The sequence below is a fragment of the Eschrichtius robustus genome, chromosome 2 (assembly GCF_028021215.1).
Source record: "Eschrichtius robustus isolate mEscRob2 chromosome 2, mEscRob2.pri, whole genome shotgun sequence".
Classification (NCBI taxonomy): domain Eukaryota; kingdom Metazoa; phylum Chordata; class Mammalia; order Artiodactyla; family Eschrichtiidae; genus Eschrichtius; species Eschrichtius robustus.
This window is the reverse complement of record NC_090825.1, coordinates 796,631-857,500: the sequence shown is the minus strand read 5'-3', so window position 1 is coordinate 857,500 and position 60,870 is coordinate 796,631. Positions and strand designations below refer to the sequence as shown.

The following is a 60,870-nucleotide window of genomic DNA, read 5'->3' as shown; positions in this document are numbered from 1 at the left end:
CTTGCTCCGGTGATGCCGCGCGCGCCCAGGTGCCGGGCGGTGCGCGCCCTGCTGCGGGACCGCTACCGGCAGGTGCTGCCGCTGGCCACCTTCGTGCGGCGCCTGGGGCCCGAGGACCGGCGGCTCGTGCGGCGCGGGGACCCGGTGGCCTTCCGCGCGCTCGTGGCCCAGTGCCTGGTGTGCGTGCCCTGGGATGCGCAGCCGCCCCCTGCCGCCCCGTCCTTCCGCCAGGTGGGCTGCCTCCGGGGACTCCGGTCGGGCCCGCCGCGGTGGTGGTGGAGGGGGTGGGGAAGGACGTACCTGCGTCCCCAGCGACTCAGGAGCCCTCCCCCGCAGGTGTCCTGCCTGAAGGAGCTGGTGGCCAGGGTCGTGCAGAGGCTCTGTGAGCGCGGCGCGAGGAACGTGCTGGCCTTCGGCTTCGCGCTGCTGGACGGGGCCCGCGGCGGGCCGCCCGTGGCCTTCACGACCAGCGTGCGCAGCTACCTGCCCAACACGGTGACGGACACGCTGCGCGGCAGCGGCGCGTGGGGGCTGCTGCTGCGCCGCGTGGGTGATGACGTGCTCACCCACCTGCTGGCGCGCTGCGCACTCTACCTGCTGGTGCCCCCCAGCTGCGCCTACCAGGTGTGCGGGCCGCCGCTCTATGACCTCTGCACCGCCGCCGCGGCGCGGCCCACGCGGCGCGCGGGCGGAACCCGGACTGGCCTCGGACTCACGCGCCAGGCCGGGAATGGCGGCGACGGGGAGGCCGGGGGATCCCGGGAGCTGCCGGCCAAGGGCGCGAGGCGGCGTCGGGGCGGCGCGGGGGGCCGTCCGCCTCCAGCCAAGAAGCCCAGGCATGGCCTGGAGCCCGAGCGGGGTACCGAAGGGCAGGCGCCCGGGGCCCACCTGGGCAGGGCGCCTGGGCGGAGCGACAGCGACCCCCGCGTGATGACACCTACCAGAGCCGCTGCCGAAGCCAAGTCTCGGGAGGGCAACGTGCCCAGGACCCGTCGCCCCTTCCCGCTGGTGGGCGGCGAGAGGGGTGTTCGCTCCCCATCCTGGCGGCCGTCACATCGCCAGGGCGAGCCGGGTCCCCGAGCGTGGGCTGAGACCAAGCAGTTCCTCTACTGCTCGGGGAGCAAAGAACGGCTGCGCCGCTCCTTCCTGCTCTGTTCCCTGCCTCCCAGCCTGGGGGGGGCCCAGAGGCTCGTGGAGAGCATCTTTCTGGGCTCTGAGCCCCGGCCCCCAGGGGCTCCCCGCAGGATGCGCCGCCTGCCCGCGCGCTACTGGCGGATGAGGCCGCTGTTTCGGGAGCTGCTTAAGAACCACGTGCGGTGCCCCTACGGCGCGCTCCTCAGGGCGCACTGCCCACTGCCGGCCTCCACCAGCCCGGCGGGGCCAGACGATCAGAAGAGCCCCGGAGTGGGCGCCGGCTCCGGGGAGAGCCCAGCCGCTGCCCCCGAGGGGGACGCGGGCTCGCGACGCCTGGTGCAGCTGCTTCGCCAGCACAGCAGCCCCTGGCAGGTGTACGGCCTCCTGCGGGCCTGCCTTCGCCGGCTGGTGCCCGCCGGCCTCTGGGGCTCCCGACACAACGAGCGCCGCTTCTTGAGGAACGTGAAGAAGCTCGTCTCCCTGGGGAAGCACGGCAAGCTCTCACCGCAGGAGCTGACCTGGAAGATGAAGGTGCAGGACTGCGCCTGGCTGCGTGGGAGCCCAGGTGAGGACCCCGACCTCAGGACCTCGAGCGCGGCAGGGCCTTCTCCGTACCTCGCTCGGGGGGCAGGGGGCTTCTTGGTGGCTGTCGGGTGGCTCCATCTGAGTTCTCTGCTTCTGTCCCCCTCTCCCATCCAGTTTGCATAAATCTCCCGACGTTCATGGGCTCAGGCAGGTTCTGGGCGCTGGGGAGGGGCGGTGAGCGGGCCGGACACGTGGTCTAGGGCTGCACCAACAGACAGAGGTCAACAGGAGGTCCTGTGAGCGTGTCGGCGGGTCATTCATAACCCTTTTTGACGTCAAGGTTTATCGCCTTGGCATGGTGCCCCGCTGATAGAAACGGGGGCTGGGCCCAGAACCCCGTTTATGGGGTCGGGAGGTGAGGCTCCTGGGTCCCCCGCTGGATCTGGGCAGCCCATACGCGGATCCGGATGTGAGTTCTAATTGTGCCTCTGCTAGGCCGGGGCCAGGCGGGCGGGAGGAGTGAAAAGACCGTGTCCTTGAGCAGGGCCCCGGCGTCGCCAGGGGTCGAAGGGGAGCATCCGGACGCCGCCGTCCGCTGTCCCAGGGCAGTGGGCAGCCGCTGTGGGTGCTGGCAGGACTTTTTCTGTGAAGCTGAGCCTGCGGTGTCCCTCCCACTGTGGTGTTCTGGGTTTGATGTTGGGCTTCCTCCGGCCCAGCCGCTGTCAGCCCCCGCCTCGCTCAGCACCCTCCTTGTCAGGGCGGAGCCAGGAGCGAAAGGCCCAGCACCCTCCCTGCTCCCCCTGTGTTTGACCAGCCCACGCTCCTAAGATGATCACGACTTCTAGAAAGAAGTCGTCTGTGAGAGCCAGGTTTGCCCCCCCGCCTCCCCCGTGCGTGTGATAGTCCCCGGGGTGGGGGCCCCAAAAATCGCGACTGTGGTGGCCTCGGGTGCGGCCGGGGCACGCCCTTTCTGGCTTCCCAAGAGACCCCAGGGGCAGGTGACGCGGACAGTCAGGGTGACCTTCAGCAACTTGGTTTAAAAAAATGTTTTAATTGTGGGAACGTAACACGAGACCTACCCTCTTAAACAACGCTGAAGCGGACAGCACGGTGTTGCCCAGTGTACGCTCCGTGTCCTACAGCAGATCTCCAGAAACTTTGCATCTTGCGTGACTTTTACACCCCCTGGGCGGCAGCTCCCTGCACGTGGGACGCCGTGGATGAGTCTCCAGGAGGCGGGCTCAGGAGACCAGGCCCTCACCTGACGCCTTTGTGCTCGTGGGGCCCCAGCCCGCTTTGTGGAAGGAGGCTCTGAGTTCTGTGCTCTGGCCCCGATTTCAGACGGGGTCCCCGTGCCCCTCGAGCTGCAGGCACTGAGGAGGCGGTGTTTTCCCAGGCGACTGGGCCCCGGCCCCTGGACCTCCCGGGACCTGCTCACCTGAGCTGCGCCGCGCCCCTGGCCATTTGCTCCTTTCCCTGGCCTCGGCCACGCCTTCTGCCCGCTGGCTGAATAAATGCTGCTCTGAGCCTCGGCTCTCCGAGGTCACCCCTTCCACCCCCTCCTGCCGGAACGCTGCCCCCTCCTCTGCGCCGGCCAGGCACTCCGTCCACAGCGCCAGCCTCCTCTGCCTCTGCTGAGGCCATTGCCCTGCCCGCCATACTGCCCACTGATACCTGTCAGCTCCCTGATGCCCAGCCCCGGAGGCCAGACAGCTGGGCTGTCCACATCTGGGGCCACGTGTCACTAGAGACGCCACCAGAAGGACTCCTGCTCGCTGCCTTAGCCTCTGGTTGGCCCGTCCTGTCCGCCTACATCCGACCACGGTTGCTTTTCCTGAGCTGTGGGGGGGGGAGCGTCCCCCCCTCCCGCCCCTGAGCCCCATGGACCTGAGGAGTGGCTGTGATGTCTCAGCGGGGTGGTGTCGGCCTCTCAATGTCCCCACCTCTCTCCTCCTCGGTCACCTGCTGCCCCTCCGACTCCCGGGCTGTGCGTTTCCCCAGCCCCGCGATAGCTGCCCCGTGTTTATGTCAGCCGCTTTTCGGTGTTTTCTGTTTCTACTGTGATTTCTCCTTTGATCTTGGAGTTATTTGGACGATTATTTTTTATTTTCCGAATGTGTGGCAGTTTTAAATTGCCTTTTACTGTTGATTTCTGACTCAGCCATGTGCAGGTCCGTAGGACCACGGTGGCCTGGAGCCCGTGGAGACTGGCTTGGTCTCGTGTGCGGCGTTTGCACTGATGGTTCCCGGGCGTTCGCAGGCCGGGGTGGGTGCTGTGGTCACCACATCAGGTGCCGCGCAAAACGTGTGTCCTTCCAGATGCCGCGACGCTGAGGGTACACGGCCCCCTGGGGTGGGTGTGTCCTTTCCTTCTTGTCCCGCTGGTCTGCACGATGGGTTGTGTTAGCTGCAGGCACGTTTTAGACTTACTCTTCCTCATGAATGTCTAGTGGCTCTTCTTACCGTAAAGTGTGTTTACCTGCCTGCCCGTTGGTTAGTATTTCCCGCTTGTGTCGTTTTTCGTTACTTAGTTTTTATCTTCAACCTGTTCGTAACCTATGAGGATACGTGGTTTAGGTGTCTTTTCAACAGCACTGAGCTGACGTTTTACGCTTATTTTCAGTCCATTCTGACAGTCTTTACCACTTACCTGGAGTCGTTTTTTTTCATGTTCTGTGATGGTAGGCGAGTGTGGATGCATTTTCTCACCTTGCAGTTTGTCCCCCTCTTCCGTGTTGTTATTCCTCGTTTCCTGACGTGCATTTTCTCACGTGTGTGTGCGTGCGTTGGTTTTGCTTCCAGGGTTAGCTTTGTATTCTCCACTTACCCGCTCTGGGTGGTTGGTTACCTTGGGAACCGTGTAAGGGCTTTGCGTGTTGGGACCAGATCACTCTTGAGCTGTTCCCTCCACTAGCCCAGTTGTGTCCCAAGTTAGATGCTGCTGGTACTGTTTCTACAGTCGATGTTTACGTAGCTTCATTCCCCCTTCTCTTCTCCTTGCTCACCGTTCGTTCTCCTGCCCCAGACCTGCCTCTGGGGCCCCTTTCTTCTCCTCTGTGTTTCTTTCATGCCGGTTACGGGTGGTAAAGCCCCGGCTCTGTCTGCACTCAGGCCGCCCTGGCAGCCTGGTGACAGCTCTCGAGATGCACCTCTGCTGGAGATGTTATCGAGTGCACAGAATAAAATGCAGAGGACCGCAGGGGAGAGCGCTCACCTTGGCCCGAGGCTGGGTCCGGAGCCCCGCGGCGTCGGGCGTCCCTCGGCGTGTGGCCGCGTCTGCTCGCCCGCGGTGTTCCGCCTGGAAAACCCCAGGCGTTTCTGGCTCTTGCCACCCGGGGGCGATGCCTAAGCTGCACGCCAGCCCCCACCACACGTCCCCCGTGTGGAGCGCGGCGTCTGCTTCCTCCAGCCTGTGCGTAAAGGGGACAGAGGATGAGGTGCCACATCATCGCTGCCCAGTGGAAACAGAACGTGAGCTACATACATTTCAGATTTTCCGTAGCCCCAGTCAGAAGGTAAAAAAGGAAAGGTGAAACTAACTTAAAGACATTTTTTATCAAAGCCCAGCGATCCAACATCATCACTTTAACATGCAACGGGGGAAGCGTCGTTGCTGAGGTACCCGCGTTCTCCTCTGCCCGAGGCGCCGAGTCGCGGCACGTGGGCCGCACGTGCGGCCGTCCAGGCCCGAGGGGCCACTCAGGCAGCACGTGGGGCGAGCGCCGGCCTCTCTCCTCCCAGGGGCTCGCTGCATCCCGGCCGCCGAGCACCGTCTGCGCGAGGCCGTCCTGGCCAGGTTCCTGTGCTGGCTGATGGGCGCGTACGTGGTCGAGCTGCTCAGGGCATTCTTCTATGTCACGGAGACCACGTTCCAGAAGAACCGGCTCTTCTTCTTCCGGAAGCGCGTCTGGAGCCAGCTGCAGAGCATTGGCATCAGGTACGGCCATCGGGAACCACGGCCTCTCCCTGCCCAGGGCTCCTCACCCAGCTCCTCCAGGGACCCCGCCCTCGGCACGGACTCCTGAAACCCCCTTCTTACCTGAAAGCCAGGGGCTTGGGCTGGATGGTCTGTGGGGTCTAGGAGTCTGTCTGGACTGAGACAGTACGGGCGGGCCGCTTACTTCCCCCTGGCACGTGGGCCCGGTACTGTTTAATCTGCACAGAACAGATAGGATGACGCGAGATGACAAACCCGCCTATTTGACGCCGTGCAGTGGGGCACGTCTGGGGCAGAGGCGTTGCCATGAAGCAGGCCTCCCAGGGGATGAATGGCCGTGGGGTGGCCGTGAGATTTGTCTCAGTTGCTCACTGACTGTCTTATGTCCATTTTGAAAGACTGGGCAGGTGTCAGCTGGATTGGGATCCAGCCAGGATTGATGGGGTGACAGCCCGAAAGCCACGGGCCGGGCCTGGCCGAGGCACCCGGTGTCCGAGGGCTCAGCTGTGCATCTGCGCCAGAGCCGTGCCCTGCGCCCTGCGTTAGGACGTCTGTGGAGGGAGCTGGGCCGGGGTCCCTGAGTGCACGTGCTGCGGCCCGTGTCCTCCTGTGTCTGGTGGGGGGAGGCTCTGCTCTGGAGGCCTTCATCGTGGTCTTGAGTGAAGGCGCCCCGTTTAAGTATTTCACGCCATGTGATCCAAAGCGGCCGTTTAGGCTCTCCTTGTGGGCCCCTGGGGCCCGACCCCTGCCTGGTGGGGGTTTGAATCCCACGATGGGCTGTGCTTGGACCCACGCTTCACCCCTGGGGCCACCGGCCCAGCCAGCATCCTCACCCCAGAGGCCAGGAGGCGGGGGCCACCCAGGCCCTCCCTGTGGGTGGTTTTGGGCTAAAGGCTGAAGGTCACAGGTAACAAGGAGCTGGCAGGCCCATGGGGGACAGTTCTGTTCCTCGGGGGGATACGCTGAGCACTCCCTGCCCATTCTGTGTGGAGGAGGGCGGGGTCTCTGGCCCACGGGTCCCGGCCTGCACCAGCCAGGGCTCTGTCCGCCGGGAACCGGGTGTCCTGGCCCTGCCGAGGAGGGGCCTCCAGCAGACCCCCGGCCACCCCGCAAGTCTGGGGTGCTGGGCATGGGTTCAGCCGACTTCTTGGGCACTGGTGGCTGCCATGCTTGCCCGCCCCGGCTTCCCACGGGCACCTCTGTTTCAGACAACACTTAGAGCGCGTGCAGCTCCGAGAACTATCCGAGGCAGATGTCAGGCGACACCAGGAGGCCAGGCCGGCTCTGCCGACGTCCAAGCTCCGCTTCGTCCCCAAGCCCAGCGGGCTGCGGCCCATCGTGAACATGGGCGACGTCGTGGGAGCCGGGAAGTCGCACAGAGACAGGAAGGTCACCGCTTGTGCCGCTTTTAGGCAAAGTGCATTTGAACCCCAGGCCTGGTGGGTGTAGTCAAGAGTCTCGGGGGCCAGCAGCCCCGGTGAGGCCATGGAATGGTGGGGTGCCGTGGATGGGGGTTCCCGGGCCCAGAGAAGGAGCTCCCGGGAAGGCCAGTCCTGTGAGGTGCTGGATGGGCTGCGGGAACCCTCTGTGGCCCTGGCGCCTGGAATCCTCCGGGGGTGGGGTCGGTGTGCTCTCCGGGGCAGAGGGACCACACGATAGCTGTCACCAGCCTGCCAGGGTCCCGAGGACCCCCGTAGGACCTCACCCCCATGGTTAGCCCCCATGACTGCTCTCCCTGCCACGGCACCTCTGCCTCACCAGCAGCTCTGACCCCTTCCATGCGCCTCCCTGTAGGATTTGGGGGTGATTTGGGGGTGATTCCACCGTTAGTGAGAAAGAGAAGCTGTCGCTGCTGATGGGGGTTTGGTCCATGAGCGAAGACAAAGTGCTCACCCAGTGGGGCTGGGGTCCCCCAGGAGGTGGTGCCCCCCTCTCTGCTGGGGCTGGGGTCCCCCAGGAGGCAGCACCCCTCTTCGCTGGGTGGGGGGACCAGGTAAGTAGAAGGGACCAAGGGAGTAGCTAGTTGCGTTTTTCCACACGTGGTGTCCGTGACCCCAGGACGGGTCCCTGGGGAGACCCTGGGGTCTGGGGTGGGCGTGGGTGGGGCAGCCATCTGGCCCTTCGGCGGTCCGGGGTAGGCGGGGGTGGCAGCGGGGGCGGCACAGAGCGGGGGCCGGCCTCTCGTCCCAGGGGGCTGTCTGACCCCACATCCCCTTTGTCTGGGGCCCCTCTGGTGACACCGCCCGTCCTGGGCTGGGCCTGTAGGTCCAGCATCTCACCTCCCAGGTCAAGACCCTGTTCGCTGTGCTGAACTACGAGCGGCTGAGGCGCCCCGGCCTTCTAGGGGCCTCCGTGCTGGGCATGGACGACATTTACAGGGCCTGGCAGGCCTTCGTGCTGCCCCTGCGGGCCCAGGGCCCGGTGCCCCCGCTCTACTTCGTCAAGGTGGGCACCCGATTCCCACCCCCCACCAAGGGAACCGGCCCTGCAGGTGACCCCTCGCGTGAGGCCCCCGCCGGTGTGGGGAGTGGCCAGCCTTTTGCAGTCCCGTGTTTGCCAGAACGAGTCACCCCTTGGTGGAGCTGCGTCCGTGTCCCACAGATTATCCTGTGAACGGGAGGGCAGGGGACCCCATCTCCATTTGAGGGTGTCTGGCTCCCAGGGGCAGAGGCTTTGTGCCTTCCCCTCTGGAGTGGACTCCGTGACTGCACCCCAACTCCATGGGAGCTCCTGCCCTCGGGGTCCCCTTCAGGGAGGGAAACACCTGCTCAGGCCCCAGCACCGGGTGCCCTGGTACCCTGGTCATCCGCCAGGGGCCTCCTGGTCCCCAGCCTGCAGCTCAGAGAGAGGGGCGAAGACCCGCCCTGAGGGTGCTTAGAGTCCGGGGGAAGTGGGTATCTCAGCGAGAGCCCCTTGGGGACGGGGACGGGACAGTGTGAGGGGAGGTCCAGGGTCTCCCCAGTCCCCTGGTGTACGATTCACCCCAGGGTTTGCTGACCGCAGGTCAGAACCAGAAGGACCCGGGAACTCGGGGCCCAGGTGAGCGCGTCCTCAGGCACTTCGGTTCCCACGTAGGTGGACGTGGCGGGGGCGTACGACGCCCTCCCCCAGGACAGGCTGGCGGAGGTGATAGCCAACGTGATCCGGCCCCACGAGAACTCGTACTGCGTGCGCCAGTACGCCGTGGTCCAGAGGACTGCCCGCGGACACGTGCGGAAGTCCTTCAAGAGACACGTAAGCCCCACGGGGGGGCGTGTTCGGTGCTGCGGAGCGCGCTCTGCGGGAGGCGTGCGCTGGGTGGTGGGGGGCGTGGTCTGCGGGAGGCGCATGCGCCATGGCGGTGGCGGTGGGCGTGCTTGGCGAGCCCCGTCACCCCGCGCGCGGTCGTTATCTTCACTCTTGGTGTTCCCGTCGGGTCCTGTCCTCCCGCTGCCCCTTCACAGCCCCGGGGCCCCGACTGCACACCGGGCTGAGCAGAGAGGAGGGACCCTGGTGGCAGCAGAGCCACGCGTGTTTCCGTGGTGTCCCAGCGGCCACGCAGCAGGGCCGCGTGCGCGCCATGGGAGGGGAGGTGCCACAGGGCGCCTCGCCCGGGACTCCTGGGCCGCGCTGCCGTCCGTGTATGCGCAGTGGGGGGAGGGTGGAAGGGCAGCCCCTCGCCGCAGCCGCCTGGGGCCTCCGGCCCAGGCAGGGCTGGGAGGGGACAAGGGCATTCGGTTGACTCCGAGGCCATCAGGGTGGGGGGTTTCCTAGCGCTTGTCGGGAAGGCTTTTGGACCACCTCCCCACCCCACCCCGGCCGAAACAGCGTGTGTACCGAGGTGGGGGGGGTGTGGGAGTTCCCCCAGAACTTCTTGGAAGAGGCGCGTGTGAAGACCCCAGGACAAGGCGCTGGTGAGCGTGGTTTGCGAGTCCTGAGTGTGCGACGCAGGGATCTTGGGTTTGTGGACCGGGATGAAGCCTCCTCCGCTTCACGGTGCAGAACAGCAGCGCCCGCGGGACTGCCTCCCGCCCCCGGGGGCCACCTCTCCTACCCCGAGCACAGCGACACGCTCGCCTGTCTCTAACTCTGTAATGTGAAATCAGGGAAACCCTGCCCTCCTGTCCGGTTTCCGCCGGGTCTGGGCTCCAGCCGCCCAGAGCAGCCTCTCCCTGTTCCGTCCGCGGACGCCGTGCGCGTTGAGGTCTCACCTTCCGCTGGGTGGGCGTTTGCCGGTTCCTCTTTGGACATGAATGAGGCCGCTGTCTCATCTCCATGATGTGCCGTTTGGGAAACAAAGCCCTCGTTGCCGTGAGCGGATTCCAGGCTTGTGTAGTTTTAGGAGATGTTGCCCAAGAGGTTCCAGCGCGGCTGCAGGCGCTGCAGGGGGGCCCTGGCGGCGGTATTGGCGGTACCGAAGGACCAGGGCTGCAGCTTGCAGCCCGGCTGCCCGGTGGGTCAGCGCAGTCCTGTCTGTGGAACTCGGTCTGGGGAGATCCGGTTCTGGGCACCATGTGTACCGGCCACGTGGCTGTCCTCTCATGGGGCGCTGCTGCCAGGCTGTCTCCTTGGTCGTCCATCTTAGGGGATCTTCCCACGTTCTGGGGACAAGTCCTTGGGCAGCTGTGGGCTCCCAGGCGCCTTCTCGGCCTGTCTCGCCTTTTCTTTTGCAAGTGGAGTCTCCACAAACAGATGCTTTTGTCTTGATGGATCCAGTTTATCCGCAGCTTGGGGCTGAAGCCGTGTTGTGCTTGAGCGGCCCACGTGCCGGGCTACCTGACCTTGATGCTCCTTCAGAATGTTTCTCGTTAGAGCTGCGGCATTCAGCCCAGGGTCCGTTTTGAGTTAACTTTGGCGCTGCTGCTTTAATGTGTTCTGTCTCTGCCGGAATTGGGGCGTTTACAGACCTGTCTTCTGGTTCACTCGCCTCCTCTTTTCTGTCTCTGATTTTAAACCCATTTAGGAAATTCTTCATTTTAGCCAGCCTATTTTTCAGTTTTAGAAATCCATGTGAATTTTCTCACAGATTCCAGGGCTCTGGTTACGTCCTCCATCTTTTTCTTTGTTTTGTTAGCAGTGTTATCTTGAGTGATTTTAAAATTCCAGAAACTCCATACTAGCTCGCCTGCAGGCAGGTTTCTGTCGTGTCTGTTTCTGCTGTTTTGTGGGTGGTTTTGGCCACACAGGCCTATTCTATAGCTTTTGGAATTTTATCACGGTGTGCCAGACTTTGTAAATAGGGATTTTAACGTAAGGGGTTTGTGAGCTTTCCTCCAGAGTGGATGGTATTTTCCTGGCAGTGGTGGAGCCGTGACCTTAGTCCTGCGGGGCTCATTCTAGGCAGTGTGGTGCCTGGTCTCCCTCACTTGGCCCTTCCCCAGTGGGGTCCCCTCGGGGCTGGGCGTGGCTCCGGGGGCGTGTGCTGAGGGTGCTTTCTCTGCAGCCCCTCCCCCGGGAACTGCCCCTCAGTCCCAGCTGCTTCGTGGCTCTGAACCCCAACATCTTCAGCCTCAGAGCCCCCACTTTCTGCTCGGGCTTCACCTCCCGCGGTGGATACAGGCCTTGGGGAGAAGTCGGGGTGAAGGTGGGATGCACCCCGAGGGCTGAGACCCCAGCCCGCCTGCGTCCCGCCTCCCCAGCGTCCCCAGGCGGCCCTTCTCTGCATCTCATCCCTGGTCGTAGCGGCCAGGGCGGGGCCTCCCAGGCTCTGTTCCCCGTTCTGAGGGTGCCCTTGCTATCGGGGCTTGGGGAGGGGGGCTGCACCCGCCTCACCCCGTCTTCCCGGCCAGCAGGTGTCCACCTTCACGGACCTCCAGCCTTACATGAGACAGTTCGTGGAGCACCTGCAGGCGACCGGCTTGCTGAGGGACGCCGTGGTCATCGAGCAGGTCAGTGTGGGCGCTTGCTCACTGCTGGGTCCGGGGCAGCTGTGGGCACCCTCCGTGGCTGGCAGAGACTTGCACCCGCTTTTGGCCACGTTTTCCCTCTTTCTGGGCCTCACGCACCCTCTGCTGCCTGCCCACAGCTCCTGTGAGATTTGCTGTACATCTTCGCTCTCAGTTTTGGTCTCGAGGTCACACGAAGGCGAGTCCCCTTCCTCTAGGAGGACAGAGAGGGTGTGCCCCGTAGACCCGCCTCGAGCTAGCCCATCGAGTGACCCGTTTCCTTGTGTGAGCAGGGTGTCCCCAAGCCATCGTTGCCAGCAGTGGGTCGGCCCTCGCGGTCCCCGTGCTTTGTGCACAGTAGTCTCGGAGCGACCCTGCCACCACGTGAGGCTCCCAGACACCAGGCGCCTTCCTTTGGGTCCGGGGCCCCCACCACGCGCCGGCCGGCTGGCCCAGGGCGGCGTCCACGCTGGTGAACGCCCGCCTGCCTTCGCAGAGCTGCTCCCTGAACGAGGCCGGCGGCAGCCTCTTCAAGCTCTTCCTGCGCCTGGTCCACAACCACGTGGTCAGGATCGGGGGCAGGTGAGTCCGGACCCCCCAGCTCCCCCTCATCAGCCCCCGGACAGGCACTGCAGCCGTGCAGCCGGGTGACAGAGCAAGGCTCCCACGGTTGTGGGAGGTCCTCGCATTCAGAAGCCGGCAGATAATTGTTTTAACATGTTTGGAACCAAACCGGCCTGGGCGAGTGCCTGTGTGAGACCCTGTGTGCGCCCGAGGAGAGCAGTGGCCCTGGGGGCTTCGGGCTCACGGCCACGGTCGCTAGAGGTCAGCCTGGACTGTGGGGCCTTCTCGGAGGTCGTTAACCGTGGGCCAAGCTCAGGAAACTTTCTAGTTAAAGGGTGTATTTTCATTATCGTTATATTCTCAGTAACTACAGCACTTACTGAAAGATAATTACGTTAAAATATCAAAAAACATGTACACCCTTGGGAACACACGTGCCAACTGCACAACAGGGCGAATTTTGACAAAGGGGACACGTCTGCACGTGCGTGTAAACGGCACCAGGTGGGAAGAGAACTTTCTCCACGGGAAAGGCCACGCCTGTGGCCCCTGGCTCCTCCCCAGGGGCACCACCACCCGCTGTGACCTTCGTGGAGAGGGGTTGCGCCACGTGTGACCGAGGCATGGCAGGGCCTCGTGGGGGAGCGTGATAAATCTTGATTCACGTTCCCCCAGGCGGGTGTGGCGTGGGCACGCGTGTGCATGTGTGTCTGTGCTCCACGTCTGTGCATGTGTTCACGATATGAGCATCAGGCCCCCCATGGCTGGCCCACCTTCTAACCACGTCCTGCCCCCCAGGTCCTACGTCCAGTGTCAGGGGGTCCCCCAGGGCTCCATTCTGTCCACCCTGCTCTGCAGCTTCTGCTACGGAGACATGGAGAACGAGCTCTTCCCCGGAATCCAGCGGGATGGGTATGGACCCCTCTGTGTTGGCGGATGTTGCCTTGCTTGGGGCCTGTTTGTATTTTTGGTTCTGGATGTAGACGGGGCCTCACCCTTTCTTCTCGTAACGGCGCACAGGAGGTGGTCAGCAGGCCTCAAGCGGGGAGTAAACGTGGCTTTCTGCGTGGCCGGGGCTTCAGACCAGCGCCAAGCTCATGTGCTTCCGGCCCGATTGCAGGGCCCCTGCTCGGCATCCCCAGCTGGAGCCGAATCCCACAGAAACCAAAGTCTTTGGTTAGATTCTTTGGAGAAGGTCGCTTTATCCGTGTCCATGTGAATTCAGACATTAAATTTTTCAACGTTTGCCCCCGTGGGAGGACGTTGCTTGTGGGCGTAAAGCAGTGCGTTCAGGGTCTCCCCTCATCTCGGGGTCAATCCGTGTCCAGGGTGCTCCTGCGCTTGGTCGACGACTTCCTGCTGGTCACCCCTCACCTGACACGAGCCAGAGCCTTTCTCAGGTAAGGTCCCGCACGCGTGTGTCTCTGCAGGCGCTTTTTGGCCCACGTACGACGGATGGGACCTGTGTGCGAACACCCGTGCTCCCCACGCATCTGCGCATCTCTGGGGAGTGTCACGCGGTGCGGCCCCGCGGCTCTGAGAGCCCAGAGTGCCGTTGCTTCCTCCTGTCGCTGGCGTGGCCGTCAGGACGCAGGTGCCACCCGCAGGAGCACAGCTCAGGCAGCGGGGCCGAGTCCGCAGAGGCTCCTTGGAGGTTCCGCGCCCGTGATGCGCTGGTGGTGGACAGAGCAGAGGCTGTGCGCTGCGTACCACGGGGGACGGAAGAGAAAAGGCCTGCACGGCTCACCTGCGGCTTCCCCGCGGAGAACATTTGAGAGAGTGGGGAATTCAGACGTGTCAAGAAGGAGGGGTTACCAGGCATGGGGATCGTGCTGAAAGTAAACCCGGCACCTGGGACCCTTTGGGCTGCGGCCGCAGTGCCCCATCCGTCCTGGGAGTCTGGGGGCTTCTTTCAAAGCGTGGTTTTCCAAGGGAGAAGAAAGTTCAAAACTGAGCCCTCAAGGCGTCCCCGCCTGACACTTTGGTCACTTTGGTCGCTGGGCTGCCTTTGGAGAAACCCACCTGGACAGCACCCGCGTATCCCATGTCTGCCTGCGGGGTACCCCAGGCTTGAAGCCTGTAGAGTCTGCCCGCTGTGGTGCTCTGGGGCTCCCTATGGCAGCCCCAGCACAGGACACTGCAAACGTAAACTCGTCAGTTAAATCCAGTGTTGCATCCGGGTCCGCACGGGAACCGGCCACAGTTGGAGGGCTCAGTGGCCACACGTGTCCAGTGGCCACCGGAGGGGACAGCGCAGAGGTCGTCGCCTCCGTCATGGGAAGTTCTGGGGGCGGCGCTGCTCTGTGGTCATGGGGCAGGGAGGTAGCTCTGAGCGTGCCCGTCGGGTCCCACCAGGGGGCGCAGCAGACAGGCACGCGTCCAGGAGACGTCCTGCAAGGAGTTGGCTCGCGTGATGGTGGGGCTGGCTGGGCAGGTTTGAAACCCGGGGGCGGGCGGCAGGAAGGGCAGGTGCTGGGGCTGCAGTCTGTGGGCGACCCCCGCCGTCAGGACACCCCCGTTTGGCTCTCAGGGCCCTTCCCCGATGGGTGAGCCCGCCCCACTCTGGGAAGTGGCCTCCTGTAAAGCCGGCTGGTTGCAGGTGTCAGCCCCACCTACAGACCCCCCTGGTCTTACCCAGACTCGAGTTTGCACACCTGGGGACCGCAGCCTCGCCAGGTGGACACATCAGCTGGCCGTCACAGAGAGGACCCATCGGACTCTGCCTGCCCTCCGAGCCCCGTGTCCCCCGGGTCCCAGCTGGCTCCCCAGCTCAGTCGCTCACCTGTCTTACCTGGAGGGTCAGCCCGGCATCCCCTCGTCCTTCAGGACTGGCCCTTGGGGCTTCCGTGCTCCCCTCCCCTGCTGCCTGCCTCTGCCCTTGCTGGCCTGGCCACCCTGGCCTCTAATCGTTGGCACTTGTTTGCCCAGAAGCCTGGAGGCCAGAGCAGGGCTGTGTCTGGCCTTCCTCGCGTGCCCGTGGTCCCAGCCCTCCATTCCCCGCCTGCCTCGCTGGGCTGTTAGGTGACGTTGACCCGTGCCTCCGAGACCCGCGGGTGGCGTCCCCTCCGCCCGGTGGCTGACGTGGCCCCCCTGCTGCAGGACCCTGGTCCGCGGTGTGCCCGAGTATGGCTGCCTGGCAAACCTGCAGAAGACGGTGGTGAACTTCCCCGTGGAGGACGGTGGCCTGGGCGGTGCGGCCCCCCTGCAGCTGCCGGCGCACTGCCTGTTCCCCTGGTGCGGCTTGCTGCTGGACACCCGCACCCTGGAGGTGCGCTGCGACCACTCCAGGTGAGCGCCACCGCCACGCAGCTCCATGCATCCTACTCCCGCACGGCAGGGCCCGAAGCCCCAGGGGGTCAGAGGCCAGCGGTGGGCACTAGGGGATGGGCTCTTTGGGGGAGCAGTTTTCTGGGCGCTTTTTGGGTTTTTGTTTTTTTTGGCTGCGTCGGGTCTTGGTTGCGGCACGCGGGATCTTTCGTTGCAGCATGCACGCTTCTCTAGTTGTGGCCTGCGAGTTTCTCTCTCTCTAGTTGTGGCGCGTGGGCTCCGTAGTTTGCGGCATGCGGGCTCTCTCGTCGAAGTGCGCGAGCTCAGCAGTTGTGGCGCACGGACTTAGTTGCCCCGCAGCATGTGGGATCTTAGTTCCCCAACCAGGGATCGAACCCGCGTCCCCTGCATTGGAAGGCAGATTCTTTACCACTGGACCACCAGGGAAGTACCTTCTGGGCATTTTTGATAAAAGGAAATCGCGTGGCAGACTCGGGGGCACGGCATGTTCCACCGGGAAGTGTGTGGATCTGAACCAGAGCTTCCAGGACCTGCCAGACAGGGGTCCCCGTGGTCTCACTGGGCACCAGGATTCGTGGTCACCTCTGGCCCGTCGGGGAGCCGGGCTGTCGTGCGTGTGGCCTGCTCTGTTCACAGTGTTTTGGGTCCCTGCCTCGGTTGGCTCAGGCTGCTGTAAAAAACACCACGGACATTTCCGTTCTCTCGGTCCTGGAGGCTGGAAGCTGAGGTCCAGGTGTCGCAGGCTGGTTTCTCCTGGGGCCTCTCCTGTGTGTGCGTGTGGACGCATCTGCTCCCCAAGGCCTCACACGGTCACCCTCTGTGTTCAACGCCTCAGTGTCTCGGGACACCAGTCCCATTGGATTAGGGCCCCACCTTTATGATTCCATTTTGCCTTAATCACCGTCTTAAAGGCCTTATCCCCAGACAGTCTCGGGGGCCAGGGCTTCAACCTGTGAGTTTGGGGGATGCAGTTCGGCCCCTGACAGCCCGTGCCCCCACCTCCCCCACACTGAGCCTGAGAGCACGCAGCCCAGCCTCAGGCTTTGCGCAGACGGAGGGACTCACGATGCACGTGGACGCAGGAACCTGGGCTCTTTCGTGAATAAAAAGCGCAGGTGTCAAGACGGTGGTGGATGGGTGTGCCCGTCCTGCGCTGGTAACCCGCTTCTGCTGGAGCCCTCGGGGCTGCAGCTGGTCCTCCTCCTGGGGTGCTCCCGGGAAGACGCAGGTGCAGACGCGTTCCATGCGCGGTTCACGCGTCCGTCTGCTGCTCCCGCCGCCCCCTCATGTCCGGGCACCGACCACGCTGGTCAGTCGTGAACTGTCCACCAGGTTGTCTGGCTCCCCATGAAGCCGTGACTGTTTGGGGGACGGGTGCCCGTTCCGGCCCAGCGCAGCTGATGGGCTGGACGTGTGTGGCGGTCAGAGTGTGAAGTGGACACACGTGTTTCCTGGAACCCCACGCTGTCTCACAGTTACGCCGGGACCTCAATCCGAGCGAGTCTCACCTTCAACCAGGGCTTCAAGGCTGGGAGGAACATGCGTCGCAAGCTCTTGGCGGTCTTGCGGCTGAAGTGCCATGGGCTCTTCCTGGACCTGCAGGTGTGCGGGCTGCCCGTGGGCGGCTGGGGCTGCAGAGCGCAGAGGGCAGCTGACATCACCTGGGGGTCTGCGCGCTTCATAGATCCTGGGGGGTCGTGTGTGTCTGCTCTTGTGTGCAGGCGCGTGCATGTGTGTGGAAGCACATCAGGCGTCACGTGTGCGCTCACGTGTACGTGTGTGGGAACGAGTGTGCCTGTGCGCGCTTCGTAGATCCTGGGTGTTGTGTGTGTGTCTGTACCTGTGTGCAGGCGCGTGCATGTGTGTGGAAGCACATCAGGCGTCACATACGTGTGCGCTCACGTGTACGTGTGTGAACGAGCGTGTGCCTGCGAGTATGCGCAGGTGTGTAGTGTGTGTGGGTATGCGTGCATGTGCCTGTGTGTGCAGGTGCGCACTGTGTGGGTGAGTGTGCGTGTGTGTGTCCCGGGCCCCCGGCCCTCCCCCTGCCGCGTGGCTGTCCCGCCATCTTCGCCCGGGCCCCTCCTCACAGGCTGTGGGGCCCAGGACCGCTGTGGCCTCAGCGCTGGAGCCGCGGGGCCCAGGCCGTCGTCCAGCCGGGCTGGGCTCTCCCCCCTTGTCCTTCCCGCAGGCCTGACTCCACCGCAGCCGCTGAGGGGCCCCAGTGAGGACCTGGCGGGTTTCACGGGAGAGGCTGATGGATTCTTACCGAGATGGTCCTTTTTCTTGTTCTGTTTGATGGGGCAATAAAGCAAAAGACAGAAACTCAAACGCCAGAGGTATCGCCAACATTTCTTTTTCCTTATGACTCCAGGTGAACAGTCTTGAGACAGTTTTCACAAATGTTTACAAGACATTCCTGCTGCAGGCCTACAGGTGGGTGCACGGGGCGGCTGCCCTACGAGGGAGGTGGTGGCCTCGCCCTGGGGGGCACGCTGCCCCCGGGCCCGCAAGGAAGCAGCGTCTGTGTCTCAGCGGCAGACACCGCCTCTCCGCAGAGTCCTCGTCAGCTCTGGAGGCACTGCTCCGGGCACCAGACGGTGCTGGGAGGCCAGAGCGGCCCGGGGTGGCCCGAGTGCCTGTGCCGGCCCTTCCTGCAGCGGGAGGAGGGCTGCGGGGCGGGAGGAGGGCGGCCGCGGGCGGGAGGAGGGCGGCCGCGGGGCGGGAGGAGGGCGGCCACGGGCGGGGGCGGGTAGGAGAGCAGAGGGCCAGTCGGTGCGCAGGAGCGTGTGTGGTCCCGAACCCTCAGGTGCCCCCAGGAGGGACGGCGGGATGCAGCTCCCGGTCAGTCCAGCGACTCTTCCGGAATGTTCCCTGCCCTTGGGTGGCTCTGCGGCCCCCCTCCGAGAACCAGGGCCGGGCAGGTGACCGTGGATGCCGGTGCTTGTCCATCTTGGGGAGGTGGACCCCGTCCTTCATTAACCGTGCTGGCTGGCCTCGGGGACCCAGAGGCAGGCTTGCCGCCCGTGGTCTCCAGGGAGCCCTGCCCCGGGCAGCCTGGGGAGGCTGGGCCCCTGACAGAGCTGACACCCCCAGGTTCCACGCGTGCGTGCTGCAGCTCCCGTTTCAGCAGCCAGTCAGGAGGAACCCCTCGTTTTTCCTCCGGGTCATCTCTGACACCTCGTCCCGCTGCTACGCCCTCCTGAGAGCCAGGAATGCAGGTGTGCACAGGCGACCAGGGTACGGCTGGCGGGCCGAGGGGTCGCCCGGGGCGCTGGGCACCGGGGTCACCCCCACGCGCTCCGTCCTGTGCCCGTCCCGGGTCCCTCGTGCCCCGCGGCCACCGCAGCACCTGCCTCTCCAGCGGCCACAGCGGAGACGGGGCGTCGGGGCGCCTTTAGCTTGCTAGCAGCTCGCCGCCGTCCACCGCGTGCCTGGAGAGTGACGTGGTGCTTGGGGGCAGCTGGTGGCCCCCCCTGGCTCGCTCCGCCCGCTCCCGGGCAGGCCCTCCTCCCCTGGGGCTCTGGGCGCTTGCGTCAGTCCAGGCCAGGGTCCGCAGGAGGCCCTGGGCCAGCCCTGCCCACCTCAGGGTGGAGCCAGGGAGGGGCACCTGCGCCAGCCGCGCGCCCATCTGCTTTGGGTTCACCGCCCCTGGGCTCGGCCTCCCCCGGGGCGTCCCCACCTGAACGCTCCCGCTGGAGCCCCTGCGTCTGCACCTGCGGCCTCGTCCTGGGCGTTTCCGATCTGTCTGAGGTTCAGGCCGTGCGTGTCTCTGAGGTCCTGGGTGTAACAGGTTTTGCCCTTCGTCACGTCTGTTTGTGGAGGTTTCTTGGAGAAGTTGAAGAAAACGTCTCAGTGTTCAGAACTCCTTGGTGCTCGTGTCGGGGTGGCCCCTGAAATGAAGTGGCCAGTCTCCCCGCCGCCGCCCCCAAGACCCCCGGCAGGAGGGCAACGTCTGGGGTCCCTGGTATCCCCCGGGAGGAGCGCTGGGGCGGGGCCGGCGGGGCCTCAGCCTCTCCTCGTGTCCCCCAGGGATGTCGCTGGGGGCCAAGGGCGCCTCCGGCCCGTTTCCTTCCGAGGCCGCGCAGTGGCTCTGCCTGCACGCCTTTCTGCTCAAGCTGGCTCGTCACCGCGTCACCTACAGCTGTCTTCTGGGGGCGCTGCGGTCAGGTAGGCGTGGGTGGAGTGCAGAGCGCCCCTTCGTGAGGTGCAGGCCCTGCCCTCCGGTGTTGGGGCCCCTCCGTGTCTGAGGGGCAGGCGGGCGGGTCTCGGAGCCCCCAGGCGAGGGGTGCGGGTGCCCCGGGGGTTGCAGGCCCCCTCGCTCATCCAGGGGCCTGGCATGACCACCTGGGTCTCGCCGCCTCTCTGCCGCCCCTTGGGTCCTCGTCCTCCGTCTCCCCTGCAGCCCCCCACCCGCGTGTCCTTCCTCGCACCCCCGACCCAGGTCCCCGTCGGGCCTCCGCCTGACAGCCCCCCTGCCCCCGGCAGGGGTGGGGTGCTTGCCCCCTCCTGAGGTGCCCACCCCAAGCCCGCCTGCACACGGGTGCTTGGCAGTGTAAGCGCCTGCTGGTCTCAGCGGTGCCCCGGGCCCTGGGGAAGGGCGGTCTCTGGTTCCTCCGGGGCGTGGGTGGGGGGTTTGGTGGTCTGACTTCAGTCACTGCCTTGCAGCCAGAGCCCGACTGTGCCGGCGGCTCCCCAGGGCCACTCTGGCCGCCCTGGAGGCAGCAGCCGACCCAGCCCTGACCGCAGACTTTAAGACCATCTTGGACTGACGGCCAGCCCTGCTCACAGCCTGGGCTGGGCTCTGGAGCCCTGTGGGAGGGGGCCAGCTCCACAGCGAGGCCTGGGCCCTCCCCCGAGACCCCGGGAGGGGTCGGCCCCCAAGTCCTCAGGGAAGCAGGGCCCACGCGCCGTGGCCTTCTCATGACGGGGTCCGTTGTCCAGCTGTTGACCACCGGGAAGAGGCAGGTGGGAGAGCCGGGCATCGGGCGTCAGGCGTCTGGACGGGGCGGGGGGGACCTTTGTCACCCCCTTCCCCTCGCTGCAGGGGCTGCCCCGGTCTGGAGCGATGGCACATGCGTCCCCGAGGGCACGGGGCGGCACGTGGGGCTGAGTGGTGGGCGTGGGCTCCTTCCTGCTGACCTGTGCAGTCAGCGCCCAGCTCAGCCGTTCACACCCACCTCGGGAGCAGTGCCTGCCCCGGGCGCCTCCGCCGGCTGCATCCACGGTTCACGCCCCATGGTGCTTTCCCCAGAAGCGAAGGGCCCAGTCAGCTGTTTGAGGCCCGGTTCCTCCCGGCCCCGCCCTTGCTTCTGACCTCGCCTGTCCCTAAGCTCTGGACCCTTCCCGGCCGGTCCCCTCTCAGCACACGGCCCGGGTCATCCTGACTGCGCTCCTGCACCGCCTCCTGCCCCCTGCCACCCCAGTGCAAGGAGCCTTTGCTGATTGTTTTCACAGCTTACAACTGTTCTCTCAATGTTTGTATTAAAACGCGTACTAGTAAGTACTGTGTTCTGCAATTATAAACACGTGCACCTGTTGGGGTGCGAGATACACGTGGGTCCTCGGCCTGGCGGGAGTCGGAACGGGGTTCCTGGGGTGGGGATGTGGAGGGAGGGGCGGGTGGCTCAGCGAGGGCGCTCCCATGGGACCCGGCCCAGCACCCACCGCTGCCTGCAGCCAGCTCTGGCCAAGCTCCGTGGACACGTGGGAGAGGATAGACAGGAAAGTTCTGAGGACGTCAGGATTCCTCCTGAGCATGTTTCTCCTCTGCCCGTTATCTTCTCAGTGGACCATGGGATTCTCCTCTTTCCAGAGGGTTCTGTGGAGTGGGCAGCAAGGGCCGTGCACACGGGGGTCCGAGTCCGGCCCCATCTCTCCCGCAGGGCGCTTGTCTCCTCACCTCCTGTCCCCGTGTGCTGGACCTGGGCAGGTGGACGTGCTCAGGCAGGCAGTCCCTGGCTGTCCACCTCGTCTGCCCCCCCTCTGTCATCTGGGTGACCTATGTGCTGACCGCTGTGGGGCTCCTTTGGTCACATGCTGTCACATCCACTTAGCTGGACTCAGGCACAGCACCTGGGGGGGGAGCAGGATAGGCCTGGCAACAGGGCCTCCCAGAAATGGGGGGCTCTTCAGAGGGGAGCTGCTTGGGTCCCCGAGGGTAAGATCTCTACGGGAGTCTTCCTCATGCACGGGGGCCTCCCTGCACTGCCGGGGCATATGGGGCTCTGCTCAAGGTCAGGGATCGTGCTTCGGGGGGCCGTGTGGAGGACCCGGGGAGAACGGTGGTCAGCCCCTGACCGGGCCATGGCCAGGTGCCCCAGAGAGCTTGTCCAGGGAGCCGGGGGGCTCGGCGGCGAGGGGCAGATTGCAACCTGGGCTCCCTGGTGGGGGGTTGAACCACACAGATGCCACCCCTGGTCCCCTGGGGGAGTGGACCACACAGATGCCACCCCTGGTCCCCTGGGGGAGTGGACCACACAGATGCCACCCCTGGTCCCCTGGCGGGTGGACCACACACGTGCCACCCACACACACACACACACGTTTCCGGCCCAGCAGGTCTGGGAATGTGAATCAAACTATTTCCAGGTGGTATTGGTGGTGCTGGGGGGCAGGGAAGTTGGAGGCTGTCTTCCATGCAGTGACCCCCCGGGATGGAGCCGACAGAGACTGGCTGGGTCCAGCGTCAGGTTCAGGGCTCAGGAGGTGGGTAAGGGCGAGGTCGCGGGGACACGGCTCAGCCGACACCAAGAGGGACTGAGGTGCCGGGGGGCTTGTGTGAGAGCAGGCCCTCCTCGCGGCAGCCCGTCGTCAGAGTCCCCGCCTCTGCGTCCAGCCCGGCTCAGGTCCCTGTGGGGCGCCTCCACCCGGAGAAGCCATCGCCCGGGCCTGCCCTGCTTTGTCTGCGCTGAGGCTGTGCCCTTCAGAGCCTTGCGGGGCACACAGAACAGGAGGGGCAGCTCAGGGGGTGACCTGGGGGTCGGCTATCTGCCCTGTGCCCGGGGGCGGCACGGAGGCTGGAAAGCGGCATTTCGATGACCTTGAGCAGTTCCCAAGGCTTCCTTCCGGGATGTCCCTGCTGGGGCCGCATGATGTGGCAGGTGCCGTCAGGTGTACCTTGGACGGGGTCGGTGCTAACGCAGCCCAGATCAGCTGAGCGTGAGTGCAGGGCGCCTGCCGGGGTTTATGGCTGTTGCCTGTTTACTGCCACTGCTGCAGCGTCCGAGTGACCGAGCGTTTATGATGGACCCAAGTCCACAAGTGCATCATAAATAATCAGTGCGGGACTGACCCCACCCACCTGCTGCCGGCCTGGCGGTGCCCCTGCTGGGAAGGACTGACCTGCTGCCCAAGGCGGAGGGCACTCCATGCAGGGGGAGGTGACCTGGCCCCCACAGCTGCACCCCACTGACCCGCCACCGGCCACCGCAGGCTCCCAACACCCCTGGGCCTGTTTCTGGCATTTCCAGAAACAGGCCAGTCATTGCTCAGTTTTCTGACTTCTACATGCCTCTAGAACCTTGTTTGTCTACTAAATGCATTTTGTCCCAATTTTACTCAAAGTCACTTGTATTTTTACTAAAGTGTAAAACCCTTGGAAAGGGCATATGCTCTGGTCAGGCTCAACTGAGTAAGACCTCACTCTGATTTATCTATTTTTTAAAATCACCATGCAGACTGCCAAGTCTCCTCAGGGTGAAACATGAAAATAATAGAATTCTGAGAAGCAAAGAAAAAACATCTAGTTTCTTGGGCTTCCCTAGGTCTGAACCGCAGGTGAAGGAGCCTCTGACTCATGCGCCCCCAGATGTGTGCGCAGCCAGAGGAGCCAAGGTGAGAAAGGCATGAGGAGCAGGAGTGAAAGCAGGGCACAGACGATGCCCGGGGGCCCTCAGCCCCACGGCTCTGCTCCCCTCACCGCCATGACCCTGGTGTGTGCTGGCACCCAGCCATGGGACGCTCACCTGTGAAGGTCGCTGGAGAGCAAAGGGCTTCCCAGACCTGGCAGCTCAGCGTCCCCCAGGCGCTGGTGGGAGGATAATGACCCCCAAAGACGCCACATCCTAACCCCAGAATCCACATCACCTGACGTGGCAAAGGGACATCACAGGTGCAGGTGGAGTTTGTAACTAATCAGCTAACCTGAAGGTGGGGCATGATCCCGAATGCCCTGGGCGGACCCACTGGAAGCCCAGCGTCCCTGAACGTGGAGGAGGGAGGCTGAAGAAGACTCACGGCTGTGTTGGCTTTTTGATGGAGGAAGGGGCCACGAGTCACGGAGTGTGACACGGAGTGGGCAAGGTGCGGGCCCCGGCCTCCCCATGCGGCTCAGGACTCACTTTGGGGGCACTCTTGGGTTAACCCCGCTTTAATACTCAGCTCCTCTTAGGTGGGCAGTAGTGCACGTGCTTCTGTTTACTGGGGTCTGGGCTGTCGAGGGCCAGGAGGGCCCCTCACGCACGCCTGGCCTCACCGTGGTACTTGTCAGCTGGGGATGGTTCAGCACCACGGACAGCGTTTGCCCGGCCTGGGACTGGAGCTTAGCGGGAGGTGTTCCCAGCACGACACCAAGGACGCACATGGTCTCCTTGAGTGAGGCCGTGGGGCTGTGGTTGGAAGCAAGCCCGCGTGTCCAGTGCCCAGCGCCTTAGAGCTGACCTACGGCTGTCGGAGGAGGGCCAGAGCAGAGGAGGGCGGGTGGAGGTGAGTGGGCTCAAGAATGGGCAGGTCTTGGCTGAAGGAAGGACCGGGCGTGAGTGAGGCTGGCCTTGCCCTGGAGACAGCCGAAACCTGTGTGATAATTGGCCTTTTTGTTCATTCCTGACACATTTGACTGAGAAAGTCTCAAAAGAATAAAAGGCAGTGCTTCTGAGCCAAGCCTGGGAAGAGCCGGCTTCCCCACTGGCTTTCTCACCGCAGCTCCCTGGCCTTCGAGAGCGGGATGGGCCATGCTTCTGTGACGATTCTCTGCATTGGGCGGCCCGAGCATCGGTCGAGACGGACCCACACCCCCGAGATTCCCCATCACGTGCAGTCACACCAGACCCTCCCCACGACCCCAGGGCTCTAGGTAAAGAAAGGGGCTTCTATGGGGCGGGGCCTCGTGGCAGAGAACGCAGTCTGCTCTTCCTTGGAGACCGGCCCTGCCTGCAGATTCCCAAACTCGCGTGGCGCGAGACCCCTCGGCTGTGGGGTGTGGCTGGGCCTTCCCAGATGCCCCCCTACCGCTGGCCTGGCTGTCGGGACCCCCGTTGTTTTGCCCATGGAATCGCCGGGCGCAGTGCATGGCCACCCAGACTGCCCCGTGCGTGACCACCCGCCGCGGGGCCCAGGAGGCGGACAGTGGGCTGTCCCCCATTTGGGGCAGGAGACAGGTCCCCCCCACCTCCACTCCTGGACGGAGCAAGGCGACTGCTCGGCCACAGGGGCCGTGAGTTGTGTGGGGCAGCTTTGCGCCATCTCTTCCCGAGACCAAGCACCCAGGGTGGGTGGATGGAAAAGGCACACGGCCAGGGACCGCTCCCCGGGGCAGTGGGGACTCAGGCAGCTGAAGCTCCGGGACTTGGCTGAGCCTCTCGTAGGGTTCTGGCTCTGAGAGACGGGCCTGGGATCTGGGGCGTCAGGTTCTGCGAGAGCCACTCCGGACACCCCTAGGGGCTGCAGGGTCTCGGGGCTGCCTTGGCCTGATCCGCTGGGCGTCGTCAGACCCTATGCTCCCTCCATAAGGGGGGCGGCGCCACCCACCCGAGCGGAGGCACTGTGGCGAATCTAACAGGGCAACAGTCACGGAAAGCTCTTTGAGAAAGATGGCGCCATTCCTCCTGTGCTTGCCTGGTCCTCTGGGGCAGCTCCTTTCTGGGGAGAATTTGGAAGCAGCTGCTTCAGCGCTGCAGGCAAGGGGCGGCTCCGAGCCACCAGACAGCCGGCAGGTCGGCGGGGCCCAGGCGGCTCAGAGCACAGCCTGGGGCCAAGAGCTGGCTCGAGTCGGGGCCACGCGACTCGAGCCAGCTCTTGGCCCCAGGCTGTGCTCTAGTCTGGGACCCGGCTGGGCGTTTGCAGAGCCCATCCCCACGGCACTTGGGAAGTGTGGCTTGAAGCCGCGTCCCTGTGGGAGGGGCTTCAGGGACCTGTGACGTCACCGGAGTCTGGAAACTGCTCCTGTCCTCCCGCCACTGACTGAGGCCCTTGCCCAAGGTCACCGGGTCTGCTGGAATCGGCACCGTTGCCCCAGGGGACATCGGGGATCTGGGGATCTGGGGTCTCAGAGCAAAAGCAGCCCACGTGGCCCTTCGGGCACGAATGTCCACTGTGAGGGTCTTCCGGGCCCTGGAAGGCACCAGGGAAGGGCCAGGCCGGGTCTGAGGTGGCCCCAGTGCCTCCAGCCCCCACCCAAAGACCTACGTACTGGGGGTTCCAGGCCTTGTAGCCCGGGGTGAGCTGGCCAGGAGGGCAACGTAGGCCACAAAGATGGTCAGCAGCAGCAGGGGTCTGACAACCTTCCAGGTCACCTGCCAGTAGAGGCCGGGCCGCCTCCCGGTCATCCATGCTATGTCGTCACAGAACCTGCCACGGGGACACTCAGATCTGCCACGGGCTCAGATCCCCCAGCCGCTCGACCAGTAGCCTTTGTCCTGCCACAGAGATGTAGCCCATGGGGCTGCCCCACCTCCACTCTGACCTTTGCCCCACATCTTCCTGAGTGGCCCCCGGACCAGGCAAACTTCTGGGGTCCTGATGAGGACTCCACCCCCAGGTCAATGTGTGGGGAAGGCCAGAGGGGCAGGTCAGCCTGGCCCAGGGCGCAGCAGGACCTGTGGATTTGGCCCTGGGGGCGGGGAACTCCGGCTCTGAGGGGTAGAGAACCCTCCGCTGGCCCGCTGTGGGAGGCGAGGCGGCGCCTGACCCGGGCCCCCAGGATGGGGACAGAGGCCCAGGATGTGCAGCAGCCACTGCAGACCCGGGAGAAGGTATCAGCCACCCAGGAGCCGACCCTCCTGGGGCCCCTCCCCTTCCTGTCCCCCCCGCCCCAGGCCACTCCTCACGGCTCCTGAGGGTCCGCTTCTGAGACCCGCAGCCCGTTGAGCCCTGGGGCTCCCTGTGCCCCCCTCGTCACCACGGACCACTGCCTCTGACTCCCGTCTCCCGAGGGGTCAGCATCCCTCCAGGGACAAGCCCGCTGTCCCAGTGCCCACAGAGCAGCATGGAGGCCATGCATTTGGCGCTTCTCAGGATCTCCTAGAATACAAGGTCAGGGGGCACAACCTCCAGGGTCATCTGGGCAGGGCTACGGTCAGGGTGACAGGTGTGAGTCCAGGCGTGAGTGACCCTGAGAGTGACAGATGTGACTGCAGGTGTGAGTGACAGGTGGGCCGCAGGCCCGGGCCAGGTGTGGGTGGGCAGGACCCGTGTGGGGCCTCCTTAGAGGCCTCCAGGGGGGTGGGGCTTGGAACCCTGGCGGGGCCTCCCGGTGCCCTAGTGTCCACCTGTCCTTGGACTTCAGGAGTCCCCCCGCGTGGCTGGGGACTAGTCGTTTTGTCACTGGCCTCCCCACAGCCCGGCGGGTGGGTCCCAGGGGTGCATCTGTGGACGGGTTTGTTTGGGGCGGAACTCAGATGGTCCGTGTCATCCTGCATCTGTCCAGGAGACCGGCTGCCCGATGCCCACACGTGTGTACTTGGGGACGCTTGGAGCAGAGGAGCGGGGCCCCTGGAAGCTGACTCACCGTTTCATCCCATAAACATAAATGACACCAACCACCTCGGAGAACGCGAAGAGGGTCAGGTCCAGGGAAGCGACGTAGCGGTCAAAAGTCTCGAGCCAGTCGTTTCCCGACCGCAGCGTGAAGCAGGTGGCCGAGAGGAAGCAGAGCAGGCAGGCCAGCCCTGGACACAACCCCCATGTTCAGGCGTCTCCCCTTGTCCACCCCCCCCCATCGTGTCCCCCTGCACCCAATGAGCTGGAGGACGCGCTCGGCTGGGGTGGCCTCCGTGGGCAGTGTGGGACGGAGTCCCCTGCCCCCGCCCCCCCGACCCTCGGCTCCCCTGTGCTGACCCTTGAGGCACTGAGCCAGAGCCGCGGGGTCAGGGCCCTCGAGCCTCGTGGAGGAGGGGCGTCTGGACACCAGGCAGAGTGGACGGAGGGTAGAGGCAGCAGGGCAGTGAGGACGGGCCCTGCAGGGAGGCCTGGCTGTCCACTCACCGGTCAGGGCCTCCTTGGGGACCCACCAAGTCCGAGCGTGGTGTGATGACGCTTTCCACGTTCCCGAACATGGATGTCGGGACCGGGCTGAACAGCATCCCGAAGAAGAGCACGGCCCAGACGGGGGCCCCCGGCATGTGGAGGACGGCCTCCGTGAAGATGATGAAGGCCAGGCCTGTGCCCGAGGCGCTCTGCAACGCAGCGCACGGTGGGCCCTCACATCCACGCCGGGGCACGCGTGTGCACCAGCACGCCCACACGGGAACACGCGTGTGTACCAACACCCTCCTGAGTCAGGCTGCGGCAGCCCTGTCCGGGCTGTGTTATAACAAACTGCAGGCGCACCTCTGAAGGGGGGGGACCTGTGCCCCTAAACCCCCTGCAGCAGGTGCCATGGGGGCTGGGGGCCTTGGGGGCTGGGGGCCTTGGGCTCAGGAGCCCATCCGACCGCTGCCCCGGGGACCTGTCCCCTGACTGCCCCCGGCCTGCTCTCCCTGTCCCCGCATCAGCTGGCCCCGTGCGTGGCTCCTCCAGCCACAGCCTGGCTCTGTGGCCACACTCAGGCCCCTCTCCCCGGGCTCTGGGCACCCGCAACGCCTGCTCTTGGGTCAGCCTGGATCCCCGCCTGCTGGGCAGGGCCCGTCGGACCGGCTACGTTTAGGCCGTGGGGTTTTCTAGGAGCTCAGAGAAGCGGGGCACAGGGTCAGCCCCGAGCCCTTCACTGCTGACCCCGGCTCAACGCCTGCAGCCACCTGCAGCCCGGCCACAGCCCCTGGGGTACCTTATCCAGGAAGTCCTCCAGGCAGCAGGCCTCCAGGGGGAGCCCGCCACCCGCTCGGGCTGCGTGGCGTCCAGGTGCACGAGGGCAGCGCGTAGTCCTCCCTGGAGGTGCTCCGGTCGGGGAGATGGAAGGCGTTGGTGAGGCGGGGTGGCAGGTGGGGTGAGCAGGTGCCCTAGCGGCGGGCACGGGGAGGCCCGGCCTCGTGCACACACGGGGGACAGAGGCTGCAGCCTCGGGGCCCAGGTACAAATGGGCCTGCGGCTCCCTGCCTCCCCGACTCGAGGGCCCGATGGCCCTGGGGGTGGCGCTCCTAGAGCTGCCGCGGCGGGGCTCGGGGGGCAGCTCTCCTTATGCCTCCACGTCTGTCTCAGGCCTCGAGGCTCAGACTCCGTGGGGCGTCCACGTTTGCGAATTCTCCTGCTCGCTAGAAGGAACTTGTCACCTTGCATCCAGTCCCCACACCATCCCGAGGGCATTTGCAGACGTGTCCAGAGTGGCCGACGCACATGTTCCCGCCAGGCCCCCGGGACGCTGTGCCCTCTCATCCCTGGAGCTGTAGACGAGCCTCTCCCAGGCTGGTTGCGGCCGCGGTTTTCGCATTTTTGTGGTTTTTTTTTTTTTTTCACACACACACACTTTTTATTTTTACAAGCGATAAATAGACTGACACCAAGCATTGTACATGGATGACCACAACAAAAGCAACGATTGCAATTACCAGGCACGAAACTCATACTATGTCATAATATTGACATTCAGTCCAGTAATCCTCCACTGTAACAGCTCCTTTACTTTGCAGTGAAAATTGATTTGTATATTTCTTGCCTCTGAGTCCTTGTGGGATTTTTTTTTTTTTATTCAAACAGAAAGTCACAAAAATTATACTCATCCTCATCAGTTCACTCAGTTCCATGTAATTAATTTTTTTTTCATCTTGATCTTTTGTTAGCACTTTCATGAGTTCATCAGTTTTTCATTAGAGTTCTGAAAATGCTTATTCATTCAGTTCAGCAGTACAGTCAGTTACCAGAAACCTGTACTTGTCAGAATCTTTTCCATGAACTCCTTGAAGATGAAACCCTTTTATAGGAACATTTTTGCAAAAGCATCAGAGTACACCCAGAACTGTCTGTAAATGACCTAAGACTTAAAAATGACCACAGTTAGGGCTTCCCTGGTGGCGCAGTGGTTGAGAGTCTGCCTGCCAATGCAGGGGACACGGGTTCGAGCCCTGGTCTGGGAAGATCCCACATGCCGCGGAGCAACTGGGCCCGTGAGCCACAATTGCTGAGCCTGTCCGTCTGGAGCCTGTGTTCCGCAACAAGAGAGGCCACGATAGTGAGAGGCCCGCGCACCGCGATGAAGAGTGGCCCCCACTTGCCGCAACTAGAGAAAGCCCTCGCACAGAAACGAAGACCCAACACAGCCATAAATAAATAAATAAACTTAAAAAAAAAAAATGACCACAGTTAAAGATTTGATGGAAGTTGAAGGAAATTTAGTTATTTCTGAGATATACATTTTAAAGTGATAACTAGAATTATGACATAACATTATACCAGAACATATAAGATTTTTAGAAATTTCGTGTAATGTCTGAAACATTTCTATTAACATTTTTGTGCTTTTTGTCGGTGATTTTGCTGTTTAAGTGCTGTCCAGTGTCCCAGATGCAGCAAGAAGACGGGGATGCCGCCTGAGGCACGGCCGTGGGCAGGAGCCCAGTGGTGATGGGTCAACAATTTTGTTCGCCGGGCGTCTCGGTGGAGCGGCTGGAAGAGCTGCTGTCCCGCGGGGGTGACGCTGCTCACCGCTCGGGCGTGGCCACTGCAGCCTCTCCGGAACATTCCAAGAGGCGCACTTGCTCAGCAGTGCCCGGAGCGCCTGGCGGCTGCCCTTCTTCCCCCAACACAGACGAGCAGGGTCAGGACAGGCATCCCCCCACGCTCTGCTGACACGGCCATCGTTCCACTGGCCGTCCGGGGCCGTGGGGACGTTTAGCAGCACCCAGAGGGCAGGCTTGTGCAGCTCTGATGGGCTCTAACCGGGAAACCATGTCTGGAGGCCACCAGGCCGTCCATCTAACATGGTAACTTCAAGGGTGGGGGCATCCTAACGGCATCAGCTCCCGGGGCTGTTGTGACAAACGACCTCAGCCTGGGGGGTCTTAAAATAACGGGGATTCATCCTTTCCCAGCTCTGCAGCCAGCCGTCCAAGATCAAGGTGTGGGCAGGACCGCGCTCCCTCCGGAGGCTACAGGAGAGGATCCTTCCTGCCTCTTCTAGCCCCTGGGGCCCAGGTGTCCCCGGGCTTGTGGCCACGTCCCTCCAGCCTCTGCCTCTGTGGTCACCCGGCCTTCTCCTCCGTGTCTGTGTGTCCCCCTTCTGTCTCTTATCAGGACACCAGCCATGGGATCGGGGACCCACCCCGTCCAGGACGGCCTCACCGTAACCAGTCATCTCTGCAAGGACCCTGCTTCCGGGTCAGGTCCCATCCCAGGCTCTGGGTGGACCCTCCTCTCCACTTCTCTGGGGAAACAGAAGGTCATCCGGGGGACCCCCACGAGGGGGCCGAGCTCGGGGCCGCCTCGCCCCAGAGCCCGAGGGCACCGCGCTCCCTCGTCCCGGCAGCGCCCATGGTCGCTGGCCGCCTGGAACCCCAGGACAGAGAAGACAGTGATGGACGCACGGAGGGAGGTCATGCCGTTGACCAGGGCGATGGTCACCGCGTCCCTCCTACAGTTGTTCCTGGGCAGATGCGCCTGTCGTCAGCGCCCCCGGGGGCCTGCCTGTGCTCGACCTGGAACACGGTGCGCTCCTGTGCTCTGAGGACATCTCAGACCCCTCCCCGCCGACACCCTCCCGGGGGCCCGGCTCACACTCACCCAGTGGTCCCCACCCCCTCTCCTGCCCCCCCCCCCGCCTGTCCCCACGGACAACCACCCGGAGGTAGGTTTAAGCGCATCACCGCTGGCACCGTGTGGCTTATGGCCCGCGGTCGTGCCTGGAGCCACGGCCAGTCCGTCTCATAAGGAGGCACAGGCCTGGTGTCTATTTTAAGTGACAAGGAGGTGGACACAGGCGGTATTTCTGCTTTTATGGCCACATGCGTCACACACAGGCGGCCCCCGGTTATGGCCTTTTTCCGGGGTTTGATGACCCAGGTTCTCTTCCTGCAGCCGCTCCGGAACTTGCTGGAAGCTGCCCCAGAGGGCCCCAACCTCCCGGCCCTTGGGGGATGACTCAGTAATTGCCAGATCTTGACAGTCTGTTCTTATCAGAAGCTCACACCAGATCACCCTCCATCCCCGGCAGGAGGTCACGGCAAAGAAGTGCTTGGTGTGTCTCTCTGAAGCCTGGCTCCCTGCCCCCGGCCCGGCCCTACCTGGGCGGGTTGTAACTTGCAAAAGCGATGTGTCCTCCGAAGGCCAGGGACAGAGAAAAGAATACCTGGGTGGCTGCATCCAGCCACACCCGGGGGCTCTGCAGGAGCTGCATCTGCAAGGAGATAGGGGCCCGAGATCAGCAGACAAGCTGCCGTGGCCCAGTGCCTCCCGTTCTGGAATGTTCCCAGCGTCCCTGGGACTACTCCCACGAGCAGTGCCACCTGCTCAGGCCCCAAGAAAAGTTTGGGACCGCACGCGAGGAGCAGTTGACGTGGCCAGCTCAGGCTGCCTGCTCGTGACGTGTAATGGCCCCCCGGGTCCCATCCACACGAGACTTGCGGCCCTGAGCACTTGGGGCACAGGCCCCTCGGGCTGGGAGTCAGGGCTGAGCAGCTTGGGCTCAGGGTGCTTGTTCTGCTTCCCCTCAGGCCCGGGGTTCTGAGGACTTGAGGGCCGGGTGGGGCCCCCGTGCACACGGTGCCTGATGTTTCTGCTGCTAGACCGGGCAAACCTCCGCCTGCCTGCATACCAGGGGCCCGTCCCTCCCCCGGGCAGGGCTCTGCCTGGGAGGCTGCGGGATGAGCTGTGCAGCCCCTGGGGTCCCGGCGGTGCTGGGACCCTGGAGACTGTGGAATGGCCCAGTGGCTCCTCGCCTGGTGGGGTTGCACTGCTGGACGAGGGCCTCAGAGGTGTGGGGCCTGGGTCCCCAGCCGGCCTCCCCCGAACCCCCATTTCATAGCGGCCCCCACGTTCCAGACCGAGTCTTCGTCCTGCTCTCTCCCCTCCGAGCCTGACCCCTGAGACCCCAGGCTGCCCCTCCTTGTGGCCACGTCTCTGCTCCCACAGCCGGGGGTTGGGACGAGCTGGGCTGGGCAGGGGCCCCAGCTCGTGTGCTTCCTGAGCCTGGGCCCCAGGGGGCTCGGATTCGGGACCCACTCACGTCGGGCGTGAATAGGTGGGTCAGTCCTTCGGTCGCCCCGGGCAGGGTGAGTCCTCTGGTGAGGAAAACCGCGAGGAGGAGGTGAGGGAACGAGGCCATGAAATGAGTTGCCTGAAAAAGGCCGGTTGTTAGTCTTCCCAGCGTGTCTGTTCCGCGTGAACCCTGGAGAGGGGTGGGCGTACCGAGATGCTTGGGTGCACTGCCACGTCCCCCGTGGGGTCCGGGTGGGGGTGGGGGGGCGTGAGCTCCAGTCAAGCTTGCGGCGTTCGGGGCTCCCCCTGAAGCCCATACGTGGACGCCGCTGAGGAGGGCGATGGCCTCCCCGGGGCGGGCGGACTCCCCCTCGTCCACAGGCCCCTCTTCCTTCCACCCTGAGGCCCCCAACCGGCCGCTTCTCAGGGTCCATGGGGCCACACACCTGCCCACACCTTCTCCCGCAGAAGGACCAGCCCCCAATTCTTTCAGGGCTGGGGAGGGGTCTGCACACACGGCGTCTGCGAAAAATAAACCTGCAAGTGGACACCCTTCCCTCCTGACCCCCAGACCCCAATGCAGACACTGGGGGACTACCCAGTGCATCTTCAGGGACTTTCATGGCAGGATTATTCGGGGTTTCTGGCTGGCTTGTTGCAACAGATGGCTGCTTCCAAAATTCCAGTCCCCTCAAGCTCGGAGCCCCTCACGTGAGAGTAATCATCACCCTCACATGGTAACCGAGAAAAGGCACAGGCACACACGCACACTCGGACCTGCAAACCTCCATCACCACGGATCGGGAGGCCTGGTAGGAATGCATGGGATTTCATCACAGTCATTTAAAGGACAGACATATGAAATACTGGACTTATCCAAGCCCAGAAGGAAGAGAGGGTGGGAAGCCCTGTGCTAGGTGCAATTTGAAAGGCAGGCTTGGGGGCTTAGGCTCAGGCTTCCCTGATCCTTACTGCATGGAGACCAGGTAACTATCAATATGTTTTTTCTCATTGTCTAAGTCTCTTTAAAAGATAATCCACTGTTTGAAACAAAAATGCTGAGAATGCAGGGGTTTCCTGGCAGTCTAGTGGTTAGACTTGGCACTTTGGTCAGGGAACTAAGATCCCACAAGCCATGTCGTGCAGCCAAAAAAAAAAAAAAAAATGCTGAGAATGCACTTGCTGTTTATAACACATTGCAAGTCCAATGTATGACAACAGTGTGGTGGACACTGTGGGGAGGGAGGGTGGTGCTGAGAGCTTCCTCTGTACAGTGGTACAGCATTGCTTGGAGACAGACCATGATGCTACAACCCCTAATTCAACCACCAAGCTGCTACTAATAAGCAAAGCACATAGAGTGGGATCAAAAAATACTCAGCAAAAGAGTGAAACAGGAACAAAGAATAGAGGGGACAAGCAGAAAAGAAGTACAAGATGACAAACTAAACCAAACCAGATCAATAAACACATTATATGTAAATGGTCTAAGCACCCCAGATAAAAAAGGCAGGGATTGTCAGACTGGATAAAAAACAAGACCCAACTATATGCTGTCTACAAGAATCACACCTCAAACAAAAAGGCCCGAAGAGGTGAAAAGAAAAAAATGGGAAAAGTGCACTGTGTTAATTTAGTCACAGAAGGCTGGAACAGCCCCTCCAATATCACAGTGGACTTGGAGCTGACTCTCGCCAGGCGGAGGAGCTTGACCTCGTGGTGACAAAGGCATCAGTTCTCCGGGGACACGTGACAGTGCTGGTGTTGCGCCCCTCCTCGCCGAGCCTCTGAACCCCAGAGGCCAGCAATGACGGAAGTGGGGAGGGGTCCTCTGGGGCTGGCAGGAGCTGGGGAGCGGGGTCTGGCCTGTGGGCTCTCACCTTCCCAGTGGGCTCAATGCCTCTGATGACACACAGGTACACAGTGGCCCAGGAGGCCATCAAGCAGACCAGCAGTCACCACTGGACAGAGCCACCGTCGTTGATGTCAGCCGTGGTGTTCAGTGTCTGCCGGTACCAGAAGTAGCTCACAGCGCCGCTGTCCCGGCATTCCTGCACAAAGCCCGGAACCAGCCCGTGCAGTCATGGGCTGGCCATAGACTGCAGACGACCTGGGCACACCGGGCAGGACCACTGCCACCCTGAGTGAGGGGCAGGGAGGCTGACAGCCAGTGGCCTCTGTGGCCGACATGGGGAGCCTCCCAGCCCTGACCCTTGGTCTGAGCACCCAGGGCCAGCCTTGTCCAGCGCGTGCCAAGCACAGGTTTCTCTCAGCCAGAGGCAGGAAGGGAAAGAGGTCAACCCAGCTTTACGAGCAAACTTGAAAACCATGACCGTTTCCCACATCGGGGAGGTCTCCCCAGATGGCGCCCTTGGCTGGGGTCTCCACCAAAGACTTAGTTCAGGGAGCACAGCAGCCTGTCCCTCACCCTCCCGTCACCGGCACACGAGCAGCTGCGAGGGCCTTGGTGCTCCTCAGTGAAGGAACAGGGCATCCGGGGCCCTGGGTCCCGCAGTGAACAGGCAACGGCAGGGGTGACAAGACCCAGTCTCAGGGTGCCGGCCGAGGCTGGGCTTCTTGCCCGAGTGCGGTGCCCGCGTGGTTGAGGGCCGGCGGGCAGGCGCTCCGGGGCAGCGGGTTGGGAGGAGTTGGGGAGGCGCCACAGCACCCGTGCCAGGACCGTGTCGCAGTGCATGCTGACCAGGACAGATGTGATGAAGCCGCCGAGCCCTGCGGGCACCAGCCACGGTCAGCGTCCCCCTCCTGGCCCCCTGTTGCAGACCGTCCTCAAGCACATCCCACATTTCTGCTCCCTACATTGCCCCAAAGGGCTCCCGCTGTCTGCCCGCTGGCCTGCCTCTGGCTGCGTCCGCCCGCAGGCAGCCTGTCATCTTCCCAGCCACGCGGTGCTCTCCGGGCTGGGCCACGTTTGGCTCTCCACCAGCCTCAGGCTGCTTCCAGGTGGGGCTTTCAGATGGCCTGCAGCCACCAGGTGTGTCACAGGCCTGGATGGTGACGTTCGGATCCCTTACTGCAGCACCCACCTCAAGGGTACACGGGGAGCTGGGCCTGCCCTCTGCCCGGTCTCCCCTGGTGCGTGAGCTCCTGGGACAGGCAGCTCTGCACGCATGAGCTGGGCGATACGGGACAGCCTGCTGCTGCGCCGGGGCTGGCCTGCCGCCTCTGCCACCGCACCTGGCATCCAAGTCTTCCACAGGGATGCCGCTGCCCAGGCCCCTGCATCTTTGCATCAGGGCACCTCCTGTGTCTGCAGGTTCAAAGCCACTGGATATGCACTGGAGTGATGATCAAACACCCATGAAACACACATGGCACACGTAAATGCAGCCCCACCCCTCCCCGCTGCCCCCAGCAGCTGCGGGCAGGGATCAGAGGGAGGTGCGTACCTACTGCACCCATGTAGGGCGAGATGGCTGTCCACACCCCGATGCTGGCCCTGTGCAGGCGCTGGCCACTGGCGCTCGATGGGGAAGAGCGGGCTGCCCTCGAAGGCCAGGCAATGGGGTAGGGGATGAGGAAGGCGCCTGAAAAGACGCGGCGGTCAGCCAGCGGCTCTGTCTGCCCGGCCAGGCCTCGGGCCGGAGGACGACACGGGGGTGAAGGAGAAGCGCTCGTGGCCGCCCGAGGGGAGGATAGGGGACCCCCGTGTCAGGGGGTTGCCGTTGTTTTAAATGACTTGGTGTCACCCCACCATGTGGTGCTTTATTGGCGGTTTTCATCCACGGACAGGCTGCGTTGTTCTCCCTGAGGCCCTGTGACCCCTGGTCCCGGGGCTCCTGAGTCGGGGAGCTGGCCTGCTCACGGGAAGCCTTGGAGTAGGAGACCCCCAGACGCTCTCCCAAGCTTCGCCCTGAGCTGGGGCAGGCACCTGTCTCTCCAACCCTTCACCCCAGTCCAGACGCTGGGAGGTGGACCCAGCGGCGGCGGGAGAGGGCGCCGAGGCCCCCAGGACGCAGCACGTACCGGCCGATGCAGGAGCCCGAGGGAAGGGCAGGCAGAGACGGCGGCGGCCCTTCTGCGCCGCGAGCCCCCGTGGACAAAGTGGGTGCCGCGAGGTGGCAGGGCCTGGCCCCCCCGAACCCACAGACCTGCCAGGTCTGCTGGGGAGACCCCGGTTCCCTGCTGGATGCTCCCACGCTGTCGGGAGGACCACTAACTCCCCAGCGCAGAGTCGGCGATGCTGGCGTCTCACCTGAGGGCCCTTCCCTCTGGGTCCCCGCCAGCCGCGCGCTTTGGACGAGCATGTGGGGGCACGTCGATGCTCCAGGACCGACGGCAGCTGCCCCCCCCCCGCCCCCGCTGCACGCACAGGTCCAGGTGACCCCAAGGAGCAGCTCAGCCTGTTAGGCCCCCTGACCAACGAGGTCGGCCGGCTGCGTCCTCCCCACACCGTCTGTAGGAAGCTTTCATTCAGCTTCCAAAAGTCACTTGCACGCACCACAGGCCCCTGCACAGCCTCCGTCTGGCTTTTCGTGTCACAGTCCGGTGTTTGGAGGCTGAGTTGGGGCCCTGGGGGAGCAGGTGGCCACGGAGCCCTCCGCCCACGTTGGGCTCTGGCAGGACTCCAGGGCCAGCGCTTGGGGCAAACGGTGCTTACGGGTGTCTTCCATGTAGCAGCAAAAAGGCAAAGCCGCGTTAAAGGAGAAAGTTAAATTCCGGAGGGACTCAGCCTCGGTGGAGGCGCCGGATGCCCCAGGGACGGGAGGGCATCTGTGGGCTGGGACTTGGAGCTAGAGGGTGTGGACAAAACCCAGGTCACCCAGGGAGCCCCTGGGGGGAGGGGCCGGTCACAGGGCCGGGGCCCAGGGCACAGGTGGAGGGGCCCTCTTCCCTTGCCGCCCCGTCTCCATCCTGCCCTGCGGGGTCTCCTGCAGGCGGGCCTCCCAGCCACCCTTAGGCCTCGGCACGCACAGCTGCAGCGCGGCAAGGACCGACATGGAATGGCCACACGGGCAGGGACTGAGTCCTAGGTATGCGATCCACTGTCTAGGAAGGGCCGTAGCCTCCAGGCTAACCAGACCTTGGCCCCCTTCCCCCTCCCCCCTGCTCTGAGGGGAAACCCCCGGCCGGACAGGGCCCGGGTGGGGGCCTCAGGGGCGGCTGAGGTCAGCATGACCGGGTCCACCCAAAGGAAATATGCAGGGAGGGCAGGGGTTCTCCTGTGGCTGAGCCGCCACGCGGGGGGAGGAGAGAACAAGAGGTGTTTCTGTGACCACGTGGCGAGCAGCGTCCACTCCGTGCATCAGATGCATTTCATCCCCAGCGGGACTGCCATGGGAACAGGAACTCATACCACAAACCAGGCTGGGGCACTGGGGGCGGGGCTTAGAGCGCTCCACGTCCGGCGTGGGCACCTGCCTCCCTCGGGTCCCACAGTAAGTTCATTTCTGCTGGATCTGAAGGAGGGAGGAGAGTTGGTCCACCATCGGGTGGACCTCAGCGCAGGGTTCACAAGATCCGTGATGCTGGGATGAGGTAAGACAAGCGTATTTGGTCCTCATCCCGAAAAGAAATGCATTTCGGAGCTCAGAGCTCCGAAGACCCTCAGCATTTCGCGGGTGACGGGAGAGAGAAGCAGCTTCTGCCGTCCGTGATAAGCCCTTTAACCTTACCTGGGCTCATGCCAATGAGGTAACTCCTGGAGGATGGAGCTGGTGGCCAGAGGCCCCGACCATGCCCACCAGGGAGACCGAGTTAATCACCAGTCAGTGGCCAGTGGTTCCATCAAAAACCCCGCCTGGCGGGACTTCTGGGTGGGTGACACTCAAGGCACAGGAGGGTGGCCCCCTGCACCTCGCCCTTCACGTCTCTTCCATGTGGCGGTTCTGAGTTGTATGCTTTATAATAAACCTGTAAACCTAAGTGGTTTCCTGAGTCCTGGGAGCCATTCTAGCAAATTATTGAGCCTTAGGAGGGGTCGTGGGACCCCTTGAATTTGTAGCCAAGTTGGACAGAAGCTGTGGGTGACCTGGGGACCCGCTACTCCAGATTGGCCTCTGAGGGGGGCATCTTGTGGGTGAGCCCTTGGCCTGTGGGGTCAGGCGGTGTCAGGGTGGGGTTAGGGCGTGGGGCACCCAGTTGGTGCCCACTGAGAACCGGAGACCCGGTCGGTGTGGGGAAAACCTCACGCATTTGGTGCCACGGCCCTGAGAGCAGAAGGGGCACCGAAGCACTGGTGACGCGGGGCACACAGCCCCGTCGGGGGGCCCGCTGTACACGGCTGCCCGCTGGTAGATCTCGGAGAGCCCCACCCTCACCCTGCGCTCCACCAGCCCCGGGGGTGCTGGGTGCGGCACACACCAGGCCAATCCACTAAGAAACTGTGGAGAAAAAGAAGGTTCCGGTCGGAACAGCAGCAAGAGCCTGGGTTGCCCAAGATCTTTACGGAGAGAATCACACTAGGACAGAAAGGAGAGTGACACGCTGTGCGTGTTTGCGTGTGTGGAGGGGTGACTCACGTCGCTGGGGGGACTGCTTCCCAAACCCACCTAGACAGTCGACACCACGCCAGACACCCGGGCTGGTGCATCCGTGTCTCTGGTTTGCACAGAAGAGTGACGGCAAAGGCGTTTGAAGGACGAGCAAGCCGAGAGGATACTGCTGGACACCAGGGCTCCTTAAAAACCCGTGCCACTTAACTCTGGGCCGCTTTCGGTGCCGGGGTCCACAGACCTCCAGGGACACGGAAGTCCGGGCGGGACAGGGCAGCGCAGAAATCGCAGCCTCTTGGTGAGGGACCCCATCTGTGTGGCTCCCTGGGGTGAATCCCGAGCCGCAGCGCATGTCAGAGCCCCGCGGTCAGTGACCTGAGTCACCGCCGGGCCTCTGTGCGTCTACCGTCCTCGGACTTAAAGAAAGCTCGCTGCAGAGTGGCGTCTATGTAACAGAATCCCTGGCCATCTCTGTCCAGATGTTGTGCTCAATTCTGCCACAACGTCGCCTTCCGTTTCCAGGCGGGGCAGGACGTTGAGGTGGGGACTCTGTGCAAATCAGCGTGAGGCAGCGTGTGCTTGTTGCCCCCCTGTCACCTTCGAAGGCACCAGAGGCGGCCAGGGCAGGCAAAAAAGGGCCTCTCGCACTGTGAGAAACTTAAGTATTTCATGATGTTGGATCGAGAGCTTCCACGTCTGAAAACAGAGGCAACGGAAGTGTTTCAAAGCCCCGGGCACGGCTGGGGACCGGGCTGCCCTGGCCGCAGGCACGGCCGCCCCGAAGGCCTCACCGTCTGGACCGCGGGGAGACGGACCTCGCAGGAAAGGGGTTCCCAGGCCCCCGGCCCCGGCAGCCCTGACAGCGGGTAAGGTTGTGGGTGAAACGTCTGCAGACGTCCGATCCCCAGCGTACGGAGCGTGGCCGAGACCCTGACCTGACTCAGAGGGCGCCGTGAGGCCCCCGGGAGCCCCGGGTCGGGTCTGCCGCCTGTGCTTCTGCACTTCCCGAGGGGCCCCCGTCAGAGAGGCGCCGGCCAGGAGACCCGGGGCCCAGGCGCCCGCCCGAGCCCATACTGCGGGGGCTCTGGCATCTCTGGGGCAGCTGTTAACAGGCGTACCTGCATTTTCAAACTTTCCTGCGTGCCCTGTATCTTCTCACAATCAGGAAACAAAGACTTTATAAAGACGCAGCGTCCTTATGACCAGGAAGCTCGGCGGGCGGGTGCTCACGTGGGGTCTGCTTGCCCACCGTCCGCTGCCCACCTGTCTCGCGAGGAGGACTGGCTGTCCGCCCTTGAAAGGGCAAGGATGCCTGCCCGACCAGAAGACGTGGCGTGAGTTGTCACCAGCTCAGCCTTTCCCGTCTCCTGGGCCCTGGAAGAGACGCTCCCCAAATTTCCCACCAGAGACCAACTCAGGCGGGAAGGTCTGCAGGCGCTGGGGAACCGCCGGTCTCGCAGGGGCAGAGCGAGCCTCAGCTCAGAGCCCACAAGAGGACGAGCCTGCCTGAAAAACCCCCACCCTGAACCTGGGGACAGAACGGGCCACGTCCGCCCCCGAAGGCAGTGGTCCGGCCAGCCTGCGGCCTCCTGTCCCCAAGAGCGAGCGTGACACCAAGAGAAGGCCGAGCGAGAGGCACCCCAGGCCGAGCCGCTGCGGCTCCAGCCCAGGGGCTTCGGTGCTGGGAGCCTGAGCAAACCCCTGGGCTCGCGGTCTGCGGTGTTGTCAGCAAGGCCGCAGCACCTGCAAAGGGGGCCTGAGCGCCCTGACCGCCGCACAGCCCAGACGGGCAGGCTAACGTGCAGCACCGCAAAGCTGAGGCCACTGGGCCTCAGAGGGACAAACCCCCCGGGGGCAGCAGGTCCCCACCACCCTGGAGGCCGCGGTGGGGACAGATGAGGGTGCGCGGCTCACCTCCCCCGTAGGTCTGGCACAGGTACGGGACCTCCGGAGGTTGCCCAGGCCCACGGCAAACCCGACGCAGCTCAGGAGGTTCTGGAGCTTGTTGCCCCACGTGGGCCGCTCATCCCCACCAGCATCCACAGGTGGGTCCGGCTCCGGGGTGCCCGCCACGCCCACCACCTCCTCCTGGCCGCAGCCCGGGACCTCCACTGGGGATGGGAAGCCGCAAGCCGTCTCCCCTGCAGGTGTGATTTTTCATGATTTAAAGGAAAACCAGTGGAGCCGGTTAATTGGTTAACAACTCCCCACCCGCCACAACTGCGTGCCCCTGCCCCCCGCTGGCTCCCGCCCGATACCAACAGCCCGCAGCTGCTGCCACCACCAACACGAGAACCTCAAGGATTCCAAGGCTGGGGCACATTTAGTTGTTTTTATAAAATTTTACTTTTAATTAACTTCGTGAGATAATTGCAGACTTACACGTTGCCGTGGGGGATAGTACCACGTGCCCACGCACCCAGCCCCCCAGTGGAGACATCCTGCAAACATCTCGCCAGCGTCACAGCTGACACAGCGGACATGTCCATCCCCGAGGGTCCCTCTGTCCCCTGTGTGGCCGCACCCCTGGCGGCCTGCATCTGCTCTGCGTCGCTATAGATTTGTCATCTCAAGCACATTGTATAAACCGTGTGACCCTGGGGTTGGCCTCAGTCTCTGGAGACCCACCAGGCGGGGTGTAGTACGGCCATGGGGCTCCGTGTCCGCTGCGCACTGACCGGGTGGGGCTGTGAGGAATAGCTGAGATGAACATCTGCACACGGCTTTGTGTGGATGTGGGGCAAATGCCCGGGCAGGAGTGCCGGGCCCGGGGCCGTGTTTATTTTTAAGCCACATTTATTTTCCAAAGAGATTTCCAAACTTCTCAAATTGTCTGAACGTGAACTTTCCCTCTGGTTCCCAATGTTCCTCTTCTGAGGATGCCCAGGTAAGTTCCAGAAGATCAGCCCTCCCCTCTGCATCCATTGGCACCCCGGTGCCCAGGAATCCATGCTGGGTGTGAGCCCACCATTAGCCACAGGGGTCGTGGAGGGAGTGGGGGCCTGGATCCCCAGGGGGCTCCCTGGGGTGGGAGGGTGGCACCAGGGCACAGGGGAGGGGGCTTGGCCAGTCTGGGGGGACACGTGAGCCCTCTCCTTAGCTCGGAGCACCTCCTGCCTGCGGGCTGGAGAGGTAGTGAGCTGACACGGTGGATTCAGCCTAAGCTTCCCGCTGGGGGCTCCCTGGACACGTTCCCGCCCGACCCAGCAGACGCTTCCACTAGGACAGGCCAGGGCCCTACATCCATAATCTCACGTTTCCTGGAAGCTAGTCTTGCAGCCGGGCAGCGGGATGCCAAACATGGGGGTCCCGGAAACTCAGGCTCCAGGGGACACATTTTTTAGAGATCCCTTTTTGGGTGAGAGGAAAAAGTGAGAAAAGGGAGAATCAGAGAAGATGGAAAGCAGTGGGGGGAGAGGGAGGGGGAGGGGAGGCTGGAGATGAGAAGGGGGAGGGCAGGCCCAGCCCCGAGTTACCCGCACAGGCCTTCCCCTCCATGCTTCCTGCTCCGTTTTTTCCCTGTCCCCCCCCACAGCGACCTGGCCAGCAGCTCCCATATCCTGAGGTCAAGGCGCACCCACCCCTGCACTCCACCGGGTGCCTCGGGTAATGGGGGCTCCGTGGGCGCAGCAGAACCGCAGTCCAGCCCCGTCCCTTCGAGGCTGGGGCTCCGCTGCTTGTGCGTCCTCTGCATTTAGACAGCATTTAGGCCAAGAGCGTGAAAGGGAGTGATTTATTCAGACAGGTACACGCGATGCCCACAAAGCCCAAATTTCTTACAATTTGCGAAACGTGAAGTCTGAAAGGAACCCTCACCAAGCCACAGAGAGACGGACGGACCAGCCCCGTCCAGGTCACGCGTGGGAGCGTGTCCCCCTCCATGCCCCGGGGCGGGGGGTGGGGCGTGTGTCCACGGGGTCCGCAGCAGAGCTGCCCCAGAGGAGGGTCGGAACGCTCTGGGGAGCAGGGAGGGGGGGTCCTGCGGAAGCTGGCGGGGCGTCTCCAGGTGGGAGGGACATGGCGCCGGGACCCACTCCCACTCGGGTCTCCCATCCTGCGCCGAGAGTCCTCAGAAGGTCCTGTTTAACTTAGACTTCCAGATCTTCCCATGGAAAGTGGAGGCGACTAGTTCTTGGAAACAAACACCCGAGTGCCGCGTGGCCTGGGCTGAGACTGGGTGTGGCACCCCGTCCCTGGCTGGGAGAGAGGGGCTGACGTCCGCTGGCGACACCCGGTGCACGGCCCTCCGGGCCTTCGAGGCCCCTGACGCTGCTTGGGACGATGCACGGTCCTCCACCGCGGTGGCCAAGGCTGAGGTGGTGACCCGGGAACTCGTCTTTCCCGACACCTGGCTAAGTACTCACGCAGTTGCTGTCCGCTCAAGAAAGCGTGAAGTGGGATTTTCTGCCCTAAATCGCCCAAGCTGAGTTTTATTAACTATTCGTCTGTTCATGGCGGCCAGATGCAGTGATTAAGTGGGTCAGCCTTCACGACGCCGGAATGTGGCCAAGACTCGGGGGCTCTTCACAGCCGGCAGGTGGGCGGGGCCCCACAGGGCTCTGCCAGGTTCTCGCAAGCTCACCGGCCTCTTCTGGACAGGCCTTGCGAAGGGCACTCCTAGCCACGAGGTCAAAGCGCCGACCTCACGGCGGGAGTCCCGAGCTTAGGAGGTGACAGCGAGGGGAGTGGGGGGCGGGCAAGGAGATTATGTTCCTAGGGGCCAAGATGAGCAGGACACGCCCAGCAGGCACACGCCCGCTGCAGCTCTGACTCTCCCTGGGAATGCGGGCAGGGCGGGGGGACCACCAGTCTGCTCCTGGGCCGCTGGGCCTCACCTGGCAGGCATGTGTGCCGCAGGGCAACATGCACGTGTACACACATAGCCATAGGCGTGCATGCGTACACACAGACACACACATAGCTGTGCATACACATACATACGCACGGATATACATGTGCACGGTGCATAGACGCACGCACATGCATGCACACTCACGTGCGAGTACATTCATGCGCCAACTCATGTATACAGCTGCTCACACATACATGTACAAGCACACATACACATGCATGTGCATACACACACGTGTGTGTCCCCACACCGGGAGGGTCCCTCCTGTCCCCTTTTGTGCACACATGCTTACATACACCCACACACGCACACATACACTTGCACATGTATATTCACTCACCCATACACACATACCTATGTAGGCACACACCCACACACTGTGTACACACTTTTATACTTGTACACTCGCAATGTACACATACACACTCACACACGTGCACACTCACACAGCATCCACTCATATGCAAACACTCCTGTGCATGTACGTATATACACTCACACACGTGCACACGTGTACATAGGCACACGCTCACGCCCATGTATACACGCCCCCACGCAGGCACACTCACACAACACACACACACACGTCCACACACACGCTCACACACGCACACACATGCAGACCACCCTCTCCTCTGACGCCACCCCCCCATGCCGTGGGCTGGGCCACTCAATACTTCAGGTCCCCGTTCACCGAGACCGTGGACGGCGCGCCAACCAGCCCCTGCCGGTCCCCTGCCCTCTGGAAGCGGTTCCTGATGAGCTTGTAGATGGCGAAGCCAGGGATGACAAGGCAGGGCACCCCGGCCACAATGACCACCACGCCGTACACCCAGTTCGGGTACTTGACTTTCTGGGATTTGGGAAATTCCTCCTGGAGAGAGAGAGCGACGTTGGGGTGAGCAGACAAGGCAGCCGGGGTGTCCCTCGGGGCGAAGTGCCCTCTCCCCCCTGTGACTCTCTCCTGGCCTCCAGGGTGAAGGGAGGGAGAGCCCGGCCCCCACCCCCACCCTGGGGGCCCAGGGCTCACATAGGCTGGGTTCCAGACGCTGTATATCAGCTCCTCGTTGACCTTGATCACGAAGAAGAACAGGAAGATGGTCAGCATGATCAGGGGACTCACCGCTCTCCACGTGACCTGCCAGAAGATGTTGGGCTTGTGGCCGATCATGAACTCGATGTCCCTGTTGAACCTGGAAGCAGAGGCCGAGGGGGCCGTCACCGGCGCACACGGAGAGGCCTTTAACCCCAAGAAGGCAGAGCCTCTCCACTGCCAGACAGACGGCCCCAGTCCTGCGATGCCGCACTCCAACCCGTCACATCCTTCTGGGCAAAGACGCGCCTCCCCTAGGAAGACCACCACGGGCACAGCAGAAGCCGATCTGGAGCCTCTGAGACGTCCCGCCGTCCCACGGTGCCGCTGCCCAGCTGGACCTGGGGACTCTTGTCAGGGATGTCCTCCTCCTCAGGCCCCGGGCAGGCACTGATGCGGAGGAGGGGTCAGAGCCTCTGGGGATGGAGGAGGGAAGCCGTCGAAGCTCCTGCCCCAGCCTCCTTGGCATGGCAGCAGCCCTGACCCTGGGGAGCCTCACCATCTCCCCCCATCCTGTGCCCAGTGCCCTTCTGCACAGACGCGTTTGTTGTCTGCAGAAATCAGAACAAAGTGGGCAGAACGTAAACGTGAGCTGTCCAGGGCCCGGCGAACCCAGAGGATGCTGCTGGAGAAGCACAGGCGCCCAGGCCTTGTCGCCCGCGGGGCTCAGGAGCCCCGTGACCGGACTCTTCCGCTCGGCCCGTCCTCCCCGAGGCAAGCGATACAGGGTAGCTGCCCGGAGCCAGTGTCTGGCTTCAACGGTCCTCCGGCCGTTCACAGAGGGATGTGCTCTTTCAGACAGTTTCACACCCGCTGCAAGGCCAGCATCACACGTGCGGTGGCATCCGCACCTTTCCATCCCCACGTTCCTCCCTGACGTCTGCTGATGCTACACACAGCAGGTGGTCTCCCCACGGCGCCACCAGGCTGGTTCAAGTTGTGTTGCTGAGTGAGCCCCTACACGTGTGTCCTTACACACGTGTGCTCTTGGTGGTGCAGGGAAGGGGCCCCGAGGCGGCCCCTCTATGGGCTCGTGCAGTTCAATGTTAATTGATTCCAGCAGATTATTTCTGGATCTGTGGTGAGTCCAGCTCCTACTAAGAGCCCAGGGACCGCCTTCTGGGTCCCCACCGATCCCCGATGCCCTGAGCGACTGGCCAAGGGATGGCTGACCGGGCCACACTTGTCTGCCTTTCTTTGCCTGAGAAGCCCTCCCCAGACCCCTGGGAGCGGCCCTGGCTGTGCAGCCCGAGCTGGAATAAAACACCCAGCTCCCTCCCCACAGGTGGGGTCCTGGGGAAGCCCCTCTACCCGCAGCAGCCGGCCTGCCTGTGCACCCGCCCTGACTTCTCTCACCCGCCCCGAGACTGTGCTGTCTCCTCCCGCTGCTGCCAGCGCTTATCCTGAGGCCTGGGAGCACCTGGAAGCTGGAGGGGGTACGGTTTGCATCCACGCGGGACCCCTCTTCTCTCCCTGTCACCCTCCCAGGGCCAGGCCGCTGCCCACATCACGCCGGGCCGGAAGGGAGAGGCAGGCTTGGTCCTGTGTCTTCGCGGGCCTGCCGCCCCCTGTCCTGCCCCGAACGCATCCCCTCGTCCCGTGATGGGAATTTCCCCTGGCCATTGGAGACGGTCCTTCGCCTTCCCTCCTACCTGTCTATGCCGTACACGTAGACGACGGAGAACATCTCGAAGAAGGCGATGATGAGCAGGGGGATGGAGCCCGCGTAACTGTCCAGCAGAGACAGCCAGTACTGGCCCGAGTTCAGGGTGAAGACGAAGGCGATGAGATACATCCCCAAGCAGATGAGGCCTGCGGGGCACAGAGCAGGGCCATGGTCACCGGGGCAGAGCGGGCCGCCGGGGACACAGGCCCCACGTCTGCACCCTTCCTCTGGCGGCTGCACCACGGCCACGACCCCCGGAGCCGGTCCTCCCAGCTCGGCCCGCACGGCCCCGGCCCCAGTCCGGCCTACCTGTGAGCAGCTCCTTGGGCCAGTTTTTGGGGATGACCTTGAGGTCCTGCAGGGGCACCACCACACCCTCCATGTTCCCGAACATGGACGACAGGCCCAGACAGAAAAGCATGATGAAGAAGAGCACGGACCAGAGCGGGGCCACCGGCATCTTGGTGATGGCCTCGGTGAAGACGATGAAGGCCAGCCCGGTGCCCTCCACGCCCTGCAGGGTGGGGCAGGCGTGTCACCCAGCGCCTGCCTCTGAGGCACCCGCAGGCCAGTCTGGCCCTGTCACCGGACGGCTCTCCACCCGCCAAGCCAGCACCACGCAAGCATGGCTGATGTGAGCCATTTTGTGAAATGACCAGACCTTGTCTTTTAGCCCTAAGCGTATTTTAAAAAGCTGAACTAGTTTCACAACCGGAAGTGGATCACATTGTCCAGCAGTGGTCAGGGCCCCGTGCGGCCGGACAGACACACGCGGCAGACGCACACGGACTGCCAACTGCTCGCTGATGGGCACCCCCCTGTGTCTGGGGCCAGAGCACTAAGCGACTTCAATGGGCCTGAGCGCGAGTCCCCAAAGCAGACACCCTGGACGTGCGCCCGCCAGTGGTCAGGGCAGCCCGCGGGGCAGGCAGCGCCAAGGACGGGCCCGCGGGTGCGTAATGACCACGCTCTGCCCGGGGTGGGTGGTCCTGTGCGGCCACATGTGGCCCACACAGGTCAGCAAGGCCTCAGGCACCAGCTCCCCGTCTTGGGGGCCAGGGTTCCCGGGGGTAGAACCTCCGCAGAGAAACCTGAGCTCGGAGGGACTGAACGGGGAGCCGGCAGCCCCCGCAGGACTCACGCGGGGCCGGGATCCCATCATAAGCCGGGGCCCAAGTCAGCATAGCAGCATTTACACGAGGGCCCGGGACACAAGGACTCGGCTCCATGCAGAAGAGTGGGAGGCTGAGGGGCGTTGTCACCAGCGGCCTGGTGCCCACACCGCGGAGGAACGTGTCCGGGGGTCTAACAGCCCAGACTCCGTGGAAAGACAGAAGCACGTGTGCGCTGCCCGGGGCGTGGGGGAGGGGGCAGGAGCACAGCTGACGGAAGACCTCCAGGGTGCGGGACTGCGTAAATTTACGGCGCAAACTTACTAAATCCCTGCAAACTGCGCTGGACACGGGAGAGCTTCCAGGTGAGAACTGACACCTCGATTAGGTTGCTTTTTAAAAAGAAAGGAAATTCAGGCTCTCGGCGGGGTTGGGGGGTGGTCACTGTGACTCCCTCCCTCTCACCCGGGGCTCCCAGGGGAGAGCCAGGCAGGGAGGACCCTCTGCTCTGTGACCGCTCCTGGCGAGATTGTGCTGTCGCCGGAGAAACAGGCCCTCAGAATGCTCCACACGCCCCGAAATGTCGGGTGGCTCCAAATAAGAAAATTGCAAAAACAAAATTAGTAAATGTTGGCCCATGAGCATCACAGAAGGAACCGTCACTCATCACTGGGGTTGGTGTTCAAAGCATTTGTGCGTCAGGCGAGGGTTTCCCAGCACCGTGACGGCCACCAGCTGTCGAGTGATTTCAAAAGTACAGTTATAATGACTCTGACCTTTTCGTAGAAGAAATTAAAGTAAAAATGGACCACGGGTGTTTGACCTGAGGCCACGGAGAGGTCAGGCCCATGGAGGCCCTTGGGTCCCTGCCTCTGCATCACGGGGCCTCACACGCGGGATTCGTGGCCCAGCAGACGCTGGCGCCCTAGACCCGGCGCCCAAGGGGCAAGAGGGGCAGGGCGGGCCGGCACGTGACAGGGGGGCGGGCCTGTCAGAACTGAGCTCCCGGGGGAAGCTCGGCGTCCACCCGAGGTGCCCGCTGCCCCGCCTCGCGGCCCCAGGCGCCTACCTCCGAGAGGAAGGTATTCATGTCGCATGTCTGGAACTTGAGCTCTGCGTAGGCCGCGGGGTTGGAGGCATTGCACCACCGCTGCATCTCAGCGAAGTTCTCCTGTGTCACGTTGCCTTCGGGCAGGTCGAACCCATTGATAAGTGTCAGGATGTTCCTGGAAAGAGAATGAGGCTGACTCCAGCCCTGGCGGGCTCCTTGGAGGCGGAGGCGAGGGGCGGGGACGCAGCGGCCGCCAGGGCGCCAACCAGCCACTCACGCGCTGAAGCAGTCATCGAAGCGCTCGGTGGCGCGGAAGCCGATGATGGAGTAGACCACGGTGGCCGCGTACACGGACGTGAAGCCGTTGATCACAGACACAATGACCGAATCCATCTCGCAGTTGTTGCTGCGGACGAAAGCGGCTTCGGTGACCACAGTCTCGGGGACGTCGTGTACGCCCGACCAGCCCGCGCCGGCACAAGTGGGACGGTCAGAGCCATCGGGCCAGCCTGAGAGGCTGAGCCGCCCCTGGGCATGGATGGGGGAGGGGGCTCTCCCACAACCCGCCCGAACGCCAGGTGACGGTCCCCAAGCCCTGCTGCGACCTGGTGGCCCCTCGGTGCACCCCCCAAGCCCTGGGGACCCCCAGAGCTGGAGCTGGAGATCCCTGTGTTCAAGTCTCTGCTGGGTCAGCGCCTGCTCTGGGCCCAGGAGGTGACTCGTCAACCCCACGCAGGCAGGACAGCCTGGACCTTACAGCCCACCAGCCACAAAGGCTTCAAAGAGGCGGCCTGGGCCAGGTGTCCCCCACCCCCTGGCCTGGACCCCTTCCCTCCCCCCTCCCTCCCCCCTGCCCCTGCCAAGGACCCCTCCTGCCGGCTCCAGGCCCTCACGGCTGAGGACCCCCCACCTCCACCTGGACACCCAAAGCCTCCCCCAGCTCAGCACATGGCCACTGACCTCCCCACCCTCCCCCCCTGCTGACGACACCATCCTTCCAGATGCTTCCATCAGGAGCCCCCAGGGAAATGCAAATCAAATCCCAGTGAGATGCCACGGCACACCCACCAAGGCGGCCGGAACCAAAACATTTGAGAGTGACAGGTGTGGACGAGGGTGTGGAGGAACCAAGGCTTCCCACACGGTCCTGGGGGGGGGGTGCTGCGAGGTGGGGCGGCCGCGGTGGAGAGCTGCATCTCAAATGGTCAGACCTCGAGCCGCCCTGCGGCCCAGCAGCCCTGCCCCTTGGGGTACACCCGCAGGGAGCCAAAACGGGTGCACACGGAGCTTGAATGCACACGTTCACAGCAGCCAGAAAGTGGACACAGCCAGATGCCCAGCGGCCGAGGGCTGGTAAACGGAGCCCAGCGCGGCCCATCCACAGGCCTCGGGACGACTCAGCCGCGATGGAAGGAGCGTGACACGTGTGACAACGTGGGCGAACCCTGAGGGCCTCACGCTCAGTGGGAGGAGCCAGACACAGAGGACGAAGGCTGGAGGAGGCCTGTCTGTGAGATGCCCAGAAGGGGCTGGCCCGCCGGGGAGAAAGCAGCTGAGTGTTCCCGGGGAGGGCATGGGGCTGACTGCTGAGGGGCGCGGGCTCTCTCGGGGGTTGGAAATATTCTGGGATTAGCGGTCATTGTTGCATGACTCTGTGAACACACTAAAAGCCACGGGACTGTGCACTTTAAAGGGGGTGGGTGTGTGCGGCTGGAAGCAGCTGAATCTTTACCCTCAACTACCCCCCTCCTTGCCAGTCTGCTGGACCTCACGGCACCCTCGGCCTGGGCGACCACACTCAGCTCCCACCCGCCGTCGGAGTCTTTGTTCACGTGGTCTCTGGAGCCCCAGCCCGCTCTGACGCCACACCGGCCCAGCCCCAGGCTCCAGACCCCTCGCCCTGCTCGGTCCTTCCTTTTCTCCGAGTCTTGCATTGCCTGCAACCTGACAGAGGCTCACTGGGCTGGTTTGCCCCTGCCGACGCAGGGACGCAGGACCCAGGAGGATGGGTCCTGGTGCACGGGAGGCGGGGACGGGCACACAGCATGTGCTCCATAAGTGCTTATGAGATGAGCGGACACCACTGCGTTCCTCTGGAGGCCCTGGGGGGTTCTGGCGCTTCCTGTGTGGGTGTCGGTCTGGGGTGGACTGTGGGGGACCCACACCAGGGGTGCTGGATGCTGAGGGGTGGGGGACGGAGGGGGGAGCACCAGCGCCCGCTGCCGCAAGGGCCAAGGCACAAAGGAGAGGCCAAAGGGTAAGCAGGTCCCGCCCGCCTGCTCACAGCCCTGCCGACCACAATCCAGAAGACTCGGACCAGCGCCTCTGGAGAGCGCACGTCCCTTCCCTTCATTCCCACGGCGGGTCCGACGGGGAGACCGAGGCTCCGAGCGCCGGAGCGCCTGGTGCACTGACAGCCCTGCCGCCCACGGGACCCTCTGTCCCTCGCACTCACTGGACAGAGTTGTAGCTGGAGAAGGAGATGAGGCCCCCGAAGGCCAGCGAGAAGGAGTAGAAGACCTGGGCCCCCGCGTCAAGCCAGGTCACTGGGTTGGCCAGCTCCGTGACCTGCAGCCAAACAGACCCTCAGCTGTGCGCCGCAGGATGGGGGGTGCGGGAGACACAGGAGGGGCGCCCAAGGGGGGACAGGAGCCTGGAGGCAAGGTGACAGCCGAGGCCACCAGTTGGCAGTCAGAGGGGCGACAGCTGATGACCCTCCACCCAGAGCCGCAGCGCAGCCGGCTCGTGACCCTCACAGGCCCAGCCCACACCCAGGGACCCTGGGACCGGGCAGGCGCTGCAGCGCCCAGCCCAGCGGGTGGACGGCGGGGACTCACGTTGGGCGTGAAGAGGAAGACGATGCCACTGGAAGCTCCCTTCAGCGTCAGGCCCCGGATCAGGAAAATGGTCAGGACGACGTAGGGCAGCGTGGACGTGATGTACACGGCCTGGGGAGGTGGCAGGTGTGGGACGAGGGAGGCCGGACCAGGGGTGGGGGCCCCGGCCTCGAAGAGGAGGGCTGGCCACGTGGGACCTGCGCGGCTCTCCCCCGTGCGCCCCGGGCCCCAGCCTCCCTCTCTGGTTTCTATGTTCTGCTGTGAACGCGGTTACTGTTTAGCTCCTGCCAATCAGACGGACGTCACTGTCACTCCCACACTCGGCTTCTTAAACACGTGCTTGAGAGCCGTCTGGTCCAGCACCGAGTCTGCGGCGCCGGCCTGCGCGACCAGCAGAGCCCTCCCAGACAGAGGGCACGCAGGGGCTGGACCCTCGGAGCTGGCTGAAGGGGCGGCGGCCTGGGCGTGCCCCCCCCACGCCCCCAGGAGTGCCCGCAGTGCCCGCACCTTCCCGGTGGTCTCGATGCCGCGGATGGTGCACACGTAGAGCACGCTCCAGGCGCACGTCAGGGACAGCAGGATCCACCACTGCACGGAGCCCGAGTCGTCGATGGAGGTGGAGATGTTGAGGGTCTCCCGGTACCAGTAGTAATCCACGGAGGAGCTGCGGGCACACTCCTCCACGTAGCCTGGCACGGGCACCCACGTCAGTGTGGGTCACAGAGCACGCGGACCCCCAGGGAAGAAACTCGGGCCCAGATGCCAGGGCACTGACGCCAGGGGTGCAGTGCGCCTGTGCCCAAGCATGCACATGTGTGTGCACACCCACACAGACACACGCAACAGACAATATGCACACAACATACTTACAGGCGTGTGCACACACGAGCACATTTGCATGCAATCCTGTGCACGTGTGCTACTTGTGTCCATGCATAAGCATGCACACACCAAACAAACAGACTTGCATGCAAACTCACATGCAAACCCAGGTACATGCACACACACAGGCACACGTGTGACGTGCACACAGGGCCTCGACTGCCTGCCTTCTCCCCCCCACCCCCGCCCCACGGCACTCAGCCATTCAGGGGGTCACCAGTCTTTGGGGGTCCCAGGCCGGAGCCCACACCGGGCAGCTCTGTTCAACCTCACACACTCTCACCACTCTGAGCCCCGGGGTCCCAGGGTCCTGATTGCCCCCCGGGCTCACGGAACCACAGAGAGACCCTGCCAAGGGGGGCATGGTCTAATCCTGGCAGACCTCCCCTCACCCTCACCCCGCCCCCATCCCCAGAGACAGGGAAGTTGCCCTGAATGGTCCCAGTGCGGCCAGGGAGGCCACGGGGGCAGGGCCCGCCCCTTTCTGTGCTCTGGTTTTTGCCAAACTTGGGCTACAACCACGCGAATTTTGGAGAATCAAAGGGCAGCTGCTTGTGGGCCGGTGCCCCCCCTCCCAGTCCCGCCAGGGCTCACCTGTCTGGTTGGCATTGAGTGGGCACTGGCTCCACGGCAGGGGGTCCTGGAAGGAGTTGAAGAAGTACCACATAACCCAGGCGATGATGGTGTTGTAGTAGAGACCCACCATGAAGGACACGAACATGGATGCGATGCCTGAGGGGGGGTGGGGAGGTCACCTCTGGCGGGAGCCTCCTGACCCACTGCGTGTGAGTGGACGGAGGCCCCAGACAGCAGGGGGCAGCCCCAGCGGTCAGCGTCCCTCCCGGTCCCTGCTCTGGGCAGGCAGTGGGGCGCTCTGCTCTCCCCACGTGTCTGCCCCTCCCAGGCCCTGCACGCCTAGGGACTTGGGACGTCCTCTGCTGCCCAGCTAGCCCCTGGTGGCCTGGACCCTGCAGCCACACCCCAGGAGATTCTAAGGAAGGGTTTGCAAAGGCCTCAGGGCGGGGGCCATGGAGCCCTGGGACCTTCCTCTCCCTGAAACGTAAAGGGAAGGAAGGAGGACGGGGTGGCGCTTGCTGCCAACACGGGACCCCAGGCAGGCCCCCGGGTCCGGGTGCAGACACGCACCTACGCCCTTGAGGGCCGGGTGGATGGAGCTCCAGACGCCCACGCTCCCCTTCCGCAGCCGCTGGCCGATGGCGAACTCCAGGTGCAGCAGCGGGATCCCCTCCAGGACCAGCAGGATGAGGAACGGGATCATAAACGCCCCTGGGGTGGGAGGGGCGGCGCGTCATCAGCGGGCGGCTCGCTGGACCGCAGAGGCCACCTGCACAGGCGTTTGTCACAGCACAAAGGACGTCGCCGTCGACAGTGCCCGTGCTGACGGCCGTCGGCGTTGCTGTGGGCGGGGCTCACGCCACCTCCTAACGGGGGCCGGCTCGTCCTCGTCTGCCATCCCTGCAGGACGCTGTCTGCCCCGCCGCCCCTGGAGAACTAGGGATGGTGTCCGCGTGTAGGTGGAGCCCGGGGAGGGGCACGTGCCAGGGTGAGCCCCTCGGCGGGCGTGGACACACATGGCACCCTCACGCAAAGGTAGGGAAGGGCAGAGAGAAGAGGCCAGGGGTTCAGAGGCTGACCCAGACATCTGGCAGGAGCGTATCTCAATCTGAGGCTTAGGGACCCTGCTCTGGGGACGTGGAGGAGCCAGACGCAGCGCCTGTCGGCTCTGCTCCCTGACGGGCACCAGGGCCCAGCCTGGCACTGACCAGGAGCCCCATGAACATCTGCCGAACGTAAATGAAGAATGGGGATGTGGTGACACCTGCTTTCATGGTGCACGTGGCCCCACTGGGCTCTGCTACCCGGCCCACAGTGACGCCCCTTCCTTTCTGTGCCCCTTCCCACTGCTCCGTCCTCAGCACCACCACCCCCAGCCCCCAAAAGCCATGGTTGTACCAGCCGCCCTGGCCTGAGCCAGGTCGGGACCCCCAGCTGCTCCCAGCCCCCTGACCCGGGCTCTGGGGAAAACAGGGGCGGCCGTCCAGGTGCACACGGCCTGGCACCGTGCCGAGTGCGAGGCAGCCGAGATTAGCACAATCGTGGCTACCAAAGGTCGTTAGCATTAGTCGGGATGGAGCTCAGAAGCCGAAACTGGGCGATAAGAATTGGAAACGCACGACTGCTTCAGGACTTGAGAGTGGATCCAGGTCCAGCCTGATGGGGTCTCGCGGTGGGGTTCCCAGGACACCGGGGCCGCCAGCACTGCCCTGGCATGCTCGCTCTGTGGCACTACCTCTCCGCCCCAAGTGGCCGGGTGTCCAGCTGTGAACCTACCAAGTGAGGCGGTGCCCCGCATCTGCCCCGCACCCTGGGTGTGACACCCCATCTGGAGTGTTTGTGCAGCCTCCGTCTCCCTGCCTTCCCTCCACTCACCTCGCCCCCTCGTTCTCCCCGGCCCCGCCTCCTTTTTCCAACACGCTCATTCTCTGTTCTCCCCCAGATATCTCAAATCCTTCGCTTCTGCCCTGTTCTCTCCCCGACCCCAGCCAGGCCACCACCTCTCCACACTGGCCTCCCGGTCAGCGTGGGTGTCAGACCCTGAGCTGGAGGTCCTCATTGGCGTGGCACTGTGTGTGCGTGTGTGCCCGTGTGTGCGTGCATGTGTGCCTCCACACGTGTCTGAGTGTGTGTGTGTCCACGGGTATGTGAATGAGTGTGTATGTGTGAGCGTGTGGGCGTGTCCGTATGTATGTGGACGCTCGGTGTAAGCGTGCACATGGATGTGTGTCCTTGTGCATGTACGGGTGCACGTCAGTGTGTGCGTGTGTAGGCGTGTTTGAGAGTGTGTGTCTGTGTGCACACGCGTGCTGAGAGTGCGTGTGTGCGTGTGTGTGTCGAGAGGGACTTGGAGGGGTGGGCAGGGGGAGGGGCGGGGGGCCCACAGCCTCTGCCAGCCCGGCTCTCCCTTTAGCTCCTGGGTTAGTCCCTCGGCCTTTTCTCTTTTTTCCCTCCTCCGTCTGCCTCCACAGAGCCCTCACGTTGTGGGGGACAGGCCCCAGAGCCCAGCGGCACCTCCTCCCTCCCCGTGGGCCTTCCTCGGTCTCCACGCCAGGGCGCTGAGGGGCCATCAACCGCAGGCCTCTCTCCCAAACTGGGGGTCCACGGACAGGCTTCTTCCGGTTCCAGGGCTGCCAGGGGGCTGAGGGCCAGGAAGCAAGGGGTGTGGGCTGTGACCATGAGGAAAGACCCCAGGAAAGGAAGGCCTGCCAGACGGATCCCCTGCGGGAGGGGAGGGGAGCTGCCCCGGGTCTGGGGACACGGCCGGAGACGTAGGCTCAGGGCAGGGACTCCTGTGATCCCTCTGTCAGTGAAGGTAAAGTTGAAATAAGATTTGTCTATCTGACGTTTTCTCGGGAGCTTGATTTGAAAATCTTTTGGACAGAACTACCAAGAAGAAAACAACCCCATGGTTCCAAATCCCGTCCCCTCCCCTCACGATGCCACTTTTACTCACCCCCCACCCCCAGTCTCCCTGCACCTTCACCTCCATCCGGAAACTCCTATTCATCCTTGAAAACCTCACTTGGATAGCACCTCCTCCAGGAAGCACCCCCCTCCTGCCTGTGGTCCTGGCACCTCTCCCTCCCACAGGCTCCTTGGGGACCAGAGGCTCAGCTTCAAGAGGATGGGAGGGTGGGACCAGCACATGTCCACTGCACCCCAGAGGTGGGCTGGGCCAGTGAGCCCTCCCGTGTGCCCATGTTGTGCAGTCTGCCTGCCCGGCTCCCCCAGCCCTGGCAGCACCAGCAGGAGGCAGGCACTCAGGCTCCAGGGAATATGCATCTTCCCTTGTAAACGGGCTCCTCTTCTGTGGGGGCAGGTGTGGAGGAGGCGGAGGGACAGAGGAGGGAGGGCTGCGGGTCTCAGTGAGCGAGGAAAGCCACTTAAGTGCCCGGTGCCCGGCATGGTTCCAAAGGCCCCCAGAGACGGGGACGGCCCCCACGGAGGGACACACATGCACAGAGAGACGCAGGGGCAGGAGAGGTAAACACCCCCCGGGAGAATGACACGGAGTTTCTCTCCGAAAATCAGGAAGCGAGACGGGGGAGGAGGGAGCCGCCGGAAGAGGGCCTGGCGGTGGCCCACGTGGCGCAGGTTCAGGTGCGGGGTACCTCTCAGCTTTGGAGTCTCCCAGGGGTGCCTCACTTTTGTTTAATCATGAAGGATAATCGCAAACCCTCAGTCGGCTTCCAGGAGGAAAGCGAAGTGGAAACCGCAGCTGCTGCCCCCCCGCGTCAAGGATTCACCGGGGGATTTGCGGTGGCTCCGTGGCTGGGCTTGTGTGGGGGGTGGGCAGCAGGTGCCTCAGCGGAGGGCCAGCCTCCCCTGGGCACTGCCCACTTCCCCAGACACCCATGGAGGGGCCGTGGGTCCCCCTGCCATTTCCCCAAATGACACCACCGCCCGCCCTCACCCAGGGCCTTCCCTGCGTCCCTGCCAGCTCCGTGATCTGGACTTAGTGCCCGGGAGAAATTGCTAGGCCGCCGCGGAGCCGGCCCGTGGGAGGGGCCGAAGTCACGTGGGTGGGTCCTGCCCTCCCTGGGCCTGGTCCACCCTGCTGGTCTGTGGGGTCCCAGTCAGCGTCTGGCAGAGAGGCCCCCTGAAAGGCATCCAGGTCCCCCAGGCCAGGGGACACCAGAGCCCCGTGGCACCGCCCCGCGGGCACAGCAGCTGCCCGGAGGGCCTGGGGGCGGAGAGGAAGCCTGGGTTTGTCCAGGGCCCAGAGGTCACGACCCCAGAAGTGGGACCACCCGGGACCCCGCACTCCCGCGGGCCCTGCTCTGCCCTCCTCGCCTGGGCCCTGTCCCCCACGGGAGCACCCAGCCCGTGTGTGCCCCGGATCTGCTGGATGGGCAGAGGTGGCCCTCGCAGAGGGAGTGGACAGAGCCGGGGTGTGGAGACCGGCGATCCAGGCACCCCGGGGGGGGCCCACCTCCTGGAAACCCAGCTGGCACGGGGGAGGGCGGGGTACGGCGTGGGGCCAGGGAGCTGAATGCAAGCGTGGCCCCCGGATGCCGGACTCCTGGTCAGAGCAGAGGGCAGGCAGCAGGTACACTGCCCGTCTGCCGGCTGGATTTATAACCGTGCGTGCGGACCCGACAACGGAACGCTCGCCCGGGGACTCGGGAAGGAGGGGCACAAAGGACGAAGGAGGAGATTCCTGAAGTGAGACCACCCTGCGACGTGGAGGGAGGAGCGGTGCGGACGGGTGGGGGAGGGAGGCGGGGAGAGATGCCAGCGTCCCCCACATCCCTAGCCCAGAAAAGCAGCAGGTTCTTCCCAAACCCCAGGGAGCTGACACAGCCGGGGCTCCCACACCCGCCAGCCCAGGGGGCTGCTCTGGGCCAGCAAGCTCCTCCTCTGTGGCTGGGGCCACAAGCCTGCCCGCAAGGGGACAGCTCCTTCAGCGTCACAGACCCCTGCTACCTGCTGACAGCAAACACTCACCCCAGAGCAGAGGCAAGCAGAGGCCGGACCAGCCCGCGGGAGGGTGGAGGCGAGGGCTGCACCCCCGCACCCCCTGCTCGCCGAGATGCCGGGACCCATCGGAGACCCAGACCCAGAGGCCCGTGACAGCTTGGTCCCCCAGGGTCGGGCAACAGCCGGCTCGGCTTGCACACGGCTGCACACGGCCACACACGCAACAAATACCGGGAAAACGTTGTTGGTGCTCAAGCCTCTATCGGGGGCCTGGGGGTCTTTATTGTGGCTTTCTCTACTTCTCTGTATTTACTTTTTTTCATAATATAAAATTTAAAGTAAAGTAAAAGATCCTTTACTTCTTGAATTACCCAAAAGTCCTGGAAATAATTGGAGACAAAGTAAGTTTTCACCAGACCAGAACTGATGGTCAGGGTGGGAGGAGCTCAAATACCTTCAAAGGTGGCATTTTCTCCTCAAGCTGCACAACTGCTCCTCTCCCTCACAGCTGGCTCTGCGGGGGCGGGAACGTCACCCTGATGGGTCGCCGGCCACCCACGGCCTTGTCCTCAGGGACTGTCCCCCCCGGCGTGGAGGACAGGACACCCAGCTCCTGACCCGTGAGCCGGCCCTCCGGGTGGGGCGGGTGGACCAGAGTCCCGACCTGTCCAGGGCGGGGCGGCAGCCTCGCCCGGGTGTCTGGGGCTGGACCTCCACCCTCGCCCAAGCTGCGGGGCGGGGCCGCGTGAGGGACCCCAGCTGCCTCCATCAGCGGGGTCTGCAGGCTGCTCTCGCGCTGCCCCTCGGGCTCCTGGCCAGTGTGCAGCTGCGCCCGGAAACCCCACTTCCCACGGGGAGTTCTTCCTAGTCAAGGGCCTAGGCTCTCTGGGAGTCTGAGGTCTTGGTTTCTGCTCTGTCACTCTCACTGAAGACCTTGAAGCTGCTTCCAGCGTGTTCCTCCCGGGCGTCCCTCCCCGGCTCTGGGGTCCCAGGCCCCTCTTCTCAGGGACAAGCACCTGGCCTCCACCCACAAAGTGGGTCCATCCCGAGCCGCCCCGGGCGCCACGTGCGGAGGGAGCGGCGAGCCCCTCCTCCCTCTCCACCTCCTGTGCCTGTGCTGAGCTCGATGCTGGGACCCTCCCCCAGAATGGCCCCTCAGGGGCCGTGACCAGCACCTTCCAGAGGGGGGGGCACCAGCCTCACTGAAGCAGCTGAGAGCCCGGCAAGAATAGGCCGGGCTCAGGCTGGGGGTCCCTGACCTCGCAGGCTCCCTGGGGCCCCAGGCACAGAGGGAAGCGCAGGCTGGACCAGAGGCTCAGAGGACACACCCTCGCGGACACCCAGGAGCTCGAGTCCTTGGGGGGAATCACTGAGGGGACCCCGGGAGGCCACTTCCACGTCTGCTCTTCTTGAGGACACTCGTGTCACAAAGCCTGGGAGAGCCTGCAGGTTCTTCAGAGTTAGAACTGACTCACGTCCCTGGAGAGCGTTCAAGAGCCCACAGAACCAGAAGCATACCCAGAGCATCCGACCAGCCAGCTCTCGGGGCTGTCTGTCCCGCGAGCACTGCACCTGCCCCAGACCTCCTCCCCGGGTCCAGTTCCCCTGCCCCAGGCTGGCATGGGGGCCGGAGGGGACCACAGTGTGACCTGTATCCCTGCAGCCTGTGGACACCAGGAGGCGGGGGGGGACGTGGCCACGGGGACCCAGATCCAGAACCTGGGGGGGAGGGGGTGCCTCAGCCCCTGGGGAAGGAGACCCCTGGGCTCCAGGCAAGGCCCCCGGAAGCCTCTGGAGGCAGCGGGATTGGGGGAGAGGGCTCCTGCCTCGGCCTGTGTGCACATGGGTTTCTCCATGGTTTCCTGCTCCCAGCCCGGCCCCTCCTCGGTCTGTCAGGAAGCGAGGTGCCCAGTGAGGTTGGGATGCAGGTGACACACAGGGAAGGCTCAGCCCAGTGCCTACTTGGTGGCCTCACCAAAGGCCGGCGTTACTGCCCGTCAGGCCAGCACCTTCCACACTCAGAGGAGGGGGCTCCCCCTGACCCCCACCCCCAGGTCAGACCAGGTCTGGGAACAGGGCAGGGCTCCAGGCCGCTGGAGCGTGGGGGCCTCCCCGACGCGCAGGCCCTGGACGTGCGGGGCTGGGGCAGTGCTGCCAGCCTGGCGCGCCCGGCGTGAGGGGGACGCCGGCCCCCAGGCCACAGCCTCCCGCCTCCGCGCAGTGGGGCCCGGCGCGGAGGCGTGGGTGCCGCCCGCCCGCCGCCTACCTCCGCCGTGGCTCTGGCACAGGTAGGGGAAGCGCCACACGTTGCCCAGGCCCACGCAGAAGCCCACGCAGGTGAGCATGTACTGCGCCTTGTTGTCCCACTGGGGCCGGGAGCCGCTCTCCTGCTTCTCGAGGCTCTCCAGCTCACCCAGCGTCGGGATCCGGGCCTCCAGGCCAGGGTTGGGCAGCACCAGCCTGACCATGGTGGGTCCGGGTGGGTCCCTCAGGCGCGGCCGGAGCGGAGGGTGAGTGGCCGCGGGCCGGAGCCCCGGCACTTTATAGGGAACCTTTGGCACCTCACCCCGAGCACCTGGGCCGAAAGGAAGCGTCAGCAGATCTGGAGGGCGAGTCCGCCAGACTGTTAATGCCTTATCTGCAGAGGCGCCGCAGACCCTCCGGGCTGCTCCCTGGGCGCTGCCGGCCCCTCCCCCTGTGCAAACGCCAAGGCAGCGGCTCAGGTGAGCCTCGCCCACCGCCACCCCCCCCCCCCCCCCACCACAACCGTGCGCACACCGGACTCTCCGGGAAGACCCGATGGTAGGACAGCCACCTGGCTCTGCAGGACTCGG

General features: G+C 63.9%; 2 protein-coding genes and 1 pseudogene across 3 annotated transcripts; 1 reads left to right on the top strand and 2 right to left on the bottom strand.

The window, feature by feature from the left end:
* Positions 1-12: 12 nt before the first annotated feature.
* Positions 13-20,084, top strand: TERT (telomerase reverse transcriptase). 2 transcript variants are annotated; one of them, XM_068531779.1, is made up of 16 exons: positions 13-231; positions 337-1,699; positions 5,401-5,596; positions 6,805-6,985; positions 7,862-8,041; positions 8,672-8,830; positions 11,368-11,463; positions 11,957-12,042; positions 12,823-12,936; positions 13,353-13,424; positions 15,124-15,312; positions 16,788-16,914; positions 17,687-17,748; positions 18,409-18,533; positions 19,345-19,482; positions 19,981-20,084. In XM_068531779.1, exons 1-16 carry the CDS (start codon positions 13-15, stop codon positions 20,082-20,084), a joined length of 3,411 nt encoding a protein of 1,136 aa, XP_068387880.1. The 2 variants fall into 2 exon arrangements, with proteins under 2 accessions (XP_068387880.1, XP_068387886.1); XM_068531785.1 differs by lacking the exon at positions 15,124-15,312.
* A 5,112-nt stretch (positions 20,085-25,196) lies between these two features.
* LOC137755487 (sodium-dependent neutral amino acid transporter B(0)AT3-like) lies at positions 25,197-41,533 on the bottom strand (annotated as a pseudogene).
* A 1,230-nt stretch (positions 41,534-42,763) lies between these two features.
* Positions 42,764-60,535, bottom strand: SLC6A19 (solute carrier family 6 member 19). Its single transcript, XM_068535114.1, has 12 exons — positions 60,303-60,535; positions 53,684-53,824; positions 53,132-53,269; positions 52,163-52,344; positions 51,656-51,766; positions 51,274-51,386; positions 49,096-49,224; positions 48,837-48,993; positions 46,965-47,169; positions 46,642-46,801; positions 44,927-45,089; positions 42,764-44,770 (listed from the first exon to the last, which is right to left on the bottom strand). The coding sequence occupies exons 1-12, from the start codon at positions 60,502-60,504 to the stop codon at positions 44,567-44,569; spliced, it is 1,905 nt and encodes a 634-aa protein (XP_068391215.1). The 5' UTR covers positions 60,505-60,535; the 3' UTR covers positions 42,764-44,566.
* Positions 60,536-60,870: the final 335 nt, after the last annotated feature.

Coding starts and splice junctions, on each gene's coding strand:
- TERT (XM_068531779.1), top strand. CDS start 13: ATGCCGCGCGCGCCCAGGTGCCGGGCGGTGCGCGCCCTGCTGCGGGAC. Junction 8,042..8,671: donor CCCCGCTCTACTTCGTCAAG/GTGGGCACCCGA, acceptor GTTCCCACGTAG/GTGGACGTGGCGGGGGCGTA. Junction 12,043..12,822: donor GTGGTCAGGATCGGGGGCAG/GTGAGTCCGGAC, acceptor CCTGCCCCCCAG/GTCCTACGTCCAGTGTCAGG.
- SLC6A19 (XM_068535114.1), bottom strand. CDS start 60,504: ATGGTCAGGCTGGTGCTGCCCAACCCTGGCCTGGAGGCCCGGATCCCG. Junction 51,767..52,162: donor GCATCGAGACCACCGGGAAG/GTGCGGGCACTG, acceptor CCACCTCCCCAG/GCCGTGTACATCACGTCCAC. Junction 51,387..51,655: donor TCTTCCTCTTCACGCCCAAC/GTGAGTCCCCGC, acceptor GTTTGGCTGCAG/GTCACGGAGCTGGCCAACCC.